The 72,089-nt window shown below is 44.2% G+C and overlaps 1 protein-coding gene across 1 annotated transcript; it reads left to right on the top strand.

The window, feature by feature from the left end:
- Nucleotides 1-28,722: 28,722 nt before the first annotated feature.
- Nucleotides 28,723-61,822, top strand: LY86 (lymphocyte antigen 86). Its single transcript, XM_009897152.2, has 5 exons — nucleotides 28,723-29,109; nucleotides 44,675-44,761; nucleotides 46,328-46,456; nucleotides 57,112-57,164; nucleotides 61,151-61,822. Exons 1-5 carry the CDS (start codon nucleotides 28,989-28,991, stop codon nucleotides 61,244-61,246), a joined length of 486 nt encoding a protein of 161 aa, XP_009895454.1. The 5' UTR covers nucleotides 28,723-28,988; the 3' UTR covers nucleotides 61,247-61,822.
- The last annotated feature ends 10,267 nt before the right edge of the window (nucleotides 61,823-72,089 follow it).

Genomic DNA, 72,089 nt, shown 5'->3' with positions numbered 1-72,089 from the left:
TTTGTCTAGAGGTGATTCTTCCCCTCTACTCTGCTCTCATGAGACCTCACATGTAGTACTGTATCCAGTTCTGGAGCCCCCAGCCTAAGGACATCAAACTGCTGGACCGTGTCCAGAGAGGGCCATGAAGACAATCAGAGGGTTGGAGTGCCTCCAATGAATGATTCTATGATTCTATGAAATTAGAAGACTCTAAATAAGGGAGAGATTTTGGATTGTCTTCTTGGAGTATAGGAAGTGCACACAGACATAAGTCTTGAGGTCCCACCTAACCCGCTACATGCACAGGTAGCAAAACTGCCACACAAGTAACTTCACACTTTGGGAAACCTCAGGGTACTATTCTTCCATTCATGCCAAATAATTTGTTCCTGCTCTAAGCCATGGTACCTGCCGAAAAGGCAGAAGGTAGGCTACACCAAAACTTCTTTTGCATGACAAAAAAGAGTTTTCCTTTTCCATTCCCCCCCCCGTAACAGAAGCACCTAATCAGCGTTGATCAAATTGGACTATATATACTTCAAAAAACATCAAGATTCTCACTGTCAGCATAAATAGTCTCAGGAAAACGTGAGTGACAACAAAGTAAAAACCTGAAAAGACACAAAGGACTAAAATCTAAATTTTTATGCTGCTTAAGCCTTCAAAGTTTTTCCTTCCTTTCTGCAAGTGCATCCCAATTCTCAGCATTTCATTACAACTGCCATTAAGCTGAGATCTATTCTGTGGGAGAACAGTGTCCCAGCAAAGGTGATTCCTGACTTTTACATCTGATAGGGAAAGATGTGCTATTCTGCAGGTCTAATGGGGCCCAGGCTGCAGTCCTGCTGCCTGTCTTGTTCATCCACAGAGCAATGGTGGCAAGACAGCACACACAAGACAACACAGTTCCATCTGGTATCGAAACTGAGTAGGAAGCTAAGACAAAAATCATCAAATGGTTTTGGCTGGAGGAGACCTTCAGAATCATCAAATCTAACTGTTAACTCATCTCTGCCAGGTAACCATTAAACCATGTCTCTCAGCTCCACATCTACACAGCTTTTAAAACCTTCCAGGGATGGGGACTCCACCACTGCCCTAGGCAGCTGGTTCCAGGGACTGACAACCTTTCTGGGGAAGAATTTTGTCCTAATGTCCAACTTAAACCCTCCCCTTATGCAGAGTGAGGCTGTCTTCTCTTGTCCTATTGCTTGTTACTTAGGAGAAAACACCAACCCCCACCTTGTTCCAACCTCTTCTCAGGGAGTTGTAGAGAGTAAGATCTCTCTCAACCTCCTCTTCTCTAAACTAAACAACCCTAGCTGCTTTAGCCACTCCTCAAAAGACTTGTACTCTGGATCCTTCACCAGTTCCATCATTTTCTCTGGACACACTCCAGCAACTCAATGTCCTTCCAGAGTGAGAAGCCCAAAACTAAACCCATTATTTAAAGTGCATCCTCATCAGTGTTTAGTACAGAGCAACAATCACTGCCCTAGTCCTGCTAGATCCACTATTGCTGATACAGGCCAGGATACTCTTAGCCTTCTTGCCCACCTGGCCTTGTGCTGGCTTACATGCTAAAATAGCAGCCCAAAGCAGAGGGGTGAATAAAAAGCCTGCAGCTAACCTGGATAGATCAGGGATCTTCTCTGTCAGAAGAAGGTGAAAGTCTACTGCATGCAGGCAGAGGCACACACATCAGAAATAAACACACCTCCTAAAAATAGATTTCCTCTTATAATTAAGATCAGTAAAAGTTCTTGTGTGTCTTATCTGCATAATCTCCCCTATGCTTCTGTGCTATGCATCAGCTCCAGTCTGCACAGCAGGGCCAGGTCACACAGATAAAACCCCTGGCATTTCACAGCTCCTTTCAAAAGTCTGTATCCACACAGGGTCTGTGACAGCTGCCAGACTGACAGCCCCAAAGCAAGGTGTTGCTGCAGCTCAGAGCAGCTGTGGCACAGTGGGCAGAGCTGTGTGTGTCCCCTCCATGCCAGACTGCAAAGGGACCACAGCAGGAGGGAGATGGACTCAGAGTTGGAACCTTTTCAGCATCTCTGCTAAAAGATGCCAAGTCTGTATCCCTCAAATAATTCTGTGTAGGGTCTTCCCCCTGGACAAGGGCAGGCACTACTACCTCATGTCACCAGCTGGTGAACATGCACCACAGATTTGTACCAGCAGTCAAGAAGTGCAAAGGCAGGTTCTGCTCTTGTTTCCATGGGTAGAGGAGAGCTCTGATCTGGAATGGGATCAGAGGAGGCCAGAAAGATCATCAGAGAGCTGGAACATGTTTCCTAGGAAGACAGGCTGAGAGAGTCAGGGTTGTTCAGTCTGGAGAAAAGGAGGCTCTAAGCAGACCTTACTATGGCCTGTCACTACTTAAAGGAGCTAATAAGATGGGGACAGACTTCTTAGCAGGGCCTGTTGTGACAGGACAAGGGGTAGTGACCTTTATAAAGGGAGATTTAGACTAGGCAGAGTATTTCTACGCTGCTTGAATGAGTCTAATAACCAATCACAAACTACTTTTTTGTTGTGTTAGCCTTTATAAAGAAAAGAGTTTGTACAATAAAGTTGACACTTAGCCTGGATCAGGCTCCCTCCTGTCTCTTAATTGCGGCACGACTGCACATCTTGCAGCACTTCTGAGATCTTCTTTTGTGTGCTCCACAATAAAAATACTATGAAAATCCACCATGGTCTAGGTCATCCTTCAAGTCACAAGGTTTGCTAAGCGAAGAGAAACACAAAAGGCCTAATGCTACACCATCCAGGGCAGCTCTAACCACAGGCTTGGAGTTTCCTCAGCACTGAAAGAAACATCTTCTAGCCCAACTCTGGGGGATCTAATCCTCAAACATCCCCATGTCTGAGAGCCTGGATCCATCCCCACTCCTCTCTGAATCTGAGAGCCTGGAGGATGCCAACCCTCCAGGACCTCATCCTCAAACTCCCCCATGTCTGAAAGCCTTTGTTCCATTCCCTAATCTCTCTACATCTAAGGCTTGGAGAACCTCAACTCTTAGCTGAGGTGCTGCCTGTTACTCTGAAAGCAGGCAAAGAAGCCATGCTTTGCTCTCATACAGAAGAAAGCTCCTGTGCTGTGCAGAAAATCTACACTTCAATGATTTGCAGTCCCCAGGGAGCTCAGAACCTTTGCCCATCTCTGGGTTAGATGGTATTAAAAATAGTCATGGACCATGGCCCATCTTTTCTTTTTAATGCATGTTTGATTCTTGCTATCTTCTCATTCACTTTCAACTTATAAATCATTCCATTTCTTTGAAAGCTAAGGGAGAGACTGTGAAGGTGTACAAATATCAGACATCCCCTTACATTAACTGCAAGCAGCTTGTTGGAAAGGAATCAGAGCAAATGAAGATCTCCCAAACTCAGGAACCTCTGTCTGAAGAGCAAACTAAGCGTGTTACTTCCCAGAGGGTCTTTGAGCATGCAAGTTTAAAAGGATGGGGCTGAAAATCAGCACAGGCAAAGGAATCTTTTCTTCAGAATAGTCTTTCGGTTGTGGAGGAGTAAAGATACACTTTCAGAAGTACTGATGAGACTTAATCCTCCTAAATACCATTTCACAGGAGGCCAAGCACCCTGCATTCATAAGCAGATATCATAAGCTGTTTATCTTGATATAATCCCCCACAAACATTTATGGGGAGAGTTTTATTTAATACAGCCTGTGATCTGTATCAACATCACTGCGGTATTAGGCTAACCAAGCTCTAAGCCAGCCTGGAAGTCATGCAAGAGCTTTATTTGGGATATTGAAGTAGCACAGCTCAATATATGATTTTGTTTGTGGTAGACTGCTGGGAATTGAGGATTAGTCATACGGGGATATGAACAGTTGTGTCGTTAGGAGAGGCTGACTCAATAGGTTTCGTCTCGTAAAATGTCACCCAACTGTCTTGTTATTTCAAATTACATGATTAAGAAGTTAAATACTTTGATCCCCAAAGAAAGGCTTGAATTTTGGGGTGGGAGAGCAGAAGAAAAAGCACAGGGGGGAGAAGCAGAAAGGTGCTTGCCAGCACAGTTCCACACTCTTCTCACGAGTTGTTAAAAAAAATGGCACTAGTGCTTCCAGACGCAATTTTCTCTCTGTGACCCTGTGCTGAATTCATTCCATTTACAAGCTGATTTCATATTATTAATTGTCAGCCTTGAAAACTCTACTTGGGATGCACAAATCATGTTGTATCTCTTTATGCCTCCTAAATCACCAGCAACAAAGATTCAGCCCTTTGTGATTTATCTGTCAGTGCTTTGGAGAGGCAGACCTGAATCCACCTTACTCTTGCAGTGCCTGTGTGTGCTGGCACTGGATCTTTTCTGGTGACACAGTGTTGTTTCAACGTGGAGGAGACTCAGATGTTTCCCAGGCTGCCTCATTTTTTTTCCCCTCTCTATTCTCTTCAAGCAGGCTCTGTATGTTGTAAGCATATTGCTAGGATGCTCAGAGAACCTGTGAAAAGTAGGTCTTAAAATACTGGAAAAGATGCACTCATAGTGGATCAAAAATGATTACCTGCTGCTCTGCCCTGATCTACATGTTGACTATCTCAGTAGCAGAGGATGAAATCGAGAGAGTAGATTTAGATTAAAAGGAAAAAAAATGTTTTATACTGGTGGTGGTGAAACACTGGCCCAGGTTGCCTGAAGAGGTGGTGCTCCATCCCTAGAAATATTCCAGGTCAGAATGTATGGTGTTCTGAGCAACCTGACCCAGTTGAAGATGTTCCCACTTACTGCAGGGGAGTTGCACTAGGTGACCTTGAATGGTCCTTTCCAATCCAAAGCACTCAATGATGATTGTGTGATGAAAACAGAAGATGGGGACAACTGGACCTCCATAGCAGAGTTTCAATATACTGTGCCTTCATAAGGTTTTCTTTCACATGCACACAGGAATCCAGGTTTCTGTGACATCCAGATTCTTGGCCTTTTGCCACCAGTATCAGTAATTGCTATTTGTTATTAGCAGAGAGCATTTGTCTTATTGGAAATCCATCATTCTTCCCATTCTAAACTGGGTATTGATTTCATTTACACAATCATACAGTCTATTTAAGCCTATACTTTTGGGGAAGTGATAGTGCTTTACATTAGGAAGTGTCACTTTCTAGATTCACATATGGCAATTGCATGAGTTGAAAAAGAAGCAATCAAGAGCTGTGCATGGGAGGTCCTGATTTGTGCCCCAGAGTTACTTCCTCTCTGTCAGGTAAGGCAAGACAGAACTCTTCTGGCAAAAATAATGCTATTTTTGACTGTGAGCACATAACCAAGATCAGAGATCATATTTCTTATGGCAGTCATGATATCTTATCAACCATCTTCACACATTGTGTACTGAAGCCTGCATTTTTCTGCTGCAGTCCAGCTTCTGGTAACTTTTCTACCCCAGAATGAGCATTCAGATGGGCAGAAATCATCTGATCCCAGAACCATCATATTTATTCACCCATATTAAGAAACCAACTCCAAAACCCACATATCAATTATAAGGTTAAAACCTTGTCTTGTATCATGTCAAAGGATGGAAAAATGCCTGTGGTCCATGATTTTCACTCCATTCACCATATTAAACAAATGTCATAGAAAACTGCACTCTGTAAGACTTCAACAGATATTAAATGTAGTCTATCCTCCACTAAACCAAGATTCTCCTTGAAAAAATATCTTCTCTTTAGCAAGCTGCTTGAAAGGGAACCTTGTGAAGGATGTTTAAGAAGTCACAGAACTGAAGCCTCATATAGGTTCTTACAAACTTGTCTGTATCTTGTTTTTCCCCTGTCCTTATTTCCAATTTACAGGGCTCTAAAATAGCCACTGTAATTGACTAAGCAGAGCAAATCCTGACGTCACTTTAACCTCAGGAATTCCCTAAGCACCACACTGTGGGATTCAGGGGAGGTATGCAAGGGTAGGCATCAATCTCTGACATGCTGTGGCAGCTTTCATTTTCTCACAGTCTTTTTGAACAGGTACACTTATGATGCTGCTCTTCCTCTGGGAGACTGAGCCAGCAAATACATCTCAGCCAGTAACATTTTGTGCCTTTCTCCCTTGGTCTTCAAAGATGTAGCTGGAAAACTTACACACTGTAAAATGGTAGTTTTTCTGTCACAGGTACCTTGAATAAACTGCTGAGTTACCCAGTGATGCCAGTAATCACTCCTAGAAGGACAAAGGATGATGGCCTCTTGTTTGCCTTTTGAGAAGAATAACCCATCCTTACCTTCCTCATTTCCATTTACTAAACCCTTTAATCATTGCTAAACTACCATCAAGGTAATTATCTTTGTCCATACCATAATTTTAACTTTTTTTTACAATTTGTCACAGAATCACAGAATTGTCAATGTTGGAAGGGACCCCAAGGATCATCTAGTTCCAAGTCACCTGCCATGTGCAGGGCCACTTTCCACTGGATCAAGTTGCGCAGAGCCACATCCAGCCTGGCCTTAAAAACCACTTCCCTGGGCATCCTGTTGCAGCATCTCACCACCTTCATGGTGAAGCATTTCTTCCTAGTGTCTATCTAATGTCTTTAGCCACAGTCTGTGGCAATCAGTTCCACTGCTTGTTGGGGAGAGTTCTTCATTAATACCCTTAAACCAATTCCTCTAGTGAATTTCACCAGCTATGTGAGAACTAACAGCAGTTCCTTACCTTCTCCATGCCTTTCATGGCAGACCTCCAAGGCACCCCTCAACTATCTCTTCACTGCCACTTTTTTTTCCTAAAGTGGAGAATGTGGCTTACTCTCACACTACAAAAGCACTTTTCTGAGCATTTTCCAGTCCTGTGCTGTACTCTGTTTGGGGTAGTGTTATCATAACTGTGTAGATTTATGTAGGGACATAATGATGTTAGATTTCTCTTCCTTTTGTGGGTACACCTAGCCTTCCATCATGAGCTCACAAGGGAAAAGAAATACTAAGAAACATTATCAGCCCAGCTGATACAGCTTTGGTTACAGGGGACCCAGGCTCAGATGAATGAGAGGGTGCCATCAATAAAACCAAGCAGCCAATAAACCAACAAATAAATAAAATTAAATGAGGCAGTCAGGTTAGAATTTATTCTAAAAGAGGATATAGTGAGAAAATAAAAAAGGACAATATATGCAAGCTTTGCTAGCACAGTGCTTTGGAGGGGTGGTGAGGATGAAAAAACAAAAGCAGCGTTTCATTTTCAAGCTGTGGTTTGAAAAAGCATCGCTGAGGAAACCCTACCTGAAACTTTGGATGTGTCTATGCTGCACAACGCTAATTTAGCCAGCTGAGCTCTGTGCTAATGCAGCTATATTGCTTACAGTTACTTACACCTAACTAGTTTAGAGCTCTGGCTGAAAGCTCTTCTCCAAATTGCAGTGTGCAATGGAGAAATACTTTTTTATTTTTGTCTTTTAGTCCCCAGCTCTGCAGAGCACCTTGAAAAGCACAGGTATTACACCATTATCACGTTTTATATCAGTACAACAGTGGCTGTGGTACCCTTGTGGACACAAGGTGTTAAAAACACCCGGCAGAAAGACCCCGCTCAGGACAATTTCAGGCAGCTTCAATGTTCATGGATGAATTTGCCTACAAATTTCAAAAGAAGTGCTCTCAGGCACAAAGTTAAATCTAGACATATGGGTCTTCTGCAGCAGTAGGGTCTAAAATTGTTTACCCCCCTCCATGCCATGAAAAGATCTCTTCTACAGAGCCCAGGTATGCATTATGTTATCGAGGTGAGGGTATAAAACACAGATGAGTGTTGTACCCTGGATACAGCATATACTGAATATTTGAAATCACATAATTCTACACAGGGCCAAAGTATAAGGACTGGACTGAGTCGTGCACAGGTAAAAGTGTAACTGGAACAGGGGGACTTACTGTGTTAGCTGTGATCACAGAATCCCAGCATGGTAAGGGTTGGAAAGGACATCTGGAGATCATCTAGTTCAACCCCCTGGCTAAAGCAGGGTTACTCATAACAGGCTGCCCAGGACTGCAGTATCCAGGAGGCTTTGGAATTTCTCCAGAGGAAGAGACCCCACAACCTCTCTGGGCAACCTGGTCCACAGTGATGTTACCCTCACAGGAAAGAAGTTTTTCCTCAGCTCCAATTTGTGTCTGTTTCCAGGCTCCAGGCACACTGAAAAGAGTGTGACCCTCTTGACACCCACCCTTTAGATATAACCACATCTCGTGGACACTTGAGTAGCCATTGGCACAGGCTGATCTGGGAGAAAGAGAGTATTAAATTGACAGGTACCCATGACACACACAGCTGATATGACGGTTGATGTACTTTTGGCCTGATTCCCATCTGCCAACTGCCTTTAGTGAATTTTCTCCTTAGCTAATCTTAACCATATTTGAAAGAAGGGCTGCAGACTCATAGATAATTATATTTTTATAAGTTTTGGGGATCTGGCAGCTGGAGGGAAAAGAAAGACCAAAATTAGTGCTTTCCATTAAGGGAAAGCAGGCAAAACTCTGCTGCTATATATTCCAGCAAGCCTCAGACAGCCAGCAAATCTATACACACCAGCAGCAGAGTAACAGCACAGAATCATAGAATCATTTTTCTTGGAAGAGAACTTTAAGAGCAGTCTGTTAAGTCAGCACTGTGAGGTCACCATTAACCCATATCCCTCAGCACTACACCTACAGGGCTTTTAAATACCTCCAGGGACGTAATCCCCACCACTGCCCTGGGCAGTGTGTTCCAGGGCTTGACAGTTTTTCCGGGGAAGAATTTTGTCTTGATATCCAACCTATACCACCCCTTGTGCAACTTGAGGCCATTTCCTCTTGTCCTATCACTCACTGGTGTGTGCTTTTGCTGGAGCTGGCAGTTTTGCACTAGTGTAGGACACAAACTCATAGACAATTGGGTTTCATTAGTTCCTCTGTTTTCATATTAATTTCTGTTCTTTCCTTGAGTTATTGATAATAGCAGAGCTTCCACGGGATGATTTAGGAAGAAGCAAAGTATCAATTTTATTGTAGGAAGGAAAAATAAAAAGAAAAGGAGTAATGACATCTCAGCAGTGACTTCTATTCTTGAGCAATCTGGTTTTCAACTTTTAGGCCTATATTTAGCAGAGTGTACGATGCGATGGTGAATTTTGTAATAACTAGAAAAACAATTCAGAGCATCTCAGGTCAATCTTCTGTTACGTGTCAAATTAAGGGAAATACTGGTTGGCCTTTAAATTAAAAAGAAAAACAATTCTTGAGAAATAAAAATGTCATTGCTCAAGGAAGGGTAATAAAGTATGAATGTTTCTCCTTCAGCTCATTGTCTTTGTAATTGAGCAAGAGCCCTGAAGTCAATAAATTGCCGTTGCCCAAGCTTCATAAATCCTCAGTGGTTGGATTTTACTACACAGTTTAAGTTACCAGACCTCAGAAGGGGCTAAGAAAGATTAATTTGTAATATTTACAGGCAGAGATGAGGTCTCCAAACTGTTTCAATTGTTACTTGCAGTGTCAACATGGAAAATGACACTCATCATGGAAATTGATGAATCTAAAACATGAAACTAAAAATAAAGGTCCGTGATTACTCAGTAGCATAAGAGGTTAAAGCTGCTTGTTATCAAGTACCACTTCGGTGGCAGATGATCTGCAAAAAAAGTTGCAAAATAAATAGCGCAAAGCAAGAACAGAAGAGATACAAATAGCAAATATCCCTGACAGAGTGCAATATGGAAAGTAAAAAGTGGGTAAGCTGATCGAGACAGAAGGTAAAACATGACCATGTGTGCACCAAACTTCATGTTCCTTCCCTAAGATTTTGGCCCCTATGTAGAACCACGTGCAGAACTGCAGAACCAGCAAAGTTTGAAGGGGGAAAAGCAGGAAAAATATTTAGTCTACACTATGAAATTGAACAGCTGCCCTGTGGGGAAAAGAAAAATATCTAACAAGGCAGAAAAACAACTCTGGACTTGGCAATGTTGGGTTAATGGTTGGACTCAATGACCTCTTCCAACCTTAATGTATCTATGATTGGAAGTCCAGCTGCGTGTCCTGTGACTACAGTGTGGGAGAACTGTCTTACATTTGGGTACAGCAACCTGGAAATATATCTAGAAGTCTAGATCTCACTAACTATCATTGAAATTTGGGCTTCTAGGTACCCCAACCTGCTTAAATTTAGAGGTGCTTACATGCTTTGATTATTTTTAAGTCTTCACTCCCTTTGAGTGATATAAACTCAGCAGGCTTAGGATGCTCTTACATGTTTATCTCCTCCAATGGTCCCAAAACATAAACAATAGCTTGTCATCTATTTCTAGTAGAACAAAAAGAGACACCTCTATGGCAATAGACACAGGAGAGAAAGCAACCATGACTGAGGTGAAAGTCAGACTGGAGGGGGACAGGGTTGTAGAAAAGTTGCTAATTAAATGTCACTTCTCCTAATAGTAGGCTGATGCAGTGCTGAATTATCAAAAGGAAACACACACATCAGTTCAAACAAGCTGTTTCTTGTCCTTGCTTGACTAACAAGGAAGCCATTTGAGAATGTCAGATTAAGATTACAAGTCTAAGCTGTCATGAGGAGCTCTTGAAAGCACCCTATGATCTTAACACCACGCAGTACATGACAGTGTTCAGAACACAGCTTTTGCTGTTCACCTGCAGTGTTTGGAGCAGATGCTTCAGAAAAGCTTACATGACTGGTGTTAGCTCAGACATGGTTAACCAAGCTGTTCTGCTACACTCCCATCACAGATTTGTTCATTCATGAAAACTCATGAAAGTGACCCCAGTACTGAGATCACAAAACATTAGGCAAAGGGGACTTTGCAAGTAGTTATGAAACATGGACCTGTTGGAGCAGGTCCAGAGGAGGCCACAAAATTCTCAAAGGGCTGGAACCCCTCTCCTGTGAGGGCAGGCTGAGAGAGTTAGGGTTGTTCAGCCCAGGTAAGAGTAGGCTTTGGGGATAACCTTATTGCAGCTTTTCATTACTTAAAGTGGTCAGGTAAGAAATACGAGGACAGTCTTTTTGACAGGGTCTACTACAATAAGTCAAAGGGTGATGGTTTGAAAGTAAAAGAGGGGAGATTTACACTAGGTATAAAGAAGATGGTGGGTTTTTTTTTTACACTGAGGATTTTTTACACTGGCCCAGGTTGCCCAGACAGGTGGTAGGTGCCCCATTCCTGGAAACATTCCAAGTCAGTTTGTTTGGGGTTCTGAGCAACCTAATCTAGTTGAAGATGTCCCTGCTGACTGCAGAGGGGTTGGACTAGATAACCTTGAAAGGTCCTTTCCCACCCAAACCAGCCTATGATTCCATGGACTCCATGTTACTGACTGCTAACAAGACAGTGCCCTTCAGTGACTGTTTCTCACATTCACTACAAATTCACAAAAATTTCCGTGTTGCCTCCAGATTTGCTCCGGATCTTCAGGCCAGCGTGACTTTGTCCAGAACTGGATGAGTTCCAGGGCTGAAGACAAGGAGAAGGCCAGTACTTGTGATTGCATTGAAGCTCAGCTGCAACTCAAACTAGGATACAGGCTTTCTGGCATCTTCACTGCTACCAGATCCACGTTACACTGGGAAAGCTGGAGGACATTCTAATGATTTATTCAAGCCATAGCTAGGTTGCTCACAGTTCTCTGCTGACAGTGCCACAAACTCCTTGGAACTGGGGTTTCAGTTTACCAGTATTATTCCAGAGATTTTGGAACAACTGACCTCTCTGGAAGAAACAAAGAAGTTGTGCAGATTTTGCCCTTGGAGGTTTTAAGGACTCAGTAAAGGACTGAGTAAAGTCCTGAGGAACCTGATTTAACCTCACTGCTTATCCTCCTTTGAGCAAGAGGTGGAACTACAGACTTTACACAATCAATTCCAACCTGAATTATCCTGTAATGATGTGAAAATGTGGAAATACTTGTGGATAAGCAGTTTTCTGTATTTTTTTTTCTCCCATGTAATAAGAAGTGAGACTTTGGTTTTGGTGTGTTTTTGGTTTTTTTCAAATCTTATATGCTCTTGTGTCCTGTTCAGGTATGCTGGTATGAAGCAAACAGCACTTGGCAAACCCAAAGCAAGGATTGCCATTCCAATGTCTTGAGACCCGAGTCAAGTTCTCTGTTTCATTTAAAAAGCTGACAGAGTGGTTATTTGCAGTCTGTTTAACTTTAGGGGGGAAAAGAGAGAAGAGTTCATCAGTTGATACCCTCCCTCTCAAGCCTAAGACGTGCCAGAGGAAGAAGCTTTCCATGAGAATCTGTTCAGTGAACTGTGTCAGGTTATGGACTCCTCTGTCCTAGAGAGACTGCTGAGGAGTAGAGGCTACAAAGATGTTTGAGGGGGCTGGAGTATCTATCTGAGGAAGAAAGGCTGAGAGTCTGGGGCTGGTTTAGCCTGGAGAAGAGCAAACTGAGAGGAGATCTTCTCAATGCTTGTCAATAGCTAAATGTTGAGGTGCAAGAGGATGGGGCCAGACTCTTCAGTGGTGTCCAGCAACAAGACCAGAGCAATGTGTACAAACTGGAACCCAGGAGGTTTCACCTAAACAAGAAGAAAAACTTCTTTGCTGTGAGGCTGTGGGAGCCCTGCAGCAAGCTGCTCAAAATGGTCATGGAGACTCTGTCTCTGGAAATATTCAAAGATGAGATCCCACAGTGTTTCTGGGCAATTTCTTCCAGTGTTTGACTACCTTGTCTGTGAAGATTTTCTTCCTTACATCTAGCTGTAATTTCTCATGCTGCAGCTTCTGTCTCTGCCTGTCATCTTTCCTCTGCTTCTCTTTGTACATCATGTCCTCCAACCCCCTACACATCTTAGTAGATTCATTCCAACTTGCCAATATCCTTTATGTGCCAGGGACTCAGACCTGGGCAAGACTATACCAGATAGGGCCTAACAAGTGCCGCACTGAGGAAGACAATCACCTCCCTTGACCTGATGGATAAGACCCTGCTAACAGTTCAGTCTGTGTTGGTCTTGAGTATGTGGCTCTGCCAGAGCCAGTAGCCAAGAGATTCTGCATAGGCTAGTAAAAGGAAGAGAAACAAGAGGGGTATTTTCCCCTTGCCTCCATCTTTATTTGGGGTTCTTATTGGCACCTCTGCCTGCCAAACCACCACCCTGGAAATAGCCAAGAAACAGTAGCAGGGCTCACACCATTTTACACTGGGGTCTGAAGCATGTTTGATGATTCTTACAGTCCAGGCTCCCTTAAGAGATGGACAAGCAAAATCATCAGCTGTAGATGGACTAATAGATCATACATCTCATGAGCAAAGTAACTAATGGAGGACTTGCACCAGTGCAGCACCTACTTGTTAAGCAAAAATGTAAAATCTGCTATATTTACTCTTCTGTGCAATACATGAACTTACCTTAACTAATGGCTGAAGCACTGTAATATCATGGTGTGAAAATCTGAGATATGTCAGCTGTGCTGCTTAGCAAACCTACCTTGAATCAAAATTTAGACTCTGCCTCAAATACCAATTCACAGGGGCACTGTCCTTCTGTCAACCAAGTGTCGCTAGAATAACAATGCTAACAAACATTTTTCTTCTCCTAGAACATAATACAAGTTCATTTACTCTCCACTTTGGAAACTAACCAAGTGTTATCAAGAATTACTATTTTTGTTCCTTCTCCAGGTGTGACAGTTTCTGTCACTTGTAGTAAGTCACATTTTGCCCCATGACTAGTTTTGTCTATTTTGGGGATGACAGAAGTGCCAAATTTTTGCCCATATTTTCCATGTGCTTCAGAAAGGTTGGAAGAGAGGCAGTGGGAAATTATTAGAGTGCCATGTATTCTCAGTAACCACCCCCATACACCTGCACCCCCACAGAAAATAAGTTGGACTCTACAAGAAGTTATTAACTATATTTTTAAGACCTACAGGTTAATGGAGCTGGTTTGGAAGAACAGGCTACAGTTTCACTCTGACATTAGAATGGTCAAATTGAAAATCTAATTAAAGAAGAAAAAAAAATCTACTCAGAAGCCAAATAAAGACCATGATGAAGTCTAGGATGCCCACACATTTTTTTTCCCACACTGCCAGCTTTTATTACATTTCATGCTCTCTGAGGTTTCTTCCAACCTGGTTGATTCTATGATTCCATGAATATTGGCATCAAGCTCCCAAACACCACACTCCCAGACAACATCCTCCTTTTACAAGCTGACCTGTTCTTCAATGGTTTGCAGTGAGCACTTTGAATCACAGGGTATCAGTGGTACCAGCCTGAAACTACATGAAGACATTAGTCAAGTTTAAAGAGAAAAAAACCTGAACAAAAAACCCATGTAAAACCTAGTGAAAAAAAAAAAAAAAGGAGAGATGAAACACAGAGAGGTCTAAAGGGGTCAAAAAGGTTGATTTTCCCAGCTATATTAATGAAGCTTCTGGAAGGATTAGAGTTTACAGTCACAAACATTCATCCAGGCCTAACCCTGCTTCTATGGCAGATGTTCCCAGTGGCAGAATCACAGAATCATTTTCATTGGAAAAGACTTTTAAGATCAGTGAGTCCAACTATTAACATAAGACTACCAAGTCCACTTCTAAACCATGTCTCTCAGCACCACATCTCTGTGGCTTTGAAACACTTCCAGGGATGGAGATTCGATCACCTCTGTGGACAGCCTGCTGCAGTATTTGAGGACACTTTTGGTGAAGAAATTTCTTCTAATATCCAAACTAAACCTCCACTGGTGCAACTTGAAGCCATTTCCTGTCATCCCATCATGTTACCTGAGAGAAAAGATGAACACCCACCTCACTCACACCTTCTTTTAGGTAGTTGGAGACAGTGAGAAGATATCCCCTTGACCTCTGTTTCTCCAGACTAAACAGCCCAAGTTCCCTTACACAGTTTTGGGCTCTTTCTGAGAGGACCCAGCCCCAGAGCTAATGTGTGGCTGTGACATTGTACCTAGGATCTAAAGACCATTCCTTGGGATGCTTCCAGAAGCTGTGTCAAAACAAGCAGTAAGAGGAAACATACCACATGTATGTATACACATACATGCAGATGCAGTCACATACTGGAATAGCATGGTGGTGAACTGTCCGTGATATAGAGACTTCATAGATCTTAAGCCCCCACATATCATTAAGATTAAAGCTCATTCCAAGCAGTTTGGTGCTGAGGGCCAGTTCACGTACCTGTGGTGGGTTGAAAGGAAAGGTCCATCTTTCCCTCCACCAGACCCCTTTGAATAACAGTGGCTGGACAGCACCATCACCACAAAACTTGTGTTCAGTCCCAAAAAAGCCAGTGGACTGGAGAACACAAAGCTAAATCCACACAGGCACAGTTCCCAGATACAGGCTCTGTTTGCCAAGGTGCATGGCAAGAGTTTCACACAAAGCAGAAACCCCATCTGGGATTGCAGAACATTACTTACAGTGCAGCATGGGATGGCCTATTGCACAAGGACATGCTGTACCAGAAAAATCGCAATATCAAGAGGAGCATGAGCTGTGTAACATAAAGTAAACTGAGATGCAGAAGTGAAAGAGGACTCTAGCTCACCCTCAGAAGAATTGTAGTTGGTAGTTCCAAACTACCAATCTTTCTCCTCTGCATCTGTTAGGATGATCCCCTACTTTCCACACAGTTACTGAATTACATATCCACAGTCTCTGTCTTTTGCTCTGGCTCTGAAGCACCCAGACAGCCAGTCTGCAGTAAATGAAGAGCAGGCACATTTTGCAACCCATGCCTGTGGTCTGGGAAGCAGGCAGAAGCTTCTGAGCATACAAGGAAGCAGACAATTTGCACGTATATGTCTTCCTTTCCCTCTCCTATGTCTGACAGTTACAACAGCCTTTGTTACTGGCAGACCTCTAGACCTAGATGTCAGCGCCTCCAAGGGAAAGGGCTGAAGAAGCTTGCAGATCCTCAGTTGTAGGACCTCTTTGGTTGCGTTCTTTACTCTCTACTGAAATACAGTGCACCTTAATGCTCTCCATAGCAGTAGTTATCAGAGTAAGACGTCATCCACCTTCAAAGCATCACAGTCCAAAAAATCCAGGAATGTAATACTAACTGGTTTACACTGGCATAAACAGCACTTTAAGAGAAAAGCACCTTCCCACTAGTTTTTCCCCCTACTTGTCCCATTGCCACCAGCACACATGCAACATCCAGCTGGGACTGTCTGGTGACACTCCACTGCTATGACACCACAACACAGAATCATGGGAAGGTTTGGGTGGGAAGGGATCTTTAAAGGTCATGTAGTCCAACCCTCCTGCCATCTCAGCTGAAAGTGCTGGGTCAACTACCTTTCTAGACCCCTCCTGCAACCCTGGTACTTTTTTGCAGCCTCCATGTTCATCATCTGGCTCATGGTGCTGGTGCCTGAATCATCACTGGACTTGGAAAAATGGCTTGGGTGTCCCTCTGCAGAACGATTGCTGCGGGCTCTTTGCAGGCTTTAACACCGGCACGTATTCCCTGCACACTCAGCTCTACTTCCACTAGGATGTTTCACAGCAAGATAAATTGGTCTCACCACCTACTCTGCTGCAAGCAGTCACTCTTCCTAGCACACGAGGGAGTCTCCAAGTCCAGCAGTACCTCCCATCTGGAGGTGTGGCACTACAGGAAGGAGACCCAGCCTGGATATTACTCTTAGAGAGACTGGGAAGAGGTGGCTGCTCTTGTTACTTCAGCAACAGAGCCTCTTCCCCAAACAGCACCGATTCCAGGGATATTTAAAGTAAAATCAAGGTGAGATAAAGAGCATTATTATGTTAATACATATATATGTATTCCTCCCCCTTCCATCAGCTTCACCTCCCCAACATCAGCAATTAGCCTGCCTGATAAGAGATGCAAGGAAACAATTTCAGGTTGAGTGCATCACGTCCTGACTTTCTGCCATGAAAGTTCAACACTTCAACAGCATTCCTGGTGAACAATGATGAAATATTCATTAGCTCCTAATTGTAAATTGCCCAGCAACATACGGAGAAAATGACCTCCGAGGAAGCGCCTCACATTAAAATGGAACATCACCCAGCTGAGGCAAGGGAGCTACAAACTACGCCTGTTTTGTCAGCACAGACAGGCAGCAAACACAAACAGAAAGAAATCTAGTTGGACTCATCATCCTGAGTGAAAAACAAATGAGAAGCCAGCCTGTTCACCTCAGAGGGATCCATTGGCGGTACTGCCTGTGGCAGTGGGAGCGAGCAGGGCAACCCAGGCTGAATTTTAGTCCTTGCCTTCTGCCACAATCAGAAAATGAACTGAGCATGGCAGAAGGATGAGCTGGTTTGTTCTCCCCAGTTTTTCACACCAGTTGCCATCATCCACTACACCTACACTGCAAAGTACCACACCACCAGTCACAGAATCACAGAATCATTTCGGTTGGAAGAGACTTTTAGGATCGTCAGGCCTAACCATTAACCAAACACTGCCACGTTGTCAGTAAACCATGTTCCTCAGAAGCACACCTACTCTGCTTTTAAATTGCTCCACAGATGGATACTCTATCACTGCCTGTTTCAGGGCTTGACAACCCTTTTGAGGATGAAATTTTCCCTTATGTCCAAACTAAACCTCCCCTGGTGCAAATTGAGGCCATTTCCTCTTGTCCTATGGTTTGTTACTTGATAGATGAGACTGACCTCCCCACCTCACTCCAACCTCCTTTCAGGGAGCTGTAGATAGCAAGAAGGTCCTCTTCTCCAGGGTAAACAACTCCAGTTTCCTCAGCTGCTCCTCACAAGACTTGTGTTCTACACCCTTCACTGAGGGACTTGGTCCCTAAGATGGCAATCACAAGCCTGCATCCTTCAGAGCAAACAGGGAGCCTGGGCTTCCCTGTAAGTGCCTGGGACTGGGCAGAGGCATCCCCCCCCCCAGTTTATGTTTCTTGCCTCCCCTGCATGTTGTGATGCAAACCTCTGCAGCAAAGGAGCTGAATTTTCCAGGGAGTAAGGCTGTAAGAATAGGGGGGAAGCCACCATGTGATGTTCTTTGTCTGGGGTGGTGTTAGCGAGTGCTGATTTAGGTAGCAGAAGAGTGGATTTTCTGTCCTGCATTCAGCTCTCATCATTATTCAGGATACGTGATTTTCAGGGAGGTTGCCAGTGCTGCACTGCACCGCTTCTGATGGTTAATCCTCATATGGGAAAGCTCCACAATAGAAACTGTGACAAGAATACAAAATAAATTAGGAAAACCTAGCAAGCCACCATCAGCCTCCACAAAATGCAGGCACCCAAACCTGGCCTCCCCCAGGCTTTTTCCAAGGCACTTGCCTGAAATGGATCTTAAAATCCTCATCTGTTGTTGCCCCGAGGCCTCACAGAAAGGTGAGCTCCCATCACCAAATCCAGGTGGGTGATGCAGACCTTTTTTATCATTTATTTATTAATTAAACAGCCTGTGCTAAAGCAGATCTTCATGCAGGTCCACAGCTCTGCAGGCTAAGCACGCATCGCAGCCAGGAACTTGGACAAACAGCACCATCAGGTGGTTCGCCTAGAAATGGATGTGTGCAGACACCGAGGACATCTCCAGGAGGACCTAGCCATCCTTCTTCTCTTTCAATCCTGTGAACAGGGAGGGCTCACAGCCCGTTTCTGAGAAAAGGAGTCTAAAATTGCAAGAGGAAACTTAAATGTCAGGAAGGCACATCCAGGAAAAGCCTTAAAAAAACCCCAACTTCCACCATGCTCTGCTCTTTGCCATGCAAGGCTTTTATGTCTTGTCCTTTTTAATCCTGACAGCTGCATATATCTCATTTTTACAAAAATCACAGAATTGTGGTGGCTGAACTCGACCTCTGGAGATCATCTAATCTAATCCCACTGCTAAAGCAGGGTCTCCCACATCAGGTAGTCCACAGTTGCAATGTCCAGGTGAGTATCGAGTCTCTCCAGAGAAGAAGACTCCACAACCTCTCTGGGGCTGCCTGCTCCAGTGCTCCAACACCCTCATAGCAAAACTTTTCCTCATGTTCAGATAGAACCTTCTGGTTTCCAGCTGGTGATCGTTGCCCCTTGCCCTGTCACTGGGCACTACTGAAAAGCATCTGGCCCCATCCTCTTGTACCTCACCCTTTAGCTATTGATCAGCATTGAAAAGATCCCCTCTCAGTCTGCTCTTCTCCAGACTAAACAGCCCCAGGTCTCTCAGCCTTTCCTCCTCAGAGAGGTGCTCCAGACCCCTCAGCATCTTCATAGCCTCCACTGGACTCTCTACAGTACTTCCTTGTCTCTGTAGAATAGGGATTCCAGCACTGGGCACAGTACTAGAGATTTGGCCTCACTAGGGCAGTGTAGATGGGACAGAGAACTTCCCTCAACACTTGTCTTAATGGTCACACTTGTCTTAACGCACCCCAGGAGACCATTGGCCTCATTTGGCCTTGAGCAGGTGTTCTTTCACCAAGGACTGCTTTTGAAATAACCTGGCTCCTTCAGCGCTTTTGTTGCCTTTTCTTGCTGCTAATGCATTTGTTTAGAGCAAATTGGGAGCAGAAGCACTTCCCACAAATGAGCCAATACCCTCCCATTCCCTGAGAGTCACAAAGCAGATAAAGTCCCAAAACACATATAGAGAGGAAAACTCCGCTCACAGACTGCAGACCTCAGGCATGTCACAACCTCTGCCCTCAGACTCCTGCCTGCCATCTTCGCTTATCCTCATAAAGACAGGAGAGCACTGGAACATGCTGTTCTAGCCTCAATGACTACAGCTGGCCCACACCATTTTCATGACTCCCAAGGGAGGGATATATGCCATCAAACTCAGTTCCTTTTTGTCATATCTGGATTTTAAAGGTTTTGGGTTTTTTCTCTCATGATTTTCCTCACTCCAATGACTAATATGGTATTTCTAATTTTCTCTTAATGGAACTTAGGTCATCCAAATAGAAAGGAAACACCACAGCTCAGGGCTTCATCCTTGCGCACCCACAGATCTCGCAGCAGTAACCCTGAAAACCAGAGTCTTCCATAGGTGTGTTTGGCTTTATGCATATAGAAACTTTGATTCACATATGTAATTTCAGGTCTCACACTTTTAGCAGTTGGTGGCCTGAAGAGGAAGGCCTGTTTCCAGTTACGCTGCTCCAAGTGGCACTTCCAGTCACCTTGAAGGGATATTAAAACATTGCAAGATGTTGACAACCCATCTCAAAACTCTGTGCCTTCTGCAATAAAGAGGCCTCACAATTCCCAGACATGGTCAATGCAATAAAATTTCTGAGTGCCCCACATAAAGATGCTAACGGAACACCTAACACAACAAGCAAAAGCAAAGAAAGTGAAATGAGATCCTATTTTCCAGCATGGCTCCTGCATAGCTCCATAACTGCTTATTTAGGCTTACAATCATGCCAGAGTCATTTTGGGTTTCATTTTCTTTCTTTGCTCAGAAGCAAGATATTTTGAGGAAAACAATGCACAAAATAGCACTTAAATGCAGGCAGCAACATCTCAGCAGTTTCTAATGATGTCAGAGGAGGTCAGGTCAGCACAGAAGATTCAATTTTCCCTAGAGTTTTACATTTTTGAGGGACTAAGCAGCACTCAAGAGAACTGAAGTCTTCCAGTTTTCAGTGCTTCTACTGTCCTGAGGAGGAACGCCTCCTTTTTCCTGCCACCTTAATTCTCTTTGCTTTTAAGCCTTTCCACAGCCCTTGCCTTTTGTTTCTTTGTAAAAGGAGAACACAGTGTTAAGGAAAGTCAGCCTGCAGCAGCATTGGTTCCTGGGAATGTCTGCAGAAGCTACCTCCAGGCACTTCTGTAAGTACATTTTTTTCCTGCGCTGGGCTGTCAGTTGTGCTGCTCTATTCTAAGCGTGGAGCCATGGAGCAAGATGCTTGGGGTGGATTTGTTGGCAGATCGGTAGGGACTCATGATATTCCTGCCAAAACTCATTTTCTCATGTGACCTGAGTTTCACATGGAATATGGATTTCCTACAGAGACAAGTTTGAGCGGTGCCAGGAATTTGAACACCAGGTGGTCTGCAAAGCGTCTCCCCAGGCTCTGCGATCTTATTTCCTCACGTCATTCTTCCCAGCCAGGACAGAGACTGGGCTGGGGTGCTCACAGCAAACTCAGTCCTCAAAACCAATGCGATTGCTCCGTCCCACCACCGCCAGTCTTCTGGAAGAGATTGCAACAGAAGTGGGAGGAAAGATGAGCACGTTTCTGCTAGAAAATGGATTCAGACAGGCTTTGACCAAGACAGCTAGTGAAACTTTCTGCCAGATGAAAGTCTAAAAAAAAAATCCCACTTTTTTGATCTCAGCAACACCCAAATTTGGTTTAGCTAGTCCAAACTGTCATTTTCTAACCCAGAAAGCCTGTATTTGCCTACCTGGAAAGGAAAGCTATAAAAGACAGCTAAGTGGCTTTTCTGAAGAAAGCTATCCAGAGCCACACTGTCTCTTGGGACAAGCAAGTCCAGTCATTGATTTTAGATCCCCGACAATTTGCATACTAGAAATACCTTTAACTCTGATCCATACAGACTGCTGTTAAGGAAACAGAAGATAGAATGAGCTGGAAGCTCTCCCAGATGATGCTCTCTGAATATCCATTGAGAAAAAACAGCTCACCCTAATATATTACTTGCCCCATCCCTAAGAAACTCTTCTTAAAGAAAGAAAGTTTGGCTTCCTGGGATGTACAATAACCTTGCAATATCTGGCCAGGACCTGGACCAAAGATAACATTTTTCTCACTGTTTTGTCTCAGCAGCAACCAGATTACAGTTATCTGCTCCTGGAATTCTTTGCCTTCTTGTCCTGCCCCTAACACAGAACAGGGAGTAGCAGTCTCATTCTAAAATGGCTCCCATTATCCTCTCTGGAAGCATTAGAGATCTGGCAATGGCCCTTCGTACTTATAATCCCACCTCTATAATTGTTGCCTTGGCAAAATCCCGTCACAGATTGCACTCAGCTCCATCAGATGCAATGCACATCAACCTGTGCCTGCTGGAGCACCAGGATGAGGTAGCAGTGTGAGGAACAGCTCACTGCACTGGCATCCTCAGGAGAGCAAAACTCAGATTGCAGCAAATCTGAACCCCTCGTCTTGGCTGAAGCCATCCCTGTACCACTTCTGAACCATGAGGGTGGGATTGAGGAAGTTTCCTTTCCCCCACCTAGGAGAAAGCAGCCTGTACCAGGCTGTGCTCCCTCCTGGCAGATTTGGTTGCAGTAGTCAAGCCCTCTCTGCACAATTACAACAATGATCAACACAAAAGGAGAAACATCTTTGGTTTGAAGCAGCATTTGAAACAGCACAAGCTACCGAGAAAGAGATCTCTATGCATCCTCATTGTTGGCACTGTGCTGATGACAAGGGGACAGTTAGAAACTCTAGGTTTTTACAGTCTAAAAACAGCAGCATAAACTCAGGAATAGCTTCACTAGAAGCAACTGCAAACTCTCTTAGCAGACACACTTCTGCTGGGAGAATATCAGCAGCAGCTATGAAATTCATTTGCATCAGACTCACAACTTTTTGGCAGTAGTCTGACCAGTCTGAAATTCACTCCTAAACCCCACCAGAATACATTTTATACTTAGTTTTCCTTCATCTGTAGTTCTTTTGGCTCCTTTTTTTTCCATGCAACCAAACAAATCCAACTTCACTACCTGTCAGTCAAGAAAGGAGAGGAGAAATACAGGTGAGGGAATGCACAGGTACTAAGAGGGAGCAAATGGTAAAGTAGGGTGATGGAATCCAAAATTCTTGCCCATTTTAAGCCGTGCTTTCTTGTCTTGAAGGGCTGAACTGTTTGTTCACAATGTCTGTCACTGGAAAGAGACCTCCATTTTCAATTGCTATCTGTTTTGTGGATTTCTTGGTGGACAGACTGAATCACTTTGGAGGAGAAAGACCATTAGTGCTAGGTGATCCAGAAGCATGAGGGCAGTTACTTTGGATCTTCATTCCTTCTTGTGGATGGCTGTTCAATCCAAAACCCTGCTGAGTTGCCAAGTTCCCCAATACAGTACTTGTACAACAAGGTAATTTTACACCATTTCACTGTGTGCATTTGGCTATAGATACTTGATAACTGTAAATATCACTTCCTGCCCTGTTGAGTCACCTGTAAATGGAATTTATCTGTAGGGATAGAAATTCCATTCCTTACATCAAACATTAACTAGTTATTTGCTAGGTCTGCTCTGTCACAAGGTCCAGGACATATTATGAAAGGAACACCTGGATTCTGTTGAGCATTTCCTGAGCTTGCTCTGCAGAGAGAATCACTTCCCCATTGAACACTGAGTGAACTCCATTAGCCAGGATGGAGAAACACCCATTTTCACTAGTCACAAAAATCCAACAGCACACCTCAGTTCAACTGCCTTGGTGTGCTGTTTCTTACTGTCTAACTAGCACCAGCCTCATTGATCCAAGGTTGCACACTAGAACTGCAATGTTGGAAAACAAATTCAGTCCTGTTCAAAGAACAGCTCATGGTGCACAGACATGAAGTAACACAGCAAAGATCGACTCCTGACATCATGACACCTGCTAAGGTCATGTTAAGCTAGAGGCTGTTTCCTTAGCTAATTAAAGGTCTCTCAACAAAGCAGTTCTTCAACATATTGCTGCACAAAGAGACAGTCCACCAAAGGGACAGCACAGCACCATGAAACTCTCTCTCAACCCTTTGACGCTTGAGGTTTTAAAGGTTCTTCCATTGCGAACTTCACCTGAACAAAGAGGCCATCCTCATGGTAGCTCAAGTCTGTTAGCCCAGCAGAAGTCCCTGTACAAGCAGCTGTTTTAAATTCTAGCCTCAGAAGAAGTAAAAAGGTTCCTCAATCTCTTCTAGAAGGGGAGCATTCTGCTAACTGCAGTGCTTGCTCTTGGTGCTGAGAAAACTGCCCCTGTTGCTGGTATTCACATTCCAACCACACATTGCCAGCATTTCCACAAGAAGCTCTGAACTTAAGGAAACCTTTTCAGAGATCAACATTCATTAGAAAACTCCCACCCACCTCAAAACCCAACTGCCATTGTAACAACTCCATATGGCTACTGAGTTGGTGGAACCAAAGAGTGGAGATGCAGAAGTAGCTAAAGGCTTTTTACCAGCTTTTCACCAGCTTTTCAAAGCTGGTTTTATCACTTCTACCCCTGCTATGGTTTGAGAGGCCACCTGACTCCAAGGCCAGAATTTCTTTTCAACAGCCTTAGGCTTGTGCATATTTGTGTCATGAATATGCAATGCAAACCACAAACAAATGTATCCATGTACTGCTGCCTCTGCTCCATGTGTTGTCAAGTGTTGCTTTCCTCATTTCCAATTCCCTTAGTCAAAGGTATACACTGAGGAAGAGCTGACAGACATGAAAATGGTCATCCAAGAATAACATCCCAAACACTCAGTCACTCTGTACACAGGTACAGGTCACCTTAGCCACATCACAAGTGTGGCATGTTACCTTGTATTCACAAAACCACAGAATCATTTTGCTTGGAAGAGACCTTTAAGATCATCAAGTCCAACTGTTAACCCAGCACTGCCAGGTCACCACTAAACTATGTCCCTCAGAACTACATCTACATGGCATTGAAAACCCTTCAGGGATGGGGAGTCCACCACTGCCCTGGGCAGGTTGTTCCAGGCCTGACAACACTTTTGGGGATGAAATTGTTCCTAATATGCAACCCAAATCTTCTCTGGCACAACTTGAGGCCATTTCCTCTTGTCCTGTGACTTGTTACTAGGGAGAAGAGATGCCCCTCCACCTAGCTCCAACCACCTTTCAGGAAGTTGTAGAGAGCAGTAAGGACCTCTCCTCAGACTCCTTTTCTCCAGGCTGAACAAACACAGTTCCCCCATCTACTCCTTACAAGACCTGTTCTCCAGACCCTTCACCAGCTTCATTGCCCTTCTCTGGACACACTCCAGCAGTTCAACGTCCCTCTTGGAGTGAGGGACCCAAAACTGAACACAATACTCAAGGTGTGGTTTCACCAGTGCTGAGTACCAGGGATGATCTCTGCCCTACTTCTGGTCATGTTACTGCTGATTCAGGCCAGGATGCTGTTTGCCTTCTTGGCCACCCAGTCATAGGCTGGCTCATCTTCATACCAGCAGCCCCTGTGCTGGTGGTCAGGGATGCCTAATTACTCCCTGATACCATCAACAAAACCTTTCCAAATCAATATTGCATTTCAAGGTCTTGTTGTTTAACTAAAATATTAAATATGCTATTACAGGTGCAGGAGAAATTGAGTTTTATAGAGAGTGAAGGTATCTCCTCTGAAAACTCTCATATACTTGGTGAGAAATTTTTGTTGTCAGGAGCCCCATGCTGAGAAATATGAAGCATAAAGTTTTTGTTTAGAGAGAGCTGCAAGAAAAAAAGGAAGATAAATCAGCAAAGCTTTTAATGTCAAGCTTTCCCTGTTGAAAAGTTCAATTGTATGATACAAGCACACAAGGAACAGAGTCTGGATTGAAAGAACAAACATAAACTCTGGTTAGAACTTACTTTGTGTTGAACTTGCACCACAGAGGAAAAAAAAAATCTTTTATTTGAAGAAATTCTTGAGAGTAAACCCCATTGCTGAGATCAGGTGAAGCTCAGGTCTATGCTTGAAATGGTTTTGTAAACAAAACCACTTGGCTGGGAGCACAGGGAATACAACATACCCAGAAGTGTTTTGGCTAAAGTCACAGTGTAGGTGCAGTCATACCAACAGGATCTGGCCTCACGACTGGCTAAACTTCTGCAGTTTCTGCAGGAGCCTGGAGACTAAATAAAACAATTCAAGGGCAAGGATGTTGTGTAAGCACATGAAAGGTGTCACTTCATCGCTCTGGTATGAAGTTCGCACCTCAGACATTAAGCTACTTGTATTCATTTGAGGTAGAGGGATAAAAGCTAGGGTAGAATAATTTGTCTTAGTGAGCTGCAACAGGACCAGAGGAAATGGCCTCAAGTTGAACCAGGGGGTTGGTTGGTTATGTTGGACATTAGGAAAAATTTCTTCCCCCAAAGGGCTGTCAAGTCCTGGAACAGGCTGCCCAGAGCAGTGATGGAGTCACCATCCCCCAAACCAACCCCAACCAACTCTTTATTTCTACGCTTTCTCCAAGAAACTGGTACTCACTATTGGTTGTAGGTGTGAGAGGCAGGTGATATAAACTACTTGAGGGTGTGTTTGTGTGTGTGATTTGCTGATATAGTTTATATCAACCAGCCCAAGATGTTACAGACAGTGGTGTAAGATTTATTTGCTCATGAGTGTGCTGTCTTTCTATCTTCTACTCTTCCCAATTACATTACAGATACAATAATCTTCTTGAAAAGGAACAAAAGGGTTTTCCCCTCTTTAATACTGCAGAAGCATGCAAACTGGATAAAGAGTGCTCTCAATGTATGAAGCTGCTGCCTCTCTTTAAGTTAGTAACTTTCTTTACAGGCATTTTTGAGATGCTTATTTCAGTGGTCAGAGCATTCAATCAGGCAAAACAAAGAAACAAGCTCGTTGGCCAGCTAAATCAACCTCCCAAAACAGAATTCCTACTGCCAGCACTGATACCACTTCTTTCAGATGTAGCTTCTCATCCCCCAGGCTTCGGCTGCTTGAAGGTAAAGCAGTTCTTGGAACAGATGGAGTTGGTAATAAAGCTCTTTCTAGGAGATACAAGGATTGCAAAAGGAACGAAACAGCAAAACAGCGTCTGGAGTACACATTGTAAACTCGAACCACTTGAAGCAAAATTCCCTTCCCACTGAGAACAATATGGTGGGGCGAAGTGGAAGTGAGAGCAGGCCTTTCCAAAACACGAGCTATCCTGGCTGTTCCACCTCAGAACACCAGCTACCCAAAAAAATGCTCGAGACACACGTTCCAACCTCGCACCCACAAAAGAATTCTGTGACTTGTCACATTGAGTCAGTGTCAGGAGCACTGCCAAAACAATAAAAAGAAAGGATGAAATAGCTGTCTCAAAAGAGCAAGAGTGTATGCAGCAGATGGAGAAATGGTGCAGACATTTGCCTGGGTATAGCAGAGCTCCTGAGCTCATCCACAAGGTCAGTTTCTACTCCAGATCTACTCCAGCCATCCTGCTGGAAGCTTGTATCCCAAAAGCCCACTGTTGTTCCACTTTTCATAGGATGTCTGCTTTTTCTTAGACCCCTTGTTATCTACAGAGCAGGTATTACTGGACCCCCTATTACAGGAGGAATCTGGAGGTGCTGGAACCTGTCCAGAGAAAGGCCACGAAGATGTTTAGAGGGCTGGAGTTCTTCTCCTATGAGGACAGACTGAGGGAATTGGGGCTATAAAGTCTAGAGAAGAGAAGGCTCTGAGGACACCTGTTTGTGGCCTTCCAGTATCTGAAGGGGGCCTACAAGAAAGCTGGGGAATGACTTTTTAGGGTGTCAGGTAGTGATAGGACTAGGAGGAATGGAAAGGAAAATAGAAATGGGTAGATTCAGATTGGATATTAAGAAGAAGTTCTTCCCCATGAGGATGGTGAGACCCTGGAACAGATTGCCCAGGGAGGTGGCAGAAGCCCCATCCCCGGAGGTTTTTAAGGCCAGGCTGGATGTGGCTCTGAGCAACCTAATCTAGTGTGAGGAGTCCCTGCCCATGGCAGGGGTGTTGGAACTAGATGATCTGTGAGGTCCCTTCCAACCCTGACAATTCTATGATTCTACTACAGGGGTTCTGCAAAGATGAATGACTGCTGCAAGTCAGCCATGAGAACCAATAATACTGTTCAAACAGGATGGGTGGGCAGAAGGAAGTAAAGAACAAACCTAATGTTCAGGTAGACCATTCCAGTTCAGACCAAGGCTCCATTTAACACAATAATCTGTTCCTAACAGTATGAACAAGCAGGCATTCAGAAAAGAGTAAGAGCAGGTTAAGCATGTATAGTATTTATCCCATGTATTTGCCCAGATTTCAATGATTTTTATCTCAGGAGAGGTGCTGAGCCTGATTTGGTTTATTTAGTGATCACCAGTGGACCTCTCTTGACCTCTCATTTGATTTGCTTCATTCATTCTTGTTGAGCATTAATTTGAGATTTCAAATTAAGAACCATAATTGTGTTATTCCTTAAGAAAAAAAATAAGAAATTAAAAACCCAAGAGTAATCTGGAGGTTATGTTTCATCCTCAAAGTTTCAAGGCTTGCTTGTTTAGTGTCAGCTTCATCAGACACACTTCTCTTCCCTCTAGCAGACAGATTTGTTATCAAGAAGAACTATAGAGTGGTATGGGTTGGAAGGGACCTCTGGAGATCGCCTAGTCCAACCCCTTGCTAATGCAAGTTCACCTAGACCAGGCTGCCCAGGAGCAAATCCAGTGGGGTTTTGACAGTGTCTGTAGAAGGATACTCTGCAAACTCTCTTGGCAGCCTGGTTCAGTGCTGCAGCACTCTCAAAGTTATTCCTTAAATGAAATCTCCTGTGTTCTAGTTTGCACCCACTGTCCCTTGTCCTATCACTGGCTACCAAAGAAAATATAGAAACCAAATTGCTCTCCCTGCAAAATTTGGTCTGAGTTTGAATAGTTAAAATGGAGTCATTTGGATCATGATATTTTATGGCCAGATAAGCCTGTCTGAAGCCTTGACCCAAATACTTTGGCTTCAGGAGAAGAACCTGGCAACAAGAGTAAACCAAAACAGTTAGCTGCCTTGTTCCAGCGGGCACCAAGGCAGGGCTATGCCATGCAGCGACGAGGTGTGATTAGGTCACTTGTCACTAGTTTAAACTAATGTGAAGCAGAAAGCAGAAGTCCAAGCATGCGGAAACAGCACCCTCCAGTTCTGATTAGCTTCTTGTTTGTACCACAGTGTGGTAAGCTAACACTGCCTTGGCTCACTTTAACCCTTCCACAGGCGTGGATGTACTGACTCCTGTCTCCCTTGAAGAAAGAAACATCTCCTTCTACAGAGGGTGAGCAAGAGATAGAGAATTCATCCTGCAAGCTACCACCACCAAAATGAAGACAGCAAATGTTCTTGTTCTCACCTTTGTCCTGCTTTACATCGATGTCAGCACAGAGTGGCCTACGCATACCGTCTGCAAAGAGGACAACCTGGAAATATATTACAAAAGCTGCGGTGAGATATTGAAAATTTCCATTTTCCTTTTAGCTGGGTAACAAGTTTTATCTTCTGCAGTGAAAGGGGCTTCTAAGCCAGGCAATGGACTGAAGGGTTGTACTCCTGAGGCAGCGCTGGGTTTCGCAGCTGAAATATGTTTAGTCTTTCGGATACCTCTGGTTTGACTGACACACACACAAATCTAACCCTGCTTAGGCAAAAGATAATAAAGAAGACATGATGCAAGCCAAATCAGAATAATAAACAGCTGTCAACAAAACAAAACAAAGAAACCCCCCAAAAAAAAACAGTTCAGCATGAAAGATGTCTAGGGTTTTTATCTTGCAGCTCAGCTGAAAAATAGAGGAAGACCGTAGATCTTTATTGGTTTTATTCCTGGGAAAGCACAGATCCTTCAGTGCTGGTTTTCTAAAGCAGGGCAAGTATGTGGTGATGTGCTTTCTGTCCTCCCACTTGCAGTGACAAGGGACCCAGTGTGACAGTGGGAAAGGTTCAAGTTCCCCACCACTGCCACCATGCTTAGGGAGCCTGCAGCAGCAGCACTAAACAGAGACATGTCCTAGGGACCATAGGGTTTGGTTTGTTCATTAAAAATCCACAGAGAAGAAAAGGAGCAAGCAACTCTGAAATGACTGAAAATTATTCACTGAATGGTGCCTGCTTTACACCTCTGGCTTAACTGGCCTTGTGCCTCTCCTGTTGTGCTGATCTGCTTTACATCTGGGACAAAGGGAATTAGATTCACAGACGCCTCAGTCATTTTCAGCACGTGATGTGAAAAGCAATGGCAAATGAGCACCCAAGAGTTTGTTTTTCCAATTCATCCCCATACAAAGGGTTTCCCAGGGGGCTTTTATCCTCCCCTGTAGCTTTCATGCAGTTTTGCAGAGCCATTGAAATAAAGCCAGTGAGGGACAAGAGAAGTAAATAAATATTTGCAATGCTATTCTTTACCAACCTGCTCCCAGGAGACTGAAGTCAGGCTTCACATAGTTTATGCATTAGGAAAATATTTAATTAGATATTGAATATGAGCTTTGGCATTACCTTTCTTTTAGCAAGAACCCATTGTATGAGTTAATTCTGTTCACTTACCAGGGCTTGGCATAAGATGCCTTGACATAGAGGCACAAGCTGCAGTTTGAGGCAATTTCAAATAGTATGAAATTTGTCTGTAGGGCCCATGTAGGTCAGGAACCATAGATTCATAGAATGGCTCAAGATTGAAGGGACCTTAAAGATCATCTAGTTCCAAACCCCGTGTCATGGGCAGGGACAATTCCTACTAGACCAGGTTGCTCAAGGCCTCATCCAACCTGGTCTTAAACATTTCCAGGAATGAGGCATCCACAGCTTCTCTGGGCAACCTGTTCAAGGGTCTCATCACCCTCATAGTGAAGAACTTCTTTTTAATGGCTAATCTAAATCTACCCTGCTCTAGTTTAAAACCATTGTCACTTACCACCACAGGCTCTTACAGATAGTCCCTCTCCAGCTTTCCTGTAGGCCCCCTTCAGGTACTGGAAGGTCACAATAAGGTCTCTCCAGAGCCTTCTCCAGCCTGAAACAGACTCAACTCACTCGGCCAGTCCTCAAAAGAGAGGTGCTCCAGCCCTCTTAGCATCTTTGTGGCCCTCCTCTGGACCCTCTCTAATGGATCCATGTTCTTCATGTGTTGAGGACTCCAGAGCTGGACACAGTACTTCCAGTGGGGTCTCACAGGAGCAGAGTAGAAAGGTAGAATCACCTCACTTGACCTGCTGGCTAAGCATCTCTGGATGCAGCCCAGGATATGGTTGGCTTTTTGGGCTGCCACTCATGTTGAGCACCTCATCAACCAGCACCCCCAAGTCCTTCTCCACAGGGCTGCCCTCAGTCCCCTTGTCACCCAGCCTGTATTTGTGCCTAGGACTGCATTGCTTTTTACTAAGGGTACCATTAGCCTAGCTACCCAAGCGGATTTGTTTAGAGCTTTATGTGTCGCTGATTTTGGTTTGCCACACACAGAAAGGTAAGAGGTACATTCATTTACAACTCAAGAAGCACAAGCCAGAGATCACACAGGTCAGGTCCCAAACACAGAATGGCTTTCTGTTCTCCTGGGTACCTCTATGGGAGAGGGGAAGATTACACACACATGGAAACAATGCAAGAATTGTTAGACTACCTGTTGGAAGTATGATTCCCTGATCTCTTGAGGCTCTGACACATTCAGCTGTGGCAATACTCACAGTTGTCGTCCTAATGTTCTTCCCTGCCTTTCTCCAGAGGTTACCAAAACTGTAGCATCAGACCAGGATGCATCATCTGCATCTCTGCTGACCCAGTTCATAAGCTGACCCAGTTGACAAGTCACCACTAAACCACGTCACTCAGCACCACATCTACAGGGCTCTTCAATCCCTCCAGGGGTGGTGACTCTACCACTTTCCTGGACAGCATCTTCAGGGTATTTACAACCATTTGGGGGATGAAATCTTCCCTAATGTCCAATCTAAAACACAACTTGAGGCCATTTCCTCTTGCCCTATAGCTTGTTACTTGGTAGAAGAGACTGGCTCCAGCCTCCTTTCAGGGACTTGTAGAGAGCAAGAAGGTCTCCTCTGAGCCTCATTTTCTCCAGGCTAAACAACCCCAGTTCCACATCTACAGGTGAGTCTGTATCTACATGAGTCTGTATCTCCTATAGAGAGAGCACAGCTCTTACTGGCCTCACCAGCAAGCTCACAACAGTGCCAAAGATGCCAATCACCCTTTCAGGACAGAAGAAGCTTTAATCTGACTACATTTCACTGTAAACCACAACTAGATGGGTAGAACACAGCTTCATTCTTTAGCTGTATCTCACCCAGAAGTGAAAGACGTATTAGTGCCTAGGTGTAACAAGACCCTTTCCAAATAAACCTTTTCATGACAACTTTGAAATGTCAGCAAGCATAGAGCCATGCTACACAACTGCCTTTTTAGCTAGTTCAGGGGAAGACTGCCTTGCATGTCCTTCCAGTCTGAGTCTGGTATTTCCTGCTCCACTGAAGATGCCAGGGGATGACACATTTTTGGGACAGAGTGGCCACAGTGAGGTCCCTAGTATGAAATCTTGAGTAAAGAATTCTTGGCTTCAAGAAGGTCAGGATTTCATCTCTGTTGTTACTGTAAACTCTAAGATGTTATCAGTCAATCAGGGTTGAATCAAGTAAGGTTGAAGAAAGTTTAGAGAATTTTAGTGAAGCACTTCACAACTTTATTTGTGGAGCTGGATCTCCTCTATGAATAGAATAGAGTTCAGTCTGAGCATTTAAAGAGGAACAAAGCATTAATTTTTACTTTGCAGTTCATCTTAGAGGTCTTTTTCAGCCAAAATAATTCTGCAGTTTTATGCAAAATAGGAGCTAATAGAATTGTGATAAATGTAGCAAAGAAGCGTAGATGGAAAACTAAAGACAAAGCGCAGCAATCTCCTGTACCCAGGAGCAAGTCCCAATTCCTTTTCATAAGCACTTTCTCTAGCTGCATCCTGTTCCTAGAATGTATGAGATAGAGGCAGCCATCAAGCCCTCAGCCTCACTCTATATTCTCAATCATATAGAAGGGATTCCCACTCCTGCCCATGTCAGACTAAACACTCAGTAACCAGGACCCCAAAGCGTTCATCAAAGTGTTAGACAAGACCCTGCTCTAGGTGACCTTGCTTTAGCAGAGGGGTTGAATTAGATGACCTCCAGAGGTCACTTCAAACCTTCCCCATGCTGTGATCAGTACAATATACTTGGGGGGGGGAAAGTAATGTAAAATAAATCAGAAAAAAATTCTCAGCAGCAAGTTCATGGTGAGAAACTCAGGCCCAGACATGGGTGGTCTAAAAGTAAAGTAAACAGACAGTGTGCCGCCTCCTCTCTACAACCACAGGAGACAACAGCGAGACGGCCCATAAATAGCAAGACATTTCCCATCAGTGCCACTCTTCCTCCCAGGAAGAAGTGACAAAGACAAAGGAAGATCTCAAATGACCACGAATCCCTTTAGAAACCTTGGCAGGGATCCTGAGATAAAAGCAGCACAGGTTAACATCTCCGGCTGAGAAGAGAGAATACTAATTGGCAGGTCTGTGCAGAAACATGAAACAAACCTGCTACACAGGGTCTGATTCCTACCCCTTTTAATTTCACAGTCACTTTTACATTAATAACACTTTTGATTTCTCCAGCTACATTTTAAAAGGCAATCGTCTGGGAAGGGAAAGGTGGAAAGGCAAAGTGTCTTTGAGAGCAAAGTGCCCCGAGCAGATTCCAGCGTTATTTGAGTGTCACTCACCCACCTTAAAGTGAAAAGTGCAATGGAGTAGAGACTACAGAATGTAACTCCTCAACACATCTTCCAACACCTCCTTCCAGACAATTCCCAAAAGTCTAATTGTCTTAATTATCCATAGAAACATTCTTACAACACAGTGTTCAAGTGGGTCCGTTTCATGGGGTGATTGCTGCATGAAAAATCATTTTCCAACTATTTTTACAGCTCTTTCTTGAAACTTTAGTTAGATCTACATCAACAAATCAGTATTTTGGAATGTCTGGTTTTGTTTCAACAAGCAAATGCAGAGCAGTGTGCTGGCTGATTAATCAAGCTCTACATTTAGCTTAAGACCTGGGAAATTTCAGAGCTGACTGAAACTGTGGGTTTCTTGACAGTGCAGAAGAGGGTAAGGTAGACAGTTCTTAGGAAGGGTTTGGAGAGCATCAACCATTAAGGAGTTTACTTCCTGTGCACAGGAGTAAATAGCATGGAATTGCAGGAGATCATAGAATCAGTCAGGGTTGGAAGGGACCACAAGGATCATCTAGTTCCAACCCCCCTGCCATGGGCAGGGAACACCCCACACTAGATCAGGCTGGCCAGAGCCTCATCCAGCCTGGTCTTAAGCACCTCCAGGGATGGGGCCTCAACCACCTCCCTGTACAATCCATTCCAGGGCTTCACCACTCTCACAGTGAAGAACTTCCTCCTCACATCCAGCCTGAATCTCCCCACATCCAGATTAATTCCATTTCCCCTAGTCCCATCACTACCTGATATCCTTAGAAGTTCCTCCCCAGCCTTCTTGTAGGCCCCCTTCAGATACTGGAAGGCCACAATTAGGTCACCTTGGAGCCTTCTTTTCTCCAGACTGAACAGCCCCAACTCTTTCAGTCTGTCATCATAGGAGAGGTGCTCCAGCCCTCTGATCATCCTCGTGGCCCTGAGATCTTCAAGAGAATCAGAGTAGTAGTATTGGAAGATGGACGTGGCTCTTCAGCACATGGTTTAATGGCCACAGTGGTCTTAGGTTGATGGTTATACTTGATGACCGTAGAATTCTTTTCCAATTGAAACAATTCTGTGATTGCAAGATGACATCGTAAAAGGTATTGCCTAGGCTTTATAAAACAATGTTCAGATCACAAGGGATGTTTTTGCTATCACAGACAAACACATTTCCCAATTCCTATTCACCTTCCCAGTTCAGCACATGCTTGCCCTAGATACCATTCACATGTAGAAAAACTTGTTTATATTTTTTTCCTTAAAGTTGTCAGTTCAGATTTGGATCTCTCTTAAAATGGCTCCTTGAAGTCACATACACACACACAGAGAATCACCAAGGTTGGAAGAGACCTCAAAGATCATCAAGTCCAACCTGTCACCACAGACCCCATGACTAAACCATGGCCCCAAGTGCCACTCCGGTGTAGAACATGCTCTGCTCACAGTACAGACATTCTCTTGTTAAAAGTTCTCTCAAAGCAGACTTTAAGTATATTAGAAAAGAGGAAGTGGAGACTGATCAACTGGTTAATGATAATTTTTTGATGATTTGTTTGCCCATGATGAGTAGTTTCAGCCTTACTACAGTCCCTTCACACACTCAGTCCATCATAAACTTTCTCCTACATACCAACAGATTTCAGAATCATTTTTCTAAACATAGACTTGCAAATCCATCCATGTTCAATCATCAATACCCTATAAACAAAACTGATAAATTAGTGTCACTGCAACACTCATTTCAGAGCACATCACTTTCTGTTTTCTGTGTCAAAGTTATTTGTCCTTTTTCCCCTCCCTGACCACACACAACTTTTAGCTAAAGAATGTAAGTAATCCAATAGCTTTGGCTGGCAAAATATTCTCACCTCATGTATCTTCAGGACAAATGTTCTTCTAGACTTGGTAAAGGAAGGTTCTTTTCCCATTGTTATCTGTGGTTTTGGCAGACAGATTAAACCAGATGCTTCTTTGTATTTATTTATTTATTTCCCTCAAGCACTCTCCAGCAATTGCTTCTGCTTCTGAATTATGCAAAGAGACACAACACCAACTTCCCTCTGATCTCTTCTTGCATAGATCACTAATGGGCAAACAATTAAAGAACTGAAGAATTTCACTTGAAAACATTTATATTTGTTTGTTTGCTCTGTCCAAGCCATCTTAGTGTTACAGCCTCGCTGCTGCAGTCATCTGGTTTAGCTTACTTATTCCAGGGGGAAGGCCAGATGTTGACATGCCTATCTCTGGCACCAGATCCTAACAAATGGAAGGTATCATCAGAGTCAAGGTAGCACAGATAGAAGTACACACAAGAATCTTTTAAAGTCACTCCATGAATTAAAACTACCTTATCTTTTCATTTTCTACCATACTGGAGAGGATTAAGACTTCATTTTCCTTTTTGAGCTTTTAAAGTGGTTCTGATTGAATTTAACTCATCTTTCAGAGAAAGGAGAGTATTGAGTAAGTTTTAAGATATAAAAAGTATGAAGGAGCAGAAAACAGTTTCATACCTACAAGATACTTTGGCAAAAACATTAGGTTCAGCATCTAGACTTTGACCAACTTAGCAAAGCCAATATTAATGCTTTTGCTGAGACTAGTAGTGGAAAGAATTAACCTCAGCTGAACTTTCCTCACCATGCTTTAAATTTTCCCTTCTCATTTAGTTCCTGGAGATTTCTTCACTGTCTATTTCTTCACCAAATAATAAAAGTCCTGCATCACAGACTGCAAAAGAGACTTGTTTGTGTGTGACAGTCCCTCCTGCTTATCTCCAGCTCCTAAACCTAAATGGGTTAGATGTGTTTTACCCCTATTGACTTTTGGCACATCCTCAGTTGTGTACCTGAGTCACTAAGGAATCATGAGGGAAGTCACAGGAAAATTTGTGCGCCCCCTCTGGAAACAAATAAGAGGGACATACCTAAAACACTGTAGATTGCATTACAGTCATGATGTTCTGTGGGCAAGGCAGAATTGCTGTTTGTTACTGCATACTAAATTTGAGTCTCCATGGAGGGAGCTCTCTAATGTACTGAAAAGGTGAGTCACAGCTATGATTGTGCCAAATAAAGTAGAAATTATCAAAGGACAAATTCACAAGGCCAAATGCAGGGTCCTGCACTTGGGTAACAACAATCTCATCAAGCTGTCTGGGGATATTGGTGTAAGCAAGATGAATATGAGCCAGCCCACACCCAGGTGACCAAGAAAGCCAATAGCATCCTGGCCTGTACCAACAACAGTGTGTCCAGCAGGACTAGAGATGTGATTGCACATCCAGGCAGGTTTGGAAAGTCTCCAAAGAAAGAGACTCTACAACCTCTCTGCGCAGCCTGTTTCAGTAAACAAGTGGTTCCTCATATTGAGGTGGAATCTCCTGTATTCTAGCTTGTATCAGTTATTCCTTGTCCTGTCACTGGGCACCACTGAAAAGACCCTGGCATCTTCATCTTGGCACCCACCCCTCAGATATTTATAGATGTTGATAAGATCCACCCCCCCCCAGCCTTCTCTCAAGACTAAACAGTGCCAGGTCTCTGAGTCTTACTTCAGATGAGAGATGTTCAGGTCCTGCAATCATCCTCATAGTTCTCCACTGGACTGTCTCCTGCAGATCCCTATCTCTTTTGAATTGGGAAGCCCAAAATTTGACACAGTATTCCAGGTGTGGCCTCACCAGGGCAGAGTAGAAGGACATTGAGATTATGGAGTGGGTTCAAAGAACAATAGTGAGGCTGGTGAAGGGTCTAGAGCACAAGTGTTCTGAGGAGCAGCTGGGGGACTGGGGTTACTTAGCCTTGAGGAAAGAAGGCTGAGAGGAAACCTTCTTGCTCTTTACAACTCCCTGAAAGGACCCTGGAGCCACATAGAAGTAAGTCTCCCAAGTAACAAGAGAAAAAGTCCTCAAGTTCTGCCAGAAGTGTTTTAGATTGAACATTAGGGAAAATTTGTTCCCCAAAAGTGTTGTCAAGGCCTGGAACAGGCTGCCCAAGGTAATGGTGGAGTTCCCATCCCTGGAGGGATTTAACAGACTTGTAGATGTGGTTCTGATGGACATGTTTTAGTGGTGATGGTGTTGCATTAACAGTTGGACTCAGTGACCTTAAAAGTCTCTTCCAACAAAAATGATTCTGATTCCCTGCATCAGGAGCGAGAACAAACCACATCTGCTCAAAAGTGCTCCAATGCAAAGCTTTTTGGGTAAGCATATGAAGTATTGATAGACCTTCTTGACACCACACTGTGCCATCTAGAGCTGTCATCACAGCCTCAGAATAGGACCCTATGACTGGTACAGTTTAACAGAGAAAGTAGAGGAAGGAGATCAGGTTCTTGTGGTGGTTTAATATCCATCACCAAAAATATCCAGAATAATCTCAGAAAAATTAACACACCTCAAAAAATGCAAAAGGGGCTTCAGTATTACTGTGTGTTGGTGTCACTGCACCAACCTCAGGGCAGCTTATGGCAACCTAAAACTAGGGAGGGACACGATACCTAAACATCCCATACGGAACCACCATGTACCAAATCCATCTGTCCTAGATGCTTCTTTTAGACTCAGGAGAGCTTCTAGTTGCCAAACTCTAGGATCTTGAAAGCTACCATGATTTAATTCAATGCACCAGTTTCCTTCTCACCTGAAGATGGATGGCTCCTGTCAAATGATAAGGCAAGTGGGAACTCAGCAAGTTTCCTCAGCAGAGGGATCATGGCACATTCTACCACTCTCCTGCCCTGGATTTCAGCCCATCCTGGGAAAGTGGGAACATTAAGCCCATTTATATGCTGCTGACTACTGTGCTGTATAACCAATCAGTAAAGCTTGCTGTCCCAGAGCATGGCATGTGTCTAGCAGTAGGGCAGCTGCTGGGAACGTTTGATGATGTTTCTGATACAAGCCTGGAATTCTGTTGTGAATCCCCAGTCGTGCTGGGAAGCACTGATGTCCAGAGATCTCTGTCTCATCTGTCTCAAGCAGAGCAGTATAAAGAACAATAAAAAGACATATGAAGAGAGGAGACGAATCTGCTTAGGAATACAGGCAATTACTGTAGGCATCTTTCTCGTGCAGTGCAGTGGTGTTTTCTCACCAACTGAACAGAAGAATAAAGACTCTCTCTAATACATTCCCTGCTGGGCCCAAATTAATGCAGCATTTGCTCATTACACTGCTGTAGCTGAAGTCTGCCCTGCCTCCCGTTTCTCTCTCAAGCTAACTAGGACAAACCAGGATTATGAAATACAAATACAGATCTGAATGTGCAATCTCTCAAAGACAGCATCCTTCAGTTTTGTCTTCTTAATCACCCTTAGACAAGGCTTTGTCTTATCAGATAAAGCATTAAGAAAACAAAGCAAAAAACCCCAACCTTTCCAAATACTACCACTGGCAAAAGGGCAGGGAAGTCTCCATAACCTTCAGGCCTCCCCTCGAGCCCTAGCAACCAGCTCCAACAAGCTTACTATTATAAAGGTGGTTTGGGCAGGAAAAGGCAGGAAAAATCTGGTCAGGTCTTTAGCAAGGCTCTTTTATGCATGCTGGTGACACTCCCACCCTCAAACCCCTTCCTGAAGCTTCAGAGAGCCCCTCACATCTGCTCTCTTCACAGGGACTCCTCTCAATTTTCCCAGGCCTCCTGACTCAATGGCCACAGGTGGTAGCTGTATGACCTTAGCTTGATACTGGGCAAATCCCTTCCTCTCTTCTTCTGCCGCACTTCAAGCCTTTTGCTCATGGGCCGAGTCCTCCACCCCACACCTGTTCCTCACACCCCAAATGCTGCTAATATTGCAGTCAGTGCCCCAGCAACATGCTTTGAAAAACTACCAGCCTTCCAAGTGACTGCTTCTGAATATTTGTGAATGTGGACATCAGTCACACTCAGCAATTAATTTTATTTGAAACAGCAAGAGACAAAAGTCTTTGTCCTTTTTAAGCTAATTTTGTAAGTCACTGGAATCACCTTGCTCCAAAACTAGATCCATAAACACCAGGCAGTAACTCATGTGTCTTAATCTAACCAAGCAGTATGTAATTGCTTTTTGCATTACCAGCATTCAGTATTCTTGCAACAGGAAATTAACACAGCCTGTGCCCCCAGCACATTAATCTGAACTGTAATCTTCCCTATTCTTTCACCTCCATCTTGCCTGAGCAAGACAGAAAGGTACAGGAGATACCCTCCAAGGAGACCAGAATTCTTGTCTGAACTAGGCAAAAGCCTGGAGCTGGTCATGCCCAAAGTAAGCATCTTGGGATGAAGCACCCTCATGACAAACTGGACACAGCCAACATGAGAGTCTCACCATCTCTTCTGACATGCTCTGGTCAGAAGGTCACTCTGCTCTGTCCAGCCATGCCTGAACATTGCAGTAGCATGCAGTTAAAGTAGGCCCAATGGGAAGTTCAAACTGAATGCACTCAGGGAACTGGAGAGTTGCTAATTCATCTGATGCTTCTTCCTCAGTACCTTATAAACAGATTCCAGTGTCAAGCATAACCTTGAGCATTCAAGTTAATTTATTTAAACAGACATTAAAGGGAAAATATTGAGTGAATACATAAAGTCTGAGATGCCAAAGAGTTCCTCATTCTTTCCCTCACCTTTCATCACCTTGACTGTTGTAAGAATTAATGAATTGATTTCATTCAGAGCTTTGAAGGTGAGAAGTGTTGGGTAGTTACTAAATATGTTTCTTCGTTGTGCTAATTTCCATCTCCCCTAGCACCAAGTCTCTCCTTGTATGACCTTAGTTAATTGCAGCTGTGTCATTCCAGAAAATTCTGACACATTATTTTGAAACACCCAAAGTTTACTAATTTGGAGAGTCTTTTCACCACTGCAGGACTTACAGATGTGGACTCTTCCAAGCAAGGCTTGCCTGCTTGCTGCTCCTATTTATTCCTATCAGTGTGTTTCATGCTCATATGGAAATAACATAATTTTAGAACAGATTCAGGTGAGAAGCCAGCAGAGAAAAGTTGACAAGATGGGGGGAGAGAGAGAGAATAATAAAAGGCAGAGGCTGTTATACACCAGCCCAGCAAAATCCTTCTAACAGGTACATCCCATCTGGCCATGCAATGCTCAGTTAATCATCTAGCAGCTCAGGCTCTAAAGGATATAGCCACAGTGGGTTAACACATTATCATTCCCAGCTGTCTGCTTCATCTTCCTGCTGGAGACCACCTCCCAGAGCACAAGAGAATGTGAGGTGTAAGGGCAGCCCCAGATTACAGCCTTGTGGCTAGGTGCACATCCACATTTCAAGCAAGAGCATAAGCTTATGGCCCACAGCTGCATTAACGGAGGCATGAAAGTGTGCTCCCATCTGTCATCCCCATTGCTGGGGTAATCATCTCCATCAAAAGTACAAAGACTGCACCAGGACAGTCACATAGATACAGCATTGTAAGTATGTTGAGCTGATTTACCTATGAACTTTGTGCCAAGAACAAGTGCAGGAAAAGAAACTCTAGGAAGAAAAGGTGAGAAACACACCTGAGCTTCCACTACAAACATGTGCTAAGTCTTCTACAAACCCTCAGCCAAATCCATCACCATGAGTAGCTCACAATAAGCCAGGCTGAAATCTTGCACTACGCTGCCACTACAGGTCATATGCAAAGAAAATTGCCAAGCATGCCAACATAGCAATAAATCTGCATGTGGGTACCTGGGTAGGGGTGAAATGGGAGGTGGGAGGCCTGGGACCAGATGTCACTATGCCATGGAAGGGGAGATCAACAGCAAGATGCCAGGTATGTCCCACATTTACCTCTCAGATCAGAATGTTACTACAGAAACCAGTTTTCAGCAAGAGCTGTACATCCAATGCTAGACACAGTTGGCAGCTCAGTATTAGCCACAACACCAAGATGAAACAGCAGGTTCAAGAGATCTTATGGTTATCAGTTGCTCACAAAAGCCCAAGACTCATCTCAGAACAGTTGCTTAAGATTTAAAACTGTCTAGAGAGAAACTTGAGACAAAAATCCAGCTCCCATGTTTGCTGCAAACATGGGGCAGCTCAAGCCCTTCTCACTAGATACACAGACAACCCCACCCCCACCCCACCCCCCCAAAACAAAAGTATTAAAAAGAGGGAAAAAATCCATCACTTTTCCCCTCAAGTAAGCAGATTTGCACTGCTAAACCTCAACGTGTTTGCAAAATCTCCAGTGATGTTTCAAGTGCTGGTAATATATCAAAGCTGAACTGGAAAAGCAAAACTCTGCAACCAGTTGAAGAGTTTCTAGTTTTAATTATGGAAGATAGAGCAGATTGAAGGGAGTGGGTGGAGGGAAGTCTGGGAACATGCAGTACTGTGTGCTACGAAACGCTGCAGAGATGGGGAAGGCTGAAGGGCAGCCCCACGTATTTTAGAGATGTAACGGTAAATGTTACTGCTCTGCACATGTGAAAGACATAACTTTAGGGTTTTTTTCCCCAGTCTAACCAGCTCACTTCAGATTTAAACAAATAAGGAAGAATAAGGATTGAAAGAGACACAGAGTGACTCACAGTTGTGCAGCTGAGATGAAACACAAAAATGACAATTGCCTGGGGTTGCCTTTGCCACGCTATGGCGTGCTCAGTTTCCAGCGTACAGCTGAATGTACAGACATCTTCACTTGTCCAGGGGTTAAAACCACTATTTAGTTTCATAGAATCACTGAGTGGTAAGGTTTGTAAGACACCTCTGAAGATCACCTAGTTCAACTCCCCCTGCTAATGGAGGTACACCTAGATACACCTAGACCAAGTGTCCGTGTGGGTTTTGGAAGTCTCTAGAGAACAAGACTCCACAGCCTCTCTGGGCAGCCTGGGGATCTGGCACCCTCAAGGTAAAGAAGCTTTTCCTTAAGTTGAAGTGAAAGCTCCTGTGTTCTGATTTGTGCCTGTTCCCCTTGTCCTGTCACTGGGCACCACTGAAAAGAGGCCAGCATCATCCTCATGACCAGTGTTGATAAAATCAGGAGATTTTAAAACCAGGTCTCTCAGCCTCTCATCATAGGAGATGCTCCACTCCCCTAATCATCCTCATACACTCCTTTGGACTCTGCCTCCAGTAGTTTCCTGTCCCTCTTGAATTGGACTGCTTCCATTTAGCAGCAACCATTCTGTCTACACATTTTGGAACCCAGGCTGCCTGGAACTATAGCTTTAGCAACACAGCCATCTTTCCAATTGATTTCAGTATGGGGCTCCCATGTACACCACAACGTTGAATTTCAATCAGAGCCTGAACTTCCACAGGGAGACAGTCAGAAAATTAATTGAGGGTTCTTTTGCCAGTGTAAAAGTTTACCTTTCTCAGCAGCAGAGTAACATCACAATACCCAAGCACTCCCATTCACAAATTTGACTAGAACTTCTCAAGTGAGCACTGTCATAATTTCTTCCTCTCCAGGAACCAGACAACACTACTCTAGATACACCAGAGTCCAGTGCTACATCATTAGTGGTGCAGTAGAAGACACCCACAGCTATAGTGCACCATAAAAGATGTCATCTGGCAAAACAGCTCAAATCATAGGGAAAAGAAACCCCCAAACATTCAACCTAAGCCAAGCCTGGGATCAGGGTCATGGTAAGAAGCCCATACTTTCCTGAGACGCCTGGTTTTATAGAACCATTTTGACTGGAAGAGGAGACCTTTCAGGTCATCTAATTCAACCATTAACCTCATTCATAAATTCCCTTTTTCCATCCAAACAGATACTGGTGAGAAATTTTGAACTAAAAATTCTGCCTATAACCCTAACCTCATGGTTTAATTTGTTGACATCCTAGTTTCTTTGAAAAGAGGAGAGCGTCGTAGATGATACAGTGCTGTTTTGGACCGGAGCTCCCTCTGGAAATTACAGGGACAACTATTTTAGTCATTTGACAACCAATGCTGTTTGGAGGCATGAATGCCCAAGCTGTTCTGAATCTGAGCAGCTGCTTCCTGAAAGTTATCATCACATCACGCACAAAACAGAAATGAGAGGGGCTCTTGCAGGACTCCAGGGGAAAACGGAAACCAAGCCTTGAGAGATGGTAGAGTCCAGAGAGGAAGCAGGACTAACGGTCTTGGAGAAAAGAGAAGTTTGATACACTTTCCAGATGGAGCAGGAAACTGCCCTCCTGCCTGATTGCAACAGCTTCTAAGCTGCAATAACAAAGTGAAAACTGACAGGAATAGGGAAATGGAGGAAAGAGAGCCCTCTGACTCTTGTTATGGTTGAGCCAATAAACAACTTGGGCAATTTTGTCCCAAGAAGATCATGCAACTGCATAGAATGCTCCAGTGGTAGGGAGAACAAAAATCCAGCACATGGACACAGAGCTGTGGTAAATACCAGTGCCTTTTACTTCACTTGTTTAAATAGTTATTTTATTTTGCCAAAACCTAGACTTGGGAACTCTTTTTGGACTACTGATGATCTATGTGCTTGCAGAGCCTGGCTAAGAGCCCCCAGCTCCTCCCAGAACTTTCATTTCATCCTTCCCTCTAATTAAGGTTTGGTCACATAGGCTTGCTCCACACAAGGTGCTTCATCTGTGCAGCACTGCTACAAAACCAGAGCATGGAGATGCCAGCTGAGCCTCACAGGGGACAGTCATGACAAATTTCACCACAACAAAGGAAAATCCTCCCAACACATTGTTTTTGATTCAGTGATAAGACTACCTCAAACAACAATAACTTAAAAAGATAATTACATTCTCAAGTCTATGTTTTGTCACCACCAGCTCTGTGTAAACCATCCAACTTCGGTCCCAGGTGAGCCTAGGCACCACAAGGTCCCTTCTGCTATGATCCAGGCCAGGTAGTACAAAGCTATCCATGGTATATAATCACAGGATGGTTAGGGTTGAAGGGACCTTTCAAGGTCATCTAGCCCAGCCCTGCTGCAGTCAGCAGGAACATCTTCAACTGCAACAGGTTTCTCTGAGCCCCAGAAAACCTGACCTGGAATGTTTCCAGGGATAGGACACCTACCACCTCTCTGGGCAACCTGGGCCAATGTTTCACCAGGCTCAGTGTAAATAATTTCTTCCTTCTGTTTAGTATGAATCTCCCTCTTTTAGTTTAAAACCACCACCCCTTGTCCTGTCACAAGAGACCCTGATAGAAAGTCTATGCCCAGCTTTCTTATAGGCCCTTTTAAGTATTTTTTTTTTATTGTTTTCTTCTATACAGCCAGTATCACATTAAAAGTACAACTCATTACCCAATGTTTTCTGTCTCTGAACAGATCCCAAGCAAGACTTTGCTTTCACCATTGACCGCTGTTCTGATATCACAACCCACACCTTTAACATCAGAGCTGCCATGGCACTAAGTAAGTGAATTGCTGTTTTCTTATGCTATAAGCAGGTAATTCAAGCATAAGGTCAGACTCTAAGTAAGCAATGGTGACAGCCTCCTTTCACATATGAATGGCTTTCATTTCTGAGACATTTCAAACCCTGTACAGGACTACAAGAAATGTCAGTTACCAGTATGGCTTTAGAGCATGTGTGTGCCCCTAAGCAGGTCATATTAGCCCTCAGGCCCTGTTACTTTCCCACCCTTCATTTGTACACATGGATAGCCAAGGTAGGGGCTGCTTTAGAGCTTTCTTCACATCTACGTCTTCTGGGCAGGGTCTTGTTGGACGAGACATCTACAGCATCCACACTCAATGTGTCAGCATGAACAGTCAAGGCTGGCCTTTGTAAGTAGGAGACTGAAGGGCAAGATGGGACCACAGCTCTGTCCCTCCTGACCATGCAGGGAATTGCTATCCTGAGGCAAGTTGTGCCACCAGTTTACCACTTGTGTTGGCCAAAATTATACTCTTCAGCCCTTGCCTGATTAGCAATAAAAAAATCAAAAGTAAAACTCCACTTCAGCTGGATGTACAAGTTAATATTAACCACAGCTTTCACTGTGATTCTTGTACAAAGAAAAACCAGCTTCTTGCAACCCTGTTGGCCCTGAGCTCACCTAGAATCTCTGCTAACAGAGTGTAAACCTGAGAATGCTGCTGTACACTCCTGGTGCTCAAAATAACTTTGTGTGTCTTTTAGCACCTGGGAAAGCTTTCTTGCATGTGAAAGGTCTGTCTCTTGTGAGACATGTTGGTCCTTTTCCTGGGGACCAGCTGTTTTAAGTGGCTGCATAGTTAGAGAAGCCTGCAAAATCACATTACAGGTGTTGCAAATCCTTTTTCAACACAGAGTACAGCACGTCCCTGGTTGCATATATGCTAGCAAGCCAGGCACAAGCGGGCAACCTCCTGGTACTACCAAGCTGCTATTACAGAATTCTAGAATGGTGGGAGTTGGAAAGACCTCTGGAGATCATCTAGTCCAATCCACCTACTAAACAAGGTCATCCAGAGCAGGTTGCCCAGGATAATAATGTCCAGGTGTGTTTGGACTCTCTCCAGAGAAGGAGGCTTCACAACCTCTCTGAACAATCTGCTTCAGTGCTCTAGAATTCTCATAGGAAAGTTTTTCCTCACGTTCAGGTGGAATATTGGTCCCTGGCACAGTTTTAACATTTTCCCAGACAGCAGTTACAGGCAATAGGCTGCTTCTGGGTGCCCACTGGATATGGTCCCTCTGCTAGGGACAGGAGGAAAGAAGGTTCAGATGTGGATATAAGATTTACTACACCAATTGGCCTCAGAGTCAGTGAATGGTCGTAGTTTACTTAATAATGAAGACATGTGCTATTCTATCACCTGTAATATACCTTCAGGGACTTAGAAACATGTTCCTGAAGCATGAATTTCTACATATCAGGGGTTCTCAGAGAAAACATCTAGTGGCTTAAAGGGCAGGGGAAAAACAGACTTTTTGAAGAGTGGTTACCATTTACCCTTGTACTTCCACTGAGCAATCCTTCTGTTTATGCCTAGGACACAGCATCAAGGAACTCCACCTCAAGGTTAACCTGATCATAAATGGGAAGACTGTCTTAACTTACTCGGAGTCACTCTGTGAGCCTGGTCATTCTGAGCTTGGTTTCTGTGGAATGAAGAAAGGAGGTAATTTAGGTAGCATTCTAAGCATCTGGTGGCTACTGAATGCTGCAAGCAGGATGCCCCTGCTGTGCTGCTGAACGCACCAGTACCTCACAATGTCCCATTTACTTTAACAGCATGTTATGGGATGACTGATACACGGTAGGACAGAGACATTTCAGAGTCTGCCTTCCCCCTTCCCCTTTCCCCTGCCCCCCAACCTGTTTGCTTGCTTCTCTTTTAATCACAGACTACTGTGATTTAAAGTCCACCAAAAGTATAACTGTGGTTATGTGGCCTCATAGAGCAGCAAAGAGGTTCATGAGTCCTATTTATAGCCACGTGGTTGGCATACAAGTGAGAAGTATGATAAAAATAAAGGCCAGTTCTGTAAAAGAAATGGCTGAGCAAACAAACAACCCATTCTGAACACATTCTTCACTATTAAGCAAGTAACACTTCCTGTCCTTAACTGCAGTTCTTAGCTCACTTTAGGAGGAATTCTGCTCGAACAAGAATGTTTAATCCAAAATACCATTTGAGATCATCTATGGCTTGCATCTTATTTCTGCTCAACACATGCCTATTGTGGCAGTCCCATGATCTCAGTTCATGCCAGTCAAACTGTCTGCACCAGTTGCCTTGCACTATTGGTTTATGGTGCCATTACCTGCCTGCAGAAACATGTTCCACTTTGGTCCCAGGTGAGCCTGGTCATCTCCAAGTCCCTTCTGCCATGACGTAGGCCAGTTAGTACAAAGCTAACCATTGTGTGAAATGGTTAGGGTTGGAAGGGACCTTTCAAGGTCATCTGATCCAACCCCCTACAGTCAGCAGGGACATCTTCAACTAGATCAGGTTGCTCAGAACCCCAAACAACCTGACCTGGAATGTTTACAAGGATAAGGAATCTACCATCTCTCTCTTAGATCTAATCTAAATCTCCCTCTTTTAATTTAAAATCGTCACCCCTTGTCTTGTCTCCATCTTTCTGCTTGGCCCCTTTAAGTACTGAATGGCCACAAGAATGTCTCCCTGGAGCCATATCTTTTCCAGGCTGAACAGTCTCAACTTTCTCATATTGCCTTCACAGTAGAGGGAGGGTTCAGCCCTTGGATCATTGTTGTGGCCTCTTGTGAACCTGCAGCAAGAGGTCTGCTGCGTCTCACCTGTGCCGAGGACTTCTGAGCTGGCCACAAAATGTCAAGAAGAGCTATGGTCATGTCTCTGGACTGCAATACCCACATGTTTTAAACAGTTATTTTGAAATCCCTCTTGCATCATGATCCTCTCTTTAGGCAGATTTTAAAATAAGCAGGTAGAGCTGCAGGGTCATTTCAGAGCTGTCAGAGCAGCAGTTAGTTTTAGAAGTTCTGCTTTCCTTCCATCCACTTGCACCTCCATCCTGATAACACTGAAATAATTCATGTGCAGGGGCCCTGAATTTAAAGGCCATGCACAGCACTGCTGCTAGGATAGCCCTTGGAAAATTGCTGAGACATTTCACACAGCACAGAAACATCACAAAGAAAACTAGAGAAATGCTACATAAGCAACCAATTATGTAAATTCTGTAAGCCATAAAGACACACACACACAAAATTCCTAGGCTTCTTCAACTGTGTGTTGAATTGCAAGGAGGAACACACCACACCCACACCCCAGAGCCACTGAAAAACCCTTATTCTGATGAAGTGCTAAATAACATCCTTCAGAGAACACATTAAGGAAAAGTAAAGGCAGTCCTGAACTGAGCACAAACTGCTATTTACACATTAAGCCACAAAGCCTAAATCTCCTGGGGTTTCCAAGTCCCTTAATCCTAAACTGACAGGTGATTGTTTCTTCTAATTGAAGTACATTATGATATAAAACCAGAGCTGGTTGTTTAAACAGCACTATACATCTTCATTTAGAAACACCCCTGACTTCGTGCAAGGACCTCTGCCGTGCACTTTCATACACCACCTGCTAGCTCAGGAGCTGTTTTTTACTTAGTAATTAAGCCATGGTGGGAAATAAGTGAACTTGCCTATCTTAAGGTTCAAACTGGAAGTGTGGTATTTCTTAATTATTTGACACAATCCTAAACTCGTGGTTTGGAACACTGAATTGAGCTGAAAACCAGTTTGAGGGGATTCAGCACAGCCACAGTTTACTGTAATAGCAGAGTGCTAAATCTGACCTAAGATCTATGCAGAAATGACAACACTGTGAATGGCCAAGTATGAAGCCTAGCAAAGGTCCAGAGGAGGAGATAACACTTTCATCTGAAGCTTTTCATGCAGAGTCCCTTTTTTCCATGTGGTACAGGCAAATCTCCATCATCTGGCAAGACCCAACCTGAGTTTAAATATAGTTCCACACAGCATTTTCTTCCCTTCCACAAAGAAACCATAATTTGCCTGCTTCTCCCTCTCCCAGAATGAGACAGAGTGCAGTTCTGCTACAGGCTTTGTTGATCTGCTCACTGATGTGGATAAGTTGAGCAGAAGCTACAAGGAAAAGAGACTTACAAGAACAGGATGTGGCAAAATCTTGGGTGTTCAGGGTTTTTATTATTTTTCTTTGCTCTCCTGTAATGCTCTGGGTTTGCTGTGATTGGAAATATTTTAGGACACTCAATATAGCTGGAGGTTTCATGTTCGTCATAACCATGCAGTATTTACTATTCATGTTAAGCCTTTGCTTACATTGCTTTGAGAGGTCACATCTGGCACTGCTCACCAGGACTCCTAAATAGAATTTCAAGATCTTTTTCTTGGAGCTATAAGCCTGTTGTGAAGTTGTTAGCTCAAAGGTTGCAAGGAAATGGGCCATTGTAAATTTAAGAACAATGATAACACAAGCGCTAAATACTTTGTGGCACAACATGAACTCAGCTCTTCCTCTTTTTTAGTCAAAAGTTCTGGTCATTTCCTCCAAAGAAAACAGTTACAGAAGATGTAACAAATTTCCCAATGCAATCACTAAAATCAGGGTGGGGGGGAAAGACCTACCAGAATAATATTTAGTAACTTGCCAACCAAAACTTGCTTAAAACAAAGCTTCTTAACAAAAAGGTAGTTGCATCCTTTTCAGGTTCACAAGTCTTCCCATAGGAGGCACAAGTAAAGGCACAGACAGAGCTCATTCACCATTCCTTGAGCACAACTCCAAACCAGAGAGAAACCCCATCTTGGTTTCTCAGAATCCCACCGTGATGGGGTTTGGAAGAGACCTCCAGTCCAACCACCCTGCTGAAGCAGGGTCACCTACAGCAGGCTTGCCAGGACCACAATGTACAGGCAGGTTTGAAATCTCTTGAGAGAAGATTCTACAACCTCTCTGGGCAGCTTGCTCCAGTGCTCTGGCCCCTTCAAAGTAAAGAAGTTTCTCCTCCTGTTCAGATGGAACCTCCTGGGTTTCAGTTTGTGCATTAGGTCTCTCAGCCTTTTCTCAGAAGATGTTGTGGACTCCTTAGCATCTTTGTAGCCTCTGTTGGATTTTCTCTGGTAGGTCCCTGTCTCTCTTGAACTGAGGGTCCCAGAACTGGACACAACAATCCAGATGTGGCCTCACTAAAGCAGGGTAGAGGGGAGAACCTCCATGGCCAGGAGGTCACTGGCCTTTGTGGACATGAAGGTATACTGCTGGCTCATGGTGAACTACTTGTCCACCAGTGCTCCCAGGTCCTTCTTGGCAGAGCTGCTTTCCAGCATGTTAAACCCTAAGCTGCACAGGTGCAGGGGGTTATTTTTCCCTAAGTGCAGGGCTCTACACTTGCCCTTGTTGAACTATGAGATCATCATGAGAGGGAAGAGCAACTGATGTCATCTACCAGGAATTGTGCAAAGCATTTGACCCTGTCCTGCACAACAACCTGGTCACCAAACTGGAAAAGAATGGACTTAAAGGGTAGACCACTCACCTGATAAGGAATTGGCTGGATGGCTGCTCTCAAAGGGTTGTAGTCAACAACTTAATGTCAAAATGGAGACCAGTGACAAGCAGCCACCCTCAGGGTTTGGTACTGGGACCAGTGCTGTTTAACATCTTTGTCAGTGATATGGACAATTGAATTGAGAGCATCTTCAGCAAGCACAGAGATGACACCAAGCTGTGTGATCCAGCTGACACACTGGAGGGAAGGTTTGCCATCTAGAGGAACTTAGACTTGATAGATGGGTCCAAGCAAACTGTATCTGGGGCTGCACCAAGAGAAGTGTGACCAGGAGGACAAGGGAGGTGATTTTCTGCCTCTGCTCTCGTGAAGTAGATTATCTTTAAGGTCTCTTCCAACCCAAACTATTTTATGAATTACAGAGTTGAGGATCACACTGAGCTTAGGTACATGCTTCTGAGAAAACAGCTACACTACAAAGCTAGGTCTTCTGTCTTTCTTAGCCCCTTCATCTCACTTTTTCCTTCCCAGTGAAGAGAGGGGATGTTTCTCAACCTAGCTATGTATTTATGTACATTTTCTCACTCAACTATACATCTACAGCTGGTAGTCACTGAGATCATCCCTAAAACTCACAGAAGTTGTGTCAGTTGCATGGGTGCAAGATCATGTCCTAAAAGAACTCCAACATGAGCATTTAAGTTCTAAAAAGATTTGAAGCATAAAAAAAAAAAAAAAAGGAAGAGGTGGGTGCAGATGTACAGGGCCTTTATATAGCACAAGAGTGTGAGAATGTATAAAGATTTTCACTGCAAGGAAGATTTGAGAAAGAGGAGTGAGAATTTCATTATAGGTGTTTTGTCAGGGATGAGAGGCCTCTTCACGATAAATGGTAACTAGTACCTTGAAGTAACCCTCAGGAAGACATTTGAAAACTCTGCTTCAGACTAGGAGCTGCTGCAGGCTTGCTCACTGGCAGGGAAAAAGGCTAAGTTACTTTTGGTAGAAACAGCAGTGAAAAGCTGCTACAGCAAATACAGCATCATCACATTGAATCAGTGGTACATTAGGAAATGTTTCCTAGGGTGTTCTCTAGAAATCACCTTAAGTCTTTAGGAGAAAGGGCTGAAAATAGAATGTGAACTGAAAACACATCACTAATGATAGCATGTTTGAGATATGCCATAACTCCCCAGCTGAACTATTTTTAACTGGAAAAATACCCTCCTGTTTTATCCTGTTCCAAACATTCCTGTATTTTATTTTAGGGTTTTTTTTTTGCAACTACATCTGGGCTTCCTCTAAAAAAAACCCACAGAATTCTCTCAATGAGTGAGGCTCATTGTTTTTGACAGTTACACTTACTGCAGCAGATGTGTCCCTCCTTTTTCAATGGAGAAATGTAAAAATGTATGAATACATGGGAGGGGAAAAAAAAAAGTATATGAAGGATGCTATAAGTCAGTCCTTAGAGCCTCAGATGTTTATACTTCTGGAGTTATACCAGAAATCCTCATGTGAAAGAAACATTGAAGGAGCTTTGAAAACCCTCCAGCACAGGCACTGAAGATGTTGCCATGATCCAAAGTGAACATGGATAATAAAGTTCAGCAGATCTAGGGATCCACATTCTTTATTGCCAGGTAGGTCTTAACTAGCTGAAAATGTAAGCTGTCCATGCTTTTCTATCAGGACATGCTTTCAAAACTGTATCATCTTTCCCCACCACCACCAGTGTTGAAGAAAGGAACATCAGAAGAGTTTTCTAAAGGAGTGGGTATTACAGAACCACAGAATGGTTGAGGTTGTAAAGTTTTTAAGGTCAGGCTGGATGGGGCTCTGAGCAACCTAATCTAGTGTGAAGTATCCCTGCCCATGGCAGGAGGGTTGGAAATAAACAATCCTTGAGGTACCTTCCAATCCTGACAATTCTATGACTTCTGAAAGTCACTTAGTCCAGCTCCAGCAGGACTACCTACAGCTGGTTGCCTGTGACCATTTCCAGGCAGGTTTTCTGAGCACATCCATGGATAGAGACTCCTAAGTATCATAGTATCAGTCAGGATTGGAAGAGACCACAAGGATCATCTAGTTCCAACCCCCCTGCCATGGGCAGGGACACCCCACACTAGATCAGGCTGGCCAGAGCCTCATCTAGCCTGGTCTTAAGCACCTCCAGGGACAGGGCCTTAACCACCTCCCTGGACAGCCCATTGCAGGGCTTCACCACTCTCATGGTGAAGAACTTCCTCCTCATGATCAGCCTGAATCTCCCCACCTCCAGCTTCATTCCATTCCCCCTAGTCCTATCACTACCTGATATCCTGACAAGTCCCTCCCCAGCCTTTTTGTAGGCCCCCTTCAGATACTGGAAGGCCACAACTAGGTCATCTCGCAGCCTTCTCTCCTCCAGACTGAACAGCCCCAACTCTTTCAGTCTGTCCTCATAGGAGAGGTGCTCCAGCTCTCTGATCATCCTCATGGCCCTTCTCTGGACACCTTCCAGCACATCCATATCCTTCCTGTAATAGGGGCTCCAGAACTGGACACAGTACTCCAGTAACCTCAGTCAGCACTCGGTCTTTCCTGACGTTCAGGAGAAACCTTCTGTGTTGGTGCTCTCTGCCTCATCTCATCACTGGGCACCACTGGAAAGAGCCTGGCTTTTCCCTTCTTACACCCTTCTTTCAGCTATTTGTTCACACTGATGTTCTCTCCCCTAATCTTTCAGTACTCCAGGCTGAACGGTCCCAATTCCCTCACCTTCTCTTCTTCAATTCCTTAATTGTCCATAAATAACTGTGACCTGCTGCAAGACTCCTGGTTATAAAGAGCTAAATAAAGGCAATGCTGAAGCATAAAGCAGCAAACACGGACTGTAATCTGGACAGAGAACATTTAACTCCACAGCTGGAGGCTCCCTAAAATATAGTAAAGCCAATGAGAGTGATTCCATTGACTACTGAGCAAAGCTATGGCTACCACATATCAAAGCAATCACAGAAAACTTCTCAGAGAGCCACACAACTACTTTCATCTAGCTTTGATGTAACCACTTCTTTGTGACAGCAAAGAGGAGGGGAAAAAATAGCACTGAAGGAGAGATTAGCATTGCCATCATTTCAGAAGCAAATTTATGGCCTGTTGACTCCTACTTCATTTTAAAATATAGGCTTTGCAGAGCCTGAATGTTGCAACTGTATGTTTAGAGTCTGGATGGCTTTCCAACAGCCTAAATACAACTCTGACAAGCCATGTGATCCAAAAGGAGTTTCCATGTCCCTGCAGATGAGGACTTTTGGGGAAAGGTGATGGTTCACAGCCCAGTTTCCTCTCCACCCTCCACTGCTGCCATCCAAGATTTGGTTGGCTGAGTTGACTGAAGGAGAGAGAAGGCTGCCTGCTGAAGTAAAGGACACAGAAACTGTCCCACACCATCGCAGGGTCCACACCGCTCTGAGGAGGCAGCTCATATCACCGCACGCACAGCTCCGAGGGGAGTGATTCATCCTTTAAGTCATGCAGCCTGCAGTGCCTTTGACTCTCATTTCGACTCTATCAAAGTTGTGAACTAAGAAGTGGGCTGTGCTGTATTTTTAAAACTTTTGAGTCACCACTCTCTGCAGTGGAGATGTGTCAGACTCAGGGGCTCTTGTTTCATGCACAGAAGCAAGCAGCAATGGTGACTGCTCTTTGCAAAGAAATGACTTCTTGGTAGCCAGATGAAACAGCCAGGGATGCAGAAAAGAATAACTACAGTATGACCACTCTAACACAGTTGGTGAGTTTGACAGCAACAAGCCAAAGCTTACTTATTCTACTCTCTGATTGATATGAGGTTTTTCAGGGCAACACTAAGAAGTTCTGCACCTTCCCCATCTCCAAGGATAACCAAGACACTGCATTTAGCAACTCTTCATTAATGCAAAAGTGTAGATAATTGGTACTGTCTCAAGTTTCTTCTTTTCCTAGTTTATATTATAGTCATGATCTTTTCATGTAAGTTTGCTAGAAGGCACTAAGATTTAATAGCATGTGTGGATAAGACCTTCTGTGGACTCTTTTTGAAGTCAGACACCTACTACAATGTGGAATGGAACATCCTTGGCACTATTTAAGAGACATGTAGACATGGTCCTGAGGGACATGGTTTAGCAGTGGATTTAGTAGTGTTGGGTTAATGGTTGGATTCCATGACTTCAAGGGTCTTTTTGCAGTCTAACTGATTCTATGGTTCTATGTGACTAAGGTCTGTGGGCCTGATCTCCCCATGATGTTTTGAGAAGAAATTTGAATCCCACAAAGACTGAATGAACATCAGGGCAATGTGCAAGACCCATAGTGGGGTGAGCTACCAGCCAGTCAGCTGGTAAAAAAAGGAAAGGAGTTTTCATTACCCTCTTGAAGTAATTCCCAGCTATTTTCTGGGAAACTGCAGGCTGGTCAGTCTGACCTCAATGCCAGGGAAAGTCATGGAGCAGATCATCATGAGTGACATTATGCATCACACATGGAAGAACAAGATAATTGGTCCTAGTCAACATGGGTTTATGAAGAGCAAGTCTTGTTTGACCAATCTGATCTCCTTCTATGACAAGGTGACCCACCTGGTGGATGAGGGAAAGGCTATTGATGTTATCTACCTTGACTTTAACAAGGCCTTTGACAGTTTCCCACAGCAACCTCCTAAAGAAACTGACTGCTCATGGCTTGGACAAACACACTTTATGTTAGTTTAAAAACAAAAAAGGCTAAATGGCCAGGCCCAGAGAGTAGCAGTGACTAGAGTTAAATCCAGTTTGTGGGCAGTTACCAGTGGTATTTCCCAGGGCTCAGTGCTGCAGACAGTTCTGTTTAATGTCTTTCTCAATGGTTTGGATGAGGGCATTGAGTGTACCCTCAGTAAGCTTGCAGGCAACACCAAGTCAGGTGGGCATGTCAATCTGCTGGAGGGCACAAAGGCTCTGCAGAGAGATATGGATGGGCTGGATAGACAAACTGAGGCCAACAGTATGAGATTCAATAAGGTCAAGTGTCGAGGACATGGGGGTGTCGATTGATGGCTGGCTGAGTATGTACCATAAGTGGGCCCAGGTGCACCAAGAAGGCCAACAGCATCCTGGCTTGTATCAGGGATAATGTGGCTAGCAGGTCCAGAGATGTGATTGTCCCCCTGTACTCACCACTGTCCAAAAATTGTGTTTGGTTTTCTGCCCCTTACTACAAGATGGACACTGAAGTGCTGGAGCATGCATAAAGAAGAGGAGCTAAGCTGGTGAAGGGCCTTGAATGCAAGTCTTATGAGGGACAGCCAAGGGAAGCAGGGTTGTTTAATCTTTAGAAGAGGAGGCTGAAGTGAGACCTCATTGTTCTCTACAATTACCTCAAAGGAAGTTGAAATGAGGTGGGAACAGTCTCTTCTCACACGCAACAAGTGACAGGACAAGAGAAAATAGGCTCAAGTTGTGACAAGTGAGATTCAGGTTGGTTATTAGGAAATATTTCTTCAGAAACAGTTGTCAGGCACTGGAACAGGCTACTCAGGGCAATGGTGGAGTACTACCCCTGAAGGTACTTAAAAGATGCATGAATGATGCTGAGGGACATGGTTCAGCAGCAGTAGCCTAGCAGTAGTGGTGGGACTGTGAGTTCTAGGCCAGTGGGTGGACTTGGTCTCAAAGTTCTCTTCCAACACCAACAGCTCTATGACACTGCTCTATGACATAAATGTGTTACATGCATTCTGTCCAACCTTTCACAAGAAACACTTTAAACCAGCACAGTAAGACTGGACTAAAACAACTCCCTAGAAGTGACAAGCATCAAGATGACAGCACACACTCATAAATATGATCAAACACTTCTGGCACTGTCAAAGACTGTTTCATGACACCTACAAAAGAGAATACTTAAGCAGTTCTTAGACTTTTCCACTACTTGGAGGGCAAGTTGTCTAAGAAGTTCTTAAACACTGAAACATCCAAACATTTTCTTTTCAGTGAAGTCTGAACAGTTTAGCCCAGCAAGCTATGGAAAATGTAGGAGGAACTGCAGAACAGCTTGCTAATTCTGTCTATTAATGCCAAAGTTGTCCTTTCTTCAACAGCAAAAAGCAAGCAGACCTCATGATTAGGGAGATGGTGATTGAAAGGTGAAACTCTTGGGGTCTCCTCCAGTCACCAACAACTTCTGGGTGAATGCAGGAATGAGATTACTTATTACTTTAAGGTCATGTTCTGCAAGTAGAAATCCACACCAAAGGAAAACTCAGCTCAGATTGGTTGTTCTTAAAGCTACAAACCCAGCAGAGTTCAAGCCCTGCAGCTGCAGGTGTTTAATAGATCATGGTCAAGGGCTGGTGTCTGCCAATCCTCCTCCCCCTTTCATTTCCCCATTTGCAGTGTGCCTACTGATACAGGAACAGTCACCCAGATGTGCAAAGCCATGCTCTTCTCCACTCAAACAGGGACCGCATGCAGGTTCAGCTTGAGCCCAAGGACTGCCCTGCTTTACCCAGAAGGTAGAACCCACCCTGATGTTTCTCCCAGGAAAGCTGTTGCAAGACTGAACATAGAGCAGTTTGCAGTTCCCTAATACTTGTCACTGGAACACTTTGAAGTGCAGAAAAATAAATAGACCTACAGTCATAGACTCACAGACTGGCATGGGTTGGAAGGGATCTTTAGAGGTCATCTAGTCCAGCTCCTCTGCAGTGAGACATCTTCAGTAAGATCAGGTTGCTTGTTTCCTTCATGTGCTGCACACCTAACTGCCCATCCCCATTTTTGCTTTTCAGAACACTTTTACTATGAAGGACCAATCACACTGGGAATCAAAGAAATCCCTCAGGTAAGTTGGTCACAGCTGTGCTATGAAGGGCTTTCCTGATGAGGTATGATCAGAGCACCACCATCAATCACAGCAGAATATTCCAAGCTCCCCTTGCTAACATGCTGGATCTGATAGTGTTTACATGACTAATCCTTCCAATATGAAATTAAGTGGCTTTGCTTATAGCATTAGAGAGCCACCATATGCAGAGATGGTCATCTTCCCTCAGGATGGCAGATCCCCTCTACCAACACTACATGGTGCACCTGTATGTTCTGTAGTAAGCTCTTCCTCTATTACCCGTAAAATAACAACAGAAGCAGCAGCAACAAGGGACTCCTAAGAGAGCAGAGCTGCAATTCACCTCAGTCCCTGGTGGGTTGAACAGTCTGGAGAAGCTCATTCATCTTCACTGACTACAAAGACAACTCTATGCATTCAACTGTACACATGTGGTCTTACATATAAGAGGTCTTCTAGGCTGCAAGTGAAAATGTGAATTACTGGTCCAAGAACATTTTCTCTGGACTTATCGTAGAATGGTTGGGGCTGGAAGGGACCTGCAAGTTCATCTAGTTCCAAATCCCTTGCCATAGGCAGGGGCACCTTCTGCTAGACCAGGTTGCTCAAGGCTTCATCCAACCTGTCCTTAAATGCCTTCGAAGAGAGGACATCCACAACTGCCCTGAACAGCCTGTTCCAGTGTCTCACCACCCTCACTATAAAGAATTTCTTCTTAATATCCAGTCTAAATCTGCCCTCTTCCAGCACAAAAGAATTCCCTCTCATTCTATCACTTATGGAGACTTAAAACAATGTTTTGGAAAGGTGAGAAACCAGGCAGTACTCTAGGCACTGCTCTGAATTTCCCTGTCATCCATTACAGATGCTCTTCACAAGCAGCCTTCTCCACATTCAGGTAAATCTCCTTCCAGAAGGTCAACCAAATCACACTGCAAAGCAAGATAGGTCTGATACGCTGAAGGCACCACTGTGTCCATTAACAGGGCACAACATGAAGCTATATTTGAGAATAAATGACAAAAAACCCCTGTAGCCACATACATGAAGAGACTAGCTTCAGTGGGAGAATGTAAGTTTTGGATCATCAAGGCACCTAGCTGAGAAGAGGGTGAAGAAAGGATGACGGTCATGACTGCAAAAGTACAGTTCAGTGGTCAGCAAAACAATCCTTACATATATTGACACAGAAATATGACCTCTCTGTTCTTCATCAGTAGACACACAACCTGTGTTAGAGCCTCACAGTTACCTAGGGCCTGCTTAGTACTGTATTTGTCCTTGTGCAGGAAGAAAAGAAAACAGAACTAGAACAGGAATACATAGCAACGAGACAAGTCCCAGAGAACAAGACTTGCCAAGACCTACAGAGGTGATAACAAGGACAGATGGCTTCTGGGACCATCAAGCCTTCATAACATTTACCATCTTATACACATCCATCTTCCTTTGGGGACAACCACAACGTTCACTTCCCAAGGCTTTCACACAGGAAGACTGGTCCCTCATGCAGGTTATCCCACCCTTCCCATCCTTCTTCCCTAGAGATACCATATAGTGCAAGCTCTCATCACAGTAGCACAGTATCACAGTATAGCTAAGGTTGGAAGAGACCCCAAGGATCATCAAGTCCAACCTGTCTCGACAGACCTCATGACTAGACCATGGCACCAAGTGCCACATCCAATCTCCTCTTGAACACCTCCAGGGAAGGTGACTCCACCACCTCCCTGGGCAGCACATTCCAATGACAAATGACTCTCTCAGTGAAGAACTTTCTCCTCACCTCGAGTCTAAACCTCCCCTGGCACAGCTTGAGACTGTGTCCCCTTGTTCTGGTACTGGTTGCCTGGGAGAAGAAACCAACCCCCTCCTGTCTACAATTACCTTTCAGGTAGTTGTAGAGGGCAATGAGGTCACCCCTGATCCTTCTCTTCTCCAGGCTAACCAATCCCAGCTCCCTCAGCCTCTCCTCATAGGGCTTGTGCTCAAGGCCTCTCACCAGCCTTGTTGCCCTTCTCTGGACACACTCAAGTGTCTCAATGTCCTTCTTAAACTGAGGGGTCCAGAACTGGACACATTCTGCTCCAAGAACAGCTTTGCTAACATACTGAAGATGCTTTCATAGTAGAGGCTCCAGACAATCTGAAGAATAGCTCTTTACACTAAGAAGTCCTAGAAATATCTGCAAAAGGCAGCAAAATTCCAGTTCTAGGCAAATTAGCTGAAACTGCAGCCATAAATTCTAAGATTGTTCAAAATCCTCTTTTAGCAACAATTTTTACTCAGGAGAAAAAAAAAAAGTACTATTCTAGAGGGAAAAAACCAAATCTGATCACTAATGAGGAATGGAAATGAGTTATTATAAACTGCCTTCCATGAATGAAACTAAGTTTTTGGAGAATTGACATGCTTGTGAGGAAGGGAATAGGAAGCCTTGTTTTGTTAATTAATCAATCTGGCAAATAACACCATCCTTCCACGCTGGCAATAAGGAGTTATTCCGTGCAGCAATCATCTCCTGCTCGTTACAAAGAGCAGCCTCATCTGAGCAGCCCAAAGGACATGAGCACAGCCTGTGCAGCAATTGCAACAAGATTGTATTCTCAGGAGTGTGTTGCCACTGGGCCTCACTCTAAATTTGGATGTTACACTTCACTTGAACCTCTCTGTGAGGACAGAGGCCAGTTATTGCTTTAGAAATCCCACGGTAGAAAGCAAATGCCAAGAATCTGACTCATCCTAGCTGTGCTCCTGTCTACTCCACAACCAGAAGAGCTCTAAGTGGGCCAAGAGCTCTCTGTGGGTCAAAGCCAGGAGGCCAGAGCTGCCAAAATCTCCTGTCCCAACTCTACACCCCTCCCCACTTCAGAGCACATAAATCCTCAAATGCCAGCAAGTTAGAGTGAATGAAATCTAGTTCTTCTCTTCCTTCAAATGTTTGGGTTGAACCAGATGATCTCCAGAGGTCCTTTCCAACCTTTACCATTCTGTGAGCCTGTGAACTGAGCCTTGTCACTTGCCTTGCTCAGCGCCTTTCCTTCTCCAACTGTCTAGAGAAAGCAGGTCTTTAAGTTTGAGAATTTTTACACCAAAATTATAAGTTCTCCCCAAAACTCTGAATTATTGGTAGCTTCAGCTACACCATTCAAAATTAAACTATGCCTTGTTTTATTAGTTTGAAACAGCCTCTTCTCAGTGATGCCCAATGACAAGGGGCATCAAGGGGCAATGGGTGGAAGTTGAGGCACAGCAAGTTCCATGTAAACATAAGGAACATTTTTTTTCACTGTGAGGGTGACAAAACACTGGAACAGGCTGCCCAGGGTGGGCTGTGGAGTCTCCTTCTCTGAAGATATTCAAAACCCACCTGGATGCATTCCTGTGTAATCTGGTATAGGTCTTCCTGCTCTGGCAGGGGTGTTGGACTAGATGATCTTTCTAAATCACTTCCAACCCCTAACATTCTCTGATTCTGTGAATTCATCACAGATTGAGTCATGCATACACACATCCCCCAAGGTGCTCTCTTAAAAAAATCTGTATCGATAACAGTGCACACACTGAACAACAAGATCCAGGGAAGAGAAGATCCGAGGAAGGGAAGTGCCAGACAGCTAAGCACCTCTTCCCCTTTGAGTTATTAAACAGCACAGGCCATGTTGTGCTTGCTCACAAGAAACAGGAGAAGTTCCACAGCTTCGAAAGCTATTTTTATGCGTCAAAACATTTTGTTCCCCTTGCACTGTTTTAATTTTGAACTTGTGCTGTCAGCATTGTGTTGTCAGATATCCCTGATGGGAGAATTTTGGCAGAGAAGATGGGCAAGTCCTTCACCAGTTCTGAAACACTTGGACAGGAAGGGTTTTGGAAGAATTTGATGGGAAAATTGTTTTTCAGTTTCTAGGAAGGCTCCTTCATGCAAACAGCATCGGTTAGATACTGCTGATGGACTAACCTCCTGCTCTGCTTGTCTCACCCAGGGAGATTACACCGTTTCAGCAGTGCTGACTAATGAACAGCACGCCACCGTCGCTTGTGCCGATTTCACCGTGAAGAATTACCTCGATTATTATTAGCAACAACCCAATTTTGGGAAGGCTACCAAAGCTCTTCCAGCCAAGTGAGCTGCTTATGTGCTACAACGATTCTGAAGGAAATAATCCCCACTACTCACTATTTCCAAGAAGCCACTAGAGCCTCTAGTGGTAATTTTAGCTCTAGATGCATGCTGTGGCCCACTTTTTGCTTCTAATGTATACAGCTGCAAGTAGAAAGGATCTGATAGCAACATTCTCATCGTGTGATGAAAATAACATCAGGCAGAAGAGGCGAGAGCCTAAATATTTTTCTGCAGCAAGTTATGGAGGTATCCGTTTCTAACACAGACTAAAGACAACTTTCCTGTGTATCACAGATTATTCAGCTGCAGTACTCAACACTTTCAGTCTTCCCTGGAGCCTCCGCTGGCAGGGATTTTCTTAGAACTACAAAGCAAAGACCAAAGAGAAAGAACATGCCCTTTTTACCCATGATCATTTGAGTCTTCTGGAATCTACCTGGAAATTTTTCTGTTCTTCATTGGTTTAAGTGATACATGGATCATTCTGCACCTAAGCTATGCCCTCTTCATGCTTCATAATAAATTCATACTGAAGGAGCAATTTTTTTCCCCCTTCTCCTCATGATTCCAGGATCTATCCAAAGCTTAAAGTGGGGTGAGCTGGGGGGTGGGGGGAGTGGAGAGGGAAAAGAAGGGAGGGAAACAAGTTAAATGAGCTTTTTTTTTTTTTTTAATATGAAATATTATTCACATTGATACACATTTTAGCTTTGAGCATGATGCATCAGGAGAAGTAAACACAAATTATAGTAGTAGTAGTAGTATCACCCAGGTTGGAAGAGACCTCAAAGATCATCGAGTCCAACCTGTCACCACAGACCTCATGACTAGACCATGGCACCAAGTGCCACGTCCAATCCCCTCTTGAACACCTCCAGGGATGGTGACTCCACCACCTCCCTGGGCAGCACATTCCAATGGTGAACAACTCTCTCAGTGAGCATCTGGGGTTGGAACCTGTGGAGACTTGTTTGGGAGTCTTGAAGGATAGGGAAAGGACCAGGAGTAAGATCTCCAATTTGAAAAGGGATGGGCAGAATTGCCACACCTTGATAGGAGGGTCCTGGAGTTGAACACAGGCTTACAAAGGATGGAAACAAGTAGAGGGTTTCATATCTTGGTGAGGTTCAGTGTGTACACTTAGGGCAGCTGTGGCTCACAGCTGGCTACACGGAAGCTCTGACACTTGACCTACACCCTACACACCCACATACTGCAGCTCAAATAAATTCCTGAGCAGCAAAAATATCCTGCTGCATAGATGACCAATGCCACAGAGCAGCCAATGGATAACAGAAAGGCATCACTTTCTCATAGCTCACTTTTTGTCCTTCACTTTCCTCCTGTGCAGCAAAATTCTCGCTTGCCACCCCAAAGGTGAGCAAGTCTTTGTGGTCTTGCTCACCTTAAAGGTTTACCACCGTGGAACATGAACCAGCAAGTGCCAGAAAATGGTACGGAGCATGTTCAACACACTGCAGCTTCATCATTTCTATTTCACCTTGGTTTGGGAAAACAACTGGTGGGGAGAGGAGAGGAAACCCCACACCAAAACACCAACAAAAAAGCTAAGCAGGTCAGAGGGGTTCATCAGAGCTTGGTCACCACTCTCCAGATTCAACTGTAAAGTATTCATGCTGTTTTGGAAGCAGTTCATCCAAGTCACCCCCACTGCTGTGGTTTAGGTCTTCATAACTTGTATAACTAATAAGAGTATCACAATACAGACACATGATCATTTATTTCTCTAGTCAGTAATTCTTCAGTTTCACCTCCTTCTATGACTCTCATAAGATACCAGAATAGCCATACATTGAAGAGAAGCAAACAAAACCACATTCAGAGACAGCACTCGCACAGCAGTCCACTTGCTCAGCTCCATCCCACCACAACCACACAACAAAAGAGTGACTAATACCCAAATTCCTGCCACCAAGCTTCTTGGTCTGTTATCTGATGGAAGACCCACCAGATGAAAAACAAACACAGTGCTAGTTCAAGCCCTTCTTCTTGAAATCAATCCCATGACAGTAAAGATTTTTTTAACCAAATTCACCAGGCTCCCTATACCTTGGTCCATACCTGGAAGGGCCCCCAGGCCCACCACAGCAAAGAAGCCAGTCTTGTCCTCCACATGGTGAAGGGGCTTCCCTAAATCATCTGTAGCAGAAGCTACTACAGGAGGTCTCAAATACTTTAAAAGTGGTAATTTAATTGCTAAAGATTAGAATTCTGTCCTTTCAGCCTAAGAAATGCCTCCATTTCTTGAGTTCCTGTGTCCAGCTGGACACCATTGTCCATGGTCAGGTAACAAAACCAAGGCTAATCTTCACTATCCAAGCACAGCTAATCAATCCCTTGATATCCCAGCCGGTCTGTGGTGTATTCACACCATCACACCAAAATTCAAATACATTTGGCAGCAACTGCAGGTGTGTTCCTGAAATAGCCTCAAAAAGGGTACTGCAGGAATATCCAGGCCCTGAATATAACTCAGCTGCACAGGGGCCACAGCAATATCCTCCAGGGATATGCAACCTGAGCAAGGAAGCAGGTAAGTTTGGCCAAAACAAGGATCCACAAATTCCCAGCCATCTCAACTTGAAGTCAGGGGGGTGAGGCACAAGTGAACTCCACAGCCCCATTCTGGGCTCTCATCTTTTTCTGGCAAGATTTCCTGCATTGGAAAGGTCTTTATTACGTTGTTTGCTCTTTCCATAAAGATCATTGTTCCTCCTACATCTTCCACACTCTCCACTGTAGCTTTAAAATAATTCCAGAATGGCTTCATTTTATTCTTTTGATAGTGTTCTGCAGCATGAGAAAGGGGAGCAAGAGGAACAGGACATCTAAAATAATCCAACAAAAATCAAGTTCTTGTCCCAGGGAACACTGGGAATGTAAAGCATGAAGCGGTCTTTACCACCAGCTCTCATGCAATTGACTATGATGAAGAATCTGCCTAGATTATAAACCCCAGTCTCTTTAGTGGGTTATTCTGAACTAGCCTTCCCAGGAATGACAAATGCTTCAGCAAGACAGATGGGATGGGAGTCTGGTCCCCAGGAGCTCCAGCAAATACATTCAATTGGTTAAAGCTAAGATCAGGTAGCTACTAGGTAGTTTCTACCAAGTCATGCACAACCTAGTCACAGATCTCAGCAGGCAAAGTCCAAGACTGACAGAAATGAACAGACCTCCCACCACTCCTTTACATCAGCACATCCCTAGATCAGCATGAAGGTCCACCTACAAAATTAGCTCTCACCCACGCAGCCTAGTTACATGGCTCTAAACTGAGGAGACCCTCATTTATGTGCAGCAATAGGATGGAGCAGAGCAGACTAATGTGGCACATGTGACCAACCAGCCTAGAAAATGAAAGCCTTTCTAGGTCCCAAAACAAAAATATAAAAGGGGTGGGGGAGAGAGGGGGCAGTGATAAAAGGAGGCATGAAAGACACAAATAAAGAACAGAACAAAAGCAGTTTAAAGTGAAATGTAAGATGTTTGCATAGAAAGATCCTTCTGATGAGGCCTTAAACATTCTCCTCTCCACACAACACTCTCTCTGTGCATTGCTTGCCCCTGTTACCTCCTCCTAGAAGACGCTGAAATGTTTCCCCAGCAAGTGAAACTTGGCGAGAACATCGCATTCTGGACAAGCCCCCTACAACCCCCAGGCACCATCCATGGAGCCTGAAAGGAACAGAGAGCAGCAACTCATTTCAGCCAGGAAAATAAATGCCAAGGAATACTCAAGCATCTCTGCTTGGAGGAGGAGGGATGGAACCCTGAACAAAAAGATGTCACATGGAGAAGAGGCTCTAGAAGGGCCCAGCCTGAGACTCAAGGTGATTTCTGCCAGCAGGATATTTTGCTGATAAGGGCTGCAGAGCTGCTCAGTCTTACAGGCAGGAGCCTGTAAGACGGGAAAACATTCCCTGTTGGCCCTGTGCTATCTAGTTACACAATGAGCCTTCAGTTGTTTTCCTAAAGCAGGCAGCAGCTTATTTTAGCATAAGCCCCTGTTGTCTCACACTGCAGCAAAGCAGCCTCACACATGCATTCGTTCTCCCTACCGATACTTTCCTCCTCCCACTCAGCTGCACAGAGGACACTGATGCCATCAACACGAGAACAGGGCACTCCCAGCCCTAGCAGGGAGCAGCTTAAAAGAGGTTCAAACTCCAACCGCTTTCATCAGGAGTGGCTCCACCAGAGCCAAAATAAATGTTTGCCTATAATCCCGTGGCCTCTGTTTGCTTGTGTGGCTCCCATTTTATTGGCTTTCCTGTGGTAAGTTTTACAGCTGGGGTTAGAGAGTGATAAAATGCACAGACTGTTCTTCAGTGCTGCTCATTTGCCTCTCCCCGATTTAAGGCAGCTTCACCTTGAAAAACCAAACACTTTGATCCAGGATATTCTCCTGCCCTTTGCAAAATTTCACCTCCACTACCTGACAAACAACACTTCAGAAAACAGTCTGCTCCAGGGCAGGAACAGAGCAAGTCATAATCAGGTTTCCCTCCTGAATGCTTGAGATGCTCTTTCCTAGAGCTCGCAAATCAAAGATCCTCCTCAACCTTTGCACCACTGTGCTGACAGCAATTTACCCTCTTCTCCCTCCCAGCAGTGCTCCTCCTGAGCTCCCACAGACCCCCCACCTCAAGTGCTGAAATAAATAACTACAGGATCAGGAGCACAGAAGATTATTGGCATCCTATGATTTGATTTCTCACCCCATCATCAATGAAGCAGAAGCTTCAGTGTCTGCCCAATGGGTTTTAATTCAGTCCAAAACACAATGCCATAACTTTCATCTGTTCCTTCTACTTGATTTATTCAAGCTATGCCCCAGCTATTCCCATTCTGAAAGCCAAGAGAGAAGCAAGCAGAAAGAAGGGGCTTTGTTTCATCTTCATTTTCTCAAGTTCAAATGGCTCAGATTGGAAACTACACTCATCTGCATCACACGCTAGAGACATCTTTGTTACATCTAGATACAAATCAAAGCCAAACCAATTCATTAACCATGGCACAAAAGCTGATGAAGCTGTCAACAGCTTTCTAGTCCCAGCAAAACAAAAAAAACCCAGAAAGTTCCTATGGCTTTGCAGCAGGCTGAGGAATTACTATTCAATTTTTATCATTGAATTTTATAAATGGAGAAGATTTTTGCCCCAAAGCTCTTATATTTTGCAGCTTGCTTTATTCTCTAAGAAACAAGAAAGGAGCATCAAATCCAAGTTTCTCTGGGTGTTAGGGAAATGTAGGTCCATAGACTCATAGAATTGGTTTGGGTGGAAAAAACCTTTAAGGTCATCAAATCCAGTCACTATCTAACTCTATCAAACCTGGTGCTAAACCATGTCTCTCAGAAGCATACCTCTACATCTTTTAAACACTTCCAGGGATGAGGATTAAACCACCTCCACGGGGACCCTGTTTCAGTGTTTGAGAACCCTTCCAGTGAGGAAGTTTCTCCTCATGTCCAGTCTAGCCCTCTCCTGGTACAACCTGAGGCCACTTCTGCCCAGTAACAAGTGATAGGACAAGAAGAAGAGACTAACACCCTCCTGGCTCCAAACTCCTTTCAGGTGATTGGCAGAGAGCAAGAAAGCCTCCCCTCAGCCCCTTTTCTCCAGGGTGAACAACCCTAGTTTCCTCAACCACTCCTCATAAGACCTGTTCTCAATAGCCTTTATCCATTGCATTGCTCTTCTCTTGGCACTCTCCAGGACATCAGTGTCTTCTTGTAACGGAATAGTCAATGCTTTTCCATTCCTAATTCTTTCATCAAAGCCTCCAAGGGTAAACACATGACAAGAGACACGAGGATTAAAAGATACCTCAGTAACTTGTGGACAATGAATAAAACAAACAGGCCTAGAGTTGCTACTAGAGTGAGCTTTGGTACTGCAGTTGCAGAAGGTAGCAAACAAAGACCACTGTGGGATTTTTTCACCTCCAAGTCACAGAAGCTTGCTCATACAATTCTTTTGTAGTGTCTACAACAGCAAACTGCTCCCATTAACCAGCCAAAAAAAGAATAACATGGACACAAACCCAAAGTACAGCCAAGGTTAGAAACTTAGACTCAAGTAGACTCCTAGTATCTCCAGCTTTAACCACACCAGAGTATTTTGTGGCAAATAGATAGAGAGATAGATAAAATCTTATTCCACCTGAGATGATGACTCTGGCAAATTTTTTTCATCTTAGTTCAACTGAAATAATTTCTGTGCACATCTTCACACAGCTGACTCCACTGTCACAAGTGAGAAGTATTTCCTCTGCAAGTTTCCTAGGGTTTACCTTGCACCTTGGATGAAGCCCCAAACACAGATGAGACAGAGCTAACAGACAAATATTAAAGTTTGAATATGTTTCACTCAGTGTCAGGGGATACATCCAGATGAAGCAAAGCATTTTGGCTAGAAAGAATGGTGGCTAAAGGATGGACCAAGTGGAGGAGTCTTCCAGACAGACTGGAGTCCCACAGCAGAAAGGTCTGTTAAGAAGATGCATCAAGAGCTAGTTAGAAAAAAAGTTCAAAACTATTATGTTGTACCTTGATGTGGGGGCTTCAGAAGCAAAATCAGCTGAAGGAATTCCTGGCTGTGTCACCACACTGGTCTTGCAACATAGCCTTTACTTATTTTAGGCTCAGCCGGTTCTTTGGTCTGGCTCACACCACAAATCCTTCAGCTCAGCTGAGGGGTCAGTGTCCCACAATGCAACATTCCTCCACCACAAGCTGAAGTGCTGCTCAGGAGGCACAGCCTCACTACCAGGTTTTCCCATCACAGCCATTTCAAGGCATTCCAGCCACTTCTGCTTCCTCAGTAGTAGCTACACCTACAGGAAACACCATAGGATGAAAGCAAGAAGGATAGGGAACATCGTGGGTTACAGATAGAAATTCAAGGAACTTGCCAAAGTGGTGCAATAGAGGAAAGATTAGAAGCTTGGTCTGCTGTTTTATGCAAGTGATTGTATTTTGTACCATCTAGAAAAACAAACACACACCCCACCAAACCCATGCGGTTACTGGAACCTCTGCAAAGGTTAACTTTTTCTTTAGACAGGGAAAATGCTGCCTAGAAGATCCTGAGCATCTCCAAGTGCTTGAGAGTACATGTGAGCAGGCACACCTCTGGAGGCATACACCAAGAGGCTGCAGCAAGGTGGGGTCATTCTCTTCTCCCAAGGAGCAAATGACAGGACAAGAGGGAACAGCTTCAGTTTGCAAAAGGGGAAGTTTAGGTTGGATATTAGGACAAAATTAGTAGAATTAGATAATGTTTGGACTCTATGATCTTGGCAGTCTTTTACAACCAAAACAATTCTACAACTGTATGAAAAACGTTCTCCAAAAGCATTGTCAAGCCCTGGAACAGGCTGCCTCGAGCAGTGGTGAAGTCCCCATTCCTGGGGGGATTGAAAAGCTGTGTAGATTTGGTGCTGAGAAACATGATTTACTGGCAACTCAGCAGCACTGAGTTACTGGTTAGGTGCAACAACCTTAATAGTCTCTTCCAGTTCTGTGGTTCTACGATTCTATCAGGACATTTCTTCATTCCATGCAGATTAAAATAAAATATAAAATAAAATAAATTAAATATAAAATAAAAACTATAAAATGACGTTAAAAATGTATCACGAAATGTTTTAAATGTAAAATGAAATGTAATAAATGAAATTAAATAAAAAATAAAATTAAATAAAAATTAAGTAAAACTAAATAAAAATAAAATTAAGTAAAACTATAAAATGAAAGGAAGTAAAACAATAATCAAATTAAACTAAAAGCGCTTGCTTTAAGTGGATAAATCCTGCCTGGGCCAGGCTTGGCACACTACAGGTATAAGGCACGGCCGATTTTCCCCTTCGCAGCCCTTTGCTTCCCGAGAAATGTGCGTGTGGGACTCCAGGGCGGCTGCTGGGATCTGGTAACTGCGGGCCACGTCAGTACGAAGCTAGGACATCCCTTCCTCGTACGGCCAGCCAGGAGGTGGCACTGTTAAGCAGCTAAGCCTCGCCAGAAGTCTCTTCCCACCGCCCCCCTAACCGCCCTCCTACCTCCCCCTCTAATCTTTTTTCCTGCCTTGAGGACGGTGATAGAGTATTGCAAAAACTTGGCTAAAAAGGAGAGAAAGCTCCTTGAGCAGATGATGGCCTTATGAACGTACGAGTGTTTCTCTCTCGCATCAAGGTTCGAAAGGCTGGCGAGCCAAGATAGAGATGTTTACTCCCTGCAAGGTGATGTTACACAATTTACTCCCTCCTGCAACTGCCGGAACTGTTCTGGTTTAACCCTCTGACACCTGGACCCAGCCCATTCAAAGTCCCTTTTAAAATTTCTGTTAAAGAGCCTACACCCTTAACGCACGGCGAGGCACAGCACCTACCTAGCTGTGACCCAGCAGACAAACAACCAAAGTGCTTTATCATGAAGGACACGTTATCACCTCAGCTCCTGCTCCCTGAGCAAACACCAGCGGTGGCTGGGGACAGTAGCGCTCCTTTGGCCAGTGAAACTGGGCTGCCCGACAGTGAAAAAGCACAGACCTACCTACCCTTCCTTCTCAGCAGCATGCACCAAGATCTGCCAAACCAAGGGGACAGAATCATTCCTGCTGGGACTCACTGAGTCTCTAATCCCTAGGGAGGAGGCAGCAATACTGCAAAGTTTGCCAAAACTCATCTGTCAGCACTTTCATCTCCCAGCCAAGGCCCCATGGGAGTGTGGTTTGTTCACTGAAGGGAAGTGACCGGATATGCTGCTTCAGTTCATGGCAGCACTTTGACTCTCTTGTCAACCTGGAATAAAATAAGTGGGGAAAGCATTGCTTCACTCATGCTTTCATAATGCAGACACCAGCTTTCCCCCCATACACTCCTCCCCCTACCCTCACCTCTCATTTGCAACACTCAGTGTCCTGTCCTGCAGGAATTACTGGTACCTGCAGCTATTTCACTGTTTGCATGCAAGAGAAAGATGACCACTAGAACCTATTTCCTGATTTTTTACTGCCCAAAAGCATTTAGCAGCAGTGGAAAGAACATGCAGGAAGAAACTAGCCTGCTAGCTCTCCCTGAGGTGCATCTTACCATAATTGGAGGGAAATCAGTGGCGGAAGGCTTGGGAACTTCTCCCCTCCACCAATTCTGCTTTCAGACTTTCAGCAAGTTCACAAATGAGTGCTGTTCCCTTGAGCAAGGAGATCCATGTCTGCTCAGCCTGCTTTTTTCAAGCAGGAGCCCAGATGAGTCATAGCAAATACTGGAGTGTCTGTGTCTTTATTTAGTGATTTAAAAGTTCTCATGGTGTCTTTTCCCCCCCCCTCACTGAAACCTGGCCTTTACCTACAACAATTGCAGAAACTATCATCAAATAAGGCTTTGTGAGCTACATGCTCTGGGACAGCAGTGCCTAAGTTTCTAGCTAGTGACAGGCCACAAGTTCTTCTCACCACAAGTACCACATATCTGATCTTCCCTGAACATTACATTTCACACACAGAAGGAAGAGCTGACCTGCAGACATGAAGTCCCCTCAACACCTCTCAAACACTGCAGGCATTCACACAAGCCTATCCCCACATTACTTTCCATCAAGCCTATCAGAAGGATGGTCCTGAGTTGGTGGTACCAGCACAAACCCTTTTCCAAGAGCGCCTGGGGTTTGTTGGTGGAGCTACCCTCAAGCACTGATTTTTCTGCAAACTAACCTGATTGCAAGCTTTCCCCAGCACCTGGTAGCTCCTCCTCTCCGAAACACAGCGCACCCCTGGGGGTGTTGATTGACAGCCAGCTGAATGTGAGCCACTGTGTGCCGAGGAGACCAAGAAGGGCAACAGCATCCTGGCCTGTATCAGCAGCAGTGTGACCAGCAGGACCAGGAAAGTGATTGTCCCCCTGTACTCAGCACTGGTGAAGACACACCTTGAGTACTGGGCTCAGTTTTGGGCCCCTCGCCCCAGTAAGGACATCGAGTTGCTGGAGTGTGTGCAGAGAGACGCAATAAAGCTGATGAAGGGCCTGAAGAACAGGTCTTGTGAGAAGCAGCTGAGGGAACTGCATTTGTTCACCCTACAGAAAAGGAGGCTGAGGAGAAGCCTTATTGCTCTCTGCAATTCCTCAAAACAAGGGAGTGGGCGTTGGTCTCTTCTCCCAGATAACAAATGATAGACTCAGAGGAAATGATCTTAAGATGCATCAGGGAAGGCTTAGATTGGAAACTGGGGGGGGGGGGGGGACCGAAATTGCTGAAAAGAGTGGTCAGGCATTGGAACAGGCTGCCTAGGGAGGTGGTGGAGTCACCATCCCTGGAGGTGTTCAAAAAACATGTAGACATGGTACTTCAGGGGATGTTTTTGTGGGCATGGTGGCATTGGGTTGACGGTTGGATTTTATGATCTTAGAGGTCTATAAATCTGCTATCATACACTGCAGGGCAAGTGCCTTGAAAACAGAAGGCTTCCAGTTAAGCAATCTTGATTTTTATCAAAGCCACCTTCCTAGGAATTTACTATGAGAGGAGGTTTATTGCTGAAGTGTTAATGGTTTAAGTATCAGCTGCAACCATAGGAAGAAATGATTTCAGCTTATACTGACCAGGCAGAGCTCCCTCCTCACACGCAGAGCAATGCTAACCCCAGGTCAGTGCCACTGTTATCCCTTCTGACCTCAGCAGCAAGCCAAAAATGTAGGGAGCGGCAAGTTCTCATTAGAAGCACATTTGGTAGCTGAATGAGGTGTTCCCTCCATCCCTTGAAAAGAATGCACAGATT

Source organism: Dryobates pubescens, chromosome 9 (assembly GCF_014839835.1).
Source record: "Dryobates pubescens isolate bDryPub1 chromosome 9, bDryPub1.pri, whole genome shotgun sequence".
Lineage (NCBI taxonomy): Eukaryota > Metazoa > Chordata > Aves > Piciformes > Picidae > Dryobates > Dryobates pubescens.
The sequence above is the reverse complement of the archived record's forward strand: the minus strand, read 5'-3'. Positions and strand labels throughout refer to the sequence as shown.

Bases quoted from the DNA above. Each gene is read 5' to 3' on its own strand.
- LY86 (XM_009897152.2), top strand. From the start codon at position 28,989: ATGAAGACAGCAAATGTTCTTGTTCTCACCTTTGTCCTGCTTTACATC. The intron at 44,762-46,327 runs GTAAGTGAATTG...GTTTATGCCTAG, and splicing joins CAGAGCTGCCATGGCACTAA to GACACAGCATCAAGGAACTC. The intron at 57,165-61,150 runs GTAAGTTGGTCA...TGTCTCACCCAG, and splicing joins GAATCAAAGAAATCCCTCAG to GGAGATTACACCGTTTCAGC.